General features: G+C 38.3%; 1 protein-coding gene across 1 annotated transcript; it reads left to right on the plus strand.

The window, feature by feature from the left end:
* Positions 1 to 28,238: 28,238 nt before the first annotated feature.
* On the plus strand, positions 28,239 to 57,524 carry LOC131060515 (uncharacterized). The gene is made up of 3 exons (XM_057993757.2): positions 28,239 to 28,608; positions 38,057 to 38,326; positions 57,226 to 57,524. Exons 1-3 carry the CDS (start codon positions 28,386 to 28,388, stop codon positions 57,264 to 57,266), a joined length of 534 nt encoding a protein of 177 aa, XP_057849740.1. The 5' UTR covers positions 28,239 to 28,385; the 3' UTR covers positions 57,267 to 57,524.
* Positions 57,525 to 72,089: the final 14,565 nt, after the last annotated feature.

Raw genomic sequence — 72,089 nt, forward strand, 5'->3', positions numbered from 1 at the left:
AAATACCTTTCAAACGTGAATTTAGGGCTTCCTGATTCTGCTTCACTTCACTCTCCGTCGAATGCCAAATCACCGCTTTGTGTTCTCCACTACTGCTTGCAAACTAGATTTGAATCTCTTTCAAGGTTATCCAATTTCTTGAAATCTAAGCTCAAATCGCCTTTTCTTCGCTTTGCACTTGAAAACTTTTCTTCGCTTGAAAATTGATAGTGAGAAATGATTTGAAAAATACATTTATACATGTCTCTCTCCTACCGTCATTAATGCTCCTCTATTAGGGCGTAAACCCTAATTTGCCTTTTTACCATTTCCGGTCTTCTGCCAAGCGACAGGTATAACATACTGGTTAAGGTCTTTTATCGATGTCAATCGGGGGTTCGAAAGCATTTCGCCTTTTGCTCCCCCTAAGCCTTTGAGGCTTAGTTTACCGGTTCCGATATTTCCACACTAGGTGCAGAAACCCGTTCCTCTTCCGACAATATTGGTTTCTTCTTCCATGTTTTCTTCATGTCTCCTTGAACTTTTTCAACATCTATTACTCCTTCCTGAGTGACCAGTATATCATCAGATATACTTTTTTTTCTTCTGCAGAATCTTGCAATGTGATCCGGTTTGTTACGGTGATAGCAAACAAGTCCAGGTGCTCTCCAAGGTCCATTGTACATGTTTCCATTCTTCCTTCTGCATGTTGCAGCAGTGTGACCATGACCATGACAGATCATACAACTTTCTCTCCATCCGGTTGCCGCTTGATGACCACCGCTTCTTGATTGATGATTGAAGACATTAAACCGGTTGTGGTTCCGGTTCATAAAAGGTTCAGGACCAGTTCCTTGGGTCCTCTGAGGATATCTTCCAGTGTTATCCATTACAGACCTGAATTCAAATGCTCTATGCCCAAACTTGTTGCATGCATAACAATGACCATTGAACTTATTGGATCTAGGTACATTGTTGATAAAATAAGGAAAATTATTGTAGGCTTTGCTCCTACATACATTGGCAGTGTGTCCTTCTTTAAGACAGTTAAAGCAAACATGTTTGAATTTTTGCTTACCTTTTCCTTTGAGTGTCGGTTGCTTCTTTGATGCTTCAACATTTGTTCCCGAGGATTCTCCTTCCTCATGTCCAGAAAAACCAAGACCATTGGTATTCTTTGCCGGTCTAGATGACTCAAGCTTTTGCTCTAGTTTGACTGTACTTTTGCCAAACTTAGCAAGTATTTCCTTTGACTCAAAGAGTTCTTTGGAAATAGCAGTGTTTGTCTCCATAAGACTTGCATTTTCAGAGATGACAATGTTCGGTTCTCCTTGCATGTCTTCTTTTTCCATTTTTCTCTCATGAAGGCGAGCAGTTAGTGCACTAATCTCATGTTTCAACTTGGAGATCTCATGATCTCTGTCCTTTACCAGATCTTCCGCTTTTCTTTGGTTCTCAAGCTCTTGACTAAACCGAATAGTCAGTCCTTCCAACTCCTTTCTCATATTGGAGTTTGAATCATTCAGCTTATTCACTTCAGCAATCATGGCTTCCATGTTAGCTTCATCTTCAGAACTACTTTCAGATAGTTCCATCAGCCTCTCTACATGTTCTCTTCTTTTTGCTTGAGATGCCTTGTATTTGACCATAAAATCATCATAGGCTTGCTCAGACTTAGTGAGTCGTTGAGTAAGTTCCCTCAAGGTGTATTCCCCCATATCTCTTTCCAAGTGGTTAAACTTATAGAAAGGTAGGCTCTGATACCAATTGATGAATACTAAGAGGGGGGGGGTGAATTAGTATGCCAACAATCACTGCACTAAAACACTTACACAGTCTAAAGATAAACCGGTAAAGCAGTTTGACAGTCAAACCGGTTACCACACATGCAAACCAAAATGTGAATAAAACATTCACCCACAAAAGCAATACAACCATAACACAAGATATTTGACGTGGAAACCCAATTGGGAAAAACCACGGTGAGATGGAACTCACAAGTCACTATCTGCAGAATAGAAACCAGACCGGTTAAGGTCAGACCGGTTAAGGTCTTACAATGTTCTTCACTAGAATAGATCTTGTTAGAAATCTCAATCTCTGTTAGGAGATAAGTCTGATTAAAGACTACCTTGTTAGAGGATTTTAGATTCACATGTGTGAACCACCTTGTTAGAGGATTTTACAAAGGCTTTGAGGCCTACCCAGTTAAGGGCTACGGACTTGTCAAAGATGTGAGTAATCAACAAGTGTTTGATCTATCTAATAGCACAAACTGCTTGGTTAGATCAAGTATTGCTCACAGCTAATGCATTCCAGCATTACTTTAGTCTTCTCTCTGTCTCTCACAGTTACAACTTGATCTTCTCCGATAAGATCGTTCTTAACTTCTACCTCAAACCCTAGCTCAACATTAACCCTTTTTAACAACAACTTAAAAACCCTAGACATGATGTCCTTTTAAAGGAATCTGATTTCATGTCGGTCTAATAGGATTACATTACAATTTCCTAGGTTCAATGAATCTAGACATACTCAGTAACACGACACAAGAATCACCGTCAAACAATCGATGGATTGGTAACTCATCACAAAATGCCGGTTGGTAACTCATCACAGAGTATTATCGGTTCATACAAAATACCGGTTGTCGATTTGTCACAAATGAATACGAGTAAGAATGTGTTGTGCCACTTTGCTCCCTCATACCGCTTGTGATTTGCGAACCGCTTGGGGTCAACATGCCGCTTCAGACGGGGAAACACATTCTGCAAAATCACTAGTCTAGAGACTAGTATGCAATATACCTGTTGCAACAAATACCGGTTGAGCATGAGCTCATACATATAAAGGGGATCTCAATACAAGTGTGTGTCCATCAATGACAATCACGACATAAACATAAAAAATGCCAACAGTCTCATGAAGGAAACAAAATGCAACCTAATGGTGAAATCAGAGTCTGCCACTAACCAAAACCAATAGGCATAACCCCTATCACCATAATCCAGAACATGCACCATCAAAGGAATCACAACAAAAATAACACTTGGGGATCAAAACCCCAGTCCAAAAGCACCAAGAGCCCCCCGTGGAGCCCAACAAGTTCAAAGCAAGACATACCCTCGTTGTAGTCCAAAAAACCACAACTAGGTCCCAAACGTAAATGTGACAAACACCACAGGAACTCACCCAAGTTGGAGGGATCAGGCTCCATGCACCAAAGCGAGACCAACAACACCCCACACTAGAACAGGTAATTCCAGTAACAAAACTCAACCTCCATTATAGTCACGTTGTAAAAACACACTCTTAGCAACAACCAAACCATAGCCACCAACCCATATGTCAGATTTATCAAAAAACAAATATGTCATGAAGACCTTTAGAGCAAAGCTCAAAAGAAAGGCCCATTCCTCAAACAAGAATAAAGCAAGGAACCACCATATGACATCAGAGATCACAAGAACCAAACCAAGGGGAGCCAAGACATCCTTAGTAACAGTTTCCATGAAAGGCCAACATTAGTAGTCCCATGAAGAAAACAGAGCCCCATATGAACCGAGACAAAGCGACACCCACAATGGTCCATGAAGAATGCATCAACATGAACATGGGAACACTAATCCAAATCCCAACGTGAGCATCGAGAAGGATCAACACCCCACAACCACCATGGGGGAGAAAAACCTCCACAAGCGCACCCACAACCCTCTTGGGGCAGATGACCTATAGAACACACCATGGCAGAAAAGGGAGTCAGTCCCATCGTGCAACATACGGAGCGAAAAAGGAGCCCACACCCTCCGCAAATAGGAGATCCAGTCAAAGAAAGCATCGACACCTCCCCTGCAGCCACAACCGCCAAAAGAGGGGAGGGTCATTGAAGCTTGTAATGCCTTAGGGGAGTAAAGATTAAGCACCCAAGGCACACGAAAAACACCAACATCCCCTATCAAGGTAGCATGCAACTCCTTGAGGGGGCAAAGAGCCCGCACCAAAGGCAAATAGAGCACAATTTCGCCAGGGTGCACCCTCGAGCAAGTAGCCACCAAGAAGAGGCCAGGAACATGCACAAGGTAGAAAATACCCAACACCAAAACCGGATGAACTCCATCATCCTCAACATTAGCCTCATCACCGTCGTCCTCAGTTTCAAAACTTGAGTTTCCCGCTCCCCTGCTCCGCTCCATAATGTGTTAATTCTCTTACTGTTTGTTTATTGGACATACATTATTGATTTCATATTATGTCCATGGTTTCTTTAAAAAAAAAAGGTTTGTTGTTGTTGTTGTTTTTTTAAAAAATATTCATATGACATTTTTAAAATTATTTTTGTTTATATTAACTTATATATAAAATAGGTACTTTGACATATGACATAATTATCTTTGTGAAATTAAATTTCTTACACTCTAAAATTTATTAATAGATTAACAAAAATATAATGAATAATTATTTGAAAATTTAAAGAAGAGATTGATAAACTTATAATAACATATTTCTAAAAACACATTAATTTACATATCTTAAATATATCTATTTTTTAGTTTTCTAATCAATCTTTTTATTGAAAAATAAGTATATAATAATAGAGAGAATATTAAAGATCATAATATAAAATAATATAATTAGAATATAATATATTATCCTAAAATTCACAAAAATTGTCAAGTGGACTCTAACCCTAACTATATTTAAATACAAACAATAATTCCTTTTTGTAAAAAATGTTATTTTGCTCATTGTTCATGCACAAACAGTCCACAACTTCTTATGACCTGGCTAATGTTATACATTTAATTTATTCAAGAAAAGAATAATTGTCATGTATTTGAAGAGTGGCAGAAAATATTTTAGAAACATTCGCAAGAAAATAAAATATGTGATTTTGACAAGTGGGTCAATAAAAAAAAAATCAAGATTAAATAAATAAATAAAATGAAGTAAAAAAAACAACTCATTTTGTAGTTTTGTTGTGATTTTAATGTCTCTAAGATATTGCAAATAAGTTTCAATGTGGATTCCATAGTTTCAAATTAATTTGCATTCATTTGTATTCATTTGTATTTAGATTTTCATATTTTAAAATCACTTAATTTAATTACAAATAATTATCACTAATAAATGTTATTTTTAAATTCAAAGTATATTTTACAATGGACCTAATCATTGCACCTTATTTTGGTGCAAGTGCTAGTGAATAAAATAGCTTAATTAAAGTGTTTAAGAACTAAGCATTTTGACTTTTTTATTAAGCATAAAATTACTCTTATTATTTAACTACAGTTTATTTATTAATATTATAATATAAGTGTTTATTATTATTTAGTGTCTTTTTTTATTAAGATACAAATTTAATATTACTTCAAAATATGATAATACATATTTAAAAATAAAAAATATTGGATAAATAAAAAATAATAATTGTATTTATTATATTACAAATTTAAGTAATGAATTTAATCAAAAAATTAAATGTTTTAAATAAAATATAAAATGTTATCTATTTTCTCAATAACTACATCTTACCTTCCAAACACTATGAAACCAATAACTATTGAATTTAACATAGAAATATACTCATATTATTTTTTTAAAATTTATTAGATATGTATAGATATAAACTTTTAAATTTAAATTAACAATTATTTTAACTTTTAAATTTAAATTAATAATTATTTTATATTATTATTTTATCTATATTAATCTTGGTTCTATGTATGATTTTACCATTTGCTTTAGATATTTTGGTGTACTTATTTATGATTTCATTTTGATGGAATTTTTAATATGATTAAATATGGATAAGAGTTTAATTTTTGTTAAAGTTGATTCATGATTTAAAAATAAAAATAAACAAATTCTTTTTTAAGTAAATTAACATTTTTCTTATAATAAAACTAGATAACGATCTTAATATCCATAGATAGTGATCTTTATATCCATAACACATTTTTTTTAAAATACAATTAAAATTTTACAAAAAAAAAATGGTTAAACATAAATATAACTATTCACACATATTACACAACTCATCATATCTAATCACAGTAAAAATGTGTTTACCAAATGGGCTTCCTCCACACAACATATATGCTTATCTCCATCTCTCTATCCCTCTATCATAGTGCCACATATCTCTCTTTCTCCCTCTCTTTCCCCCTCTATGTCTATCTATCTCTATCTCTTTCTCCCTCCCTCTTCCTCTTCCTCTTCCTCTCCTTGTTGTCAATCTTCTTATCTCTATGTCTCTCCCTTTGCCTCTCTCTATCTATTTCTCCCCCTCCATCTTCTCACCACTTTTATCTACTCTAAACTAACAACACTAATGGAGGAACTTAAAGCTTGCATCTCTTGTTCCAAGTAATGAAAAATATATTAAATTATTACTTTATTGTACTATGATATTGTAATAAATATTAAATTATTATTAAGATGTTATTATATTATATATATATTATTATTTTTTATATTTTTATATTTCCATTAAACTTTTTACAGAAGTTTAAAAAAAAAAAATAGTACCAAATTATTATTATTATATTCCTTCTTATCTTTATCTTTGAGAAAAAATGGATTTTATGTAGACACATTTTCAATCCCCTATAATTAATAATATTAGATTAGCTAATTGATTGCGATTAATAATATTATTAGAGTGAGTGGGAGGTGGAAGTTAAGATATAATAAGCGTTAAATAATTAAAAATTATTCAATTGAGTGCATGAGGAGAAAATAAATTAAATTAAATTAAAAAATAATAAAAAAAGGTTTTCTTTAATCTTTTTCATACATCTAAGCATCACAAACATGTCAAATTAAATGTCTATAGTTTTTATTAAGGGACCTTTTTGCATCCATATATAAGTGTAATGTGCCTTCAGCCTAATTATTATAAAAGAAGAGTTGTAGAAACATCAAATTTTTCAAAAGACGTCTTGTGGATATTACAAGATTAGGAGTGGCGTCTTGAATTTTTCTTAATAATTTCAAGTTGTAGTTTGACTTTGTATTAAATTGGATTTTAATAATATTACTTTAATTAGGTTGCTAATGTAATTTTATAATATAAAAAATTCATAATATAACAATGATATATTTTTCAATTATTTCTATAATTGAAAATATATTTTGATATATTTTTCAATAATTTCTATAAAAAATTCACAATATAACAATGATATATATAACTTTGAGTATGATAATATGGTTATGTTGATTATTCTTTGCATATACCCACCAACTCTCCATAAACAGATTTGTGTGCACAAGGATGTCTCCATATTCTCATATCTCATATGTCCCATCTTGGTTATATTTGAACTTTCATACTTTAAGATAACCTATTGTTTGAGAGTGCAGTCCGCACAAAGGAAATCATTGTATCTTGGCTTCTATAACCAATGTATTCTTTTGCAATATCAAAACTAGGATCACTCTCCATATCAATGCATAACAACACCCCATCCCATCCATTCTCAAGCCTTCCATCCAACCTATCATATGATCTCCCTATTCACTTTCATCTTCCATATTACTTGAGGATCTAATTTATTTGCCCCCTTTTTTTATTCCTATGTAATATGGTTTGCATGCATAAAAATATTTGATCACCTCCATTTGCATCTTCTTTCATAATGTATTTCTCATTCTCACTTAGGTCATTTTAGATTGCATTAGGGTCATCAGTACAATCATGAAGCTCGTCATAAGATCATTCAATATTTACATTATTTTCATATTTGCACTTGCATAATATTAATCAACATCAAGCATTTGTGTATCAAATTGTAATCATTATTCCCTCACCAGGCATCCTTCATTTGCATACCATGTTATTATCATGAAGTTTATTATAGGATCATGTTTCTTCTAGATTGTCTCATGTAACTATAGTTGCATTCATTCGTTAGATCACTTGCATTCCTTGCCATATGTCTAATCCATGTGTTGGGTGAATATTTTGTAATCAGGTATCTGAATACAAAATGATGGATTCAACCACAGTTATGAAGAGATTATATCTCTCCTCACAAAGGGGAGGTTGCCTTCTTATTGCTAACTATTACAAGTAGTACCTAAACTAAAACTATATACACTAATCTATTCTTGGGTGCATACATTCATCGTATTCTCTTATTTTAGAATATATGTTCTCTCTCTTACATGACACTTAATTCACAAACTCATGACAATTACAAAATATGTTTTCCACAATATATTAACTAAAGAAATAATAATCGATAAATAATCAAGTTACACAAAAGAGTAACTGAGAATGTACTGATGATTCTTATAGAGCAAAGAAACTCAGACAAGCCCAAAGTCTTATGTTGCTTCTCCAAGTTTATCACAAGAAAAAATATATGATATATGAGTAGCTCAAAATTTATCACATACACCACAATTCAAACTACTCTAAGTAGATAACATAATACAACACCAAGTCTCCAAATTATTATCAATTCGCATATATCAAGAACTTCAAATACAATGATGTAGCACGAAGTCTACAAAATCAGATTCGATTACCTTTAAATAGATTACCTTTAATGAGAAGGATGATATCCTTCCCTGATCTCGGTTCCTTTGCCTAAAGGTGTTGGCGACCATCTCTAGTTTTACCTTATTGGATTTTGGTCTCAATTTTCCTTTTTGTTTGATGTTTGGTTTCTTTAGCTTTGATTTAGTTTTTCCTAGCATTCTTTCCTCCACAATTTCCCCATCCTCTTCCTCACCTACTTCTTCTTCCTTTGATTTTGATTGAATCTCAACTTCATCTCCCACTTTTTCCAGGGTGGTTTTGTTATTGTTTTTGTGGTTGTCAAGGGCTTCTATTAGCCACTTTTGTTCCAAATTTCTTTCCCTTTCACCTTTATTTGATGACTCGTCCTTACCATCCAACAATTCATCTTCTTCGACTACTTCTCCCTTATTCAAAACTGTCTCCTTAATGATCCTCATTACTAGGTCAAGTTAATTTGAGGTGGGGTTACCTTTACTCCCCCATCTATCCTTGTCTCTCATGTATTTCTCATATCCTATGCAATTTTTCTCATCTCTTGGAACAAGAGGTATTATCACCGCACCTTCAATTGCTATTGCCTTTGCCTTTGCAGTTCCTCCTTCCTCACCTTCTTTTATATAATCTTGGATTTTTCTTATAGATGGTTCCCTAGTTGATACCCTGCAATTCTTTTTCTCCTATGTTTCAATCTCAACATGCTCATAAGGTTTAGCTAAATACTGGTTGAGATAGAGATCTAACACTCCTTTTGCTCATGTCCTTTAGATTTGCATTTAGGGCATAAATTAGATTGTCCTCTCTCTCTACCTTATGTTTCCATACACCACAATTTATATATATATATTTAAATCTCCCGTGGGATCATAGGTTAGGGCATTAAATTGAGTCATTATTGCATAGGTGCCAAAGCATCTATCTTCCATTTTCCCATCAACTTGGATGAGTGGGCCTATGCTCTAACCGACTTCTTTCAGGATCTCTTCCTCCTAGTATTCTGTAGGTAAATTATACAAACGAATCCATACCAGTTTGGCCTTCACCTTCTGCTTCTAAGGGTCAAAGTTAGGCATCCACTCTTTCATGTATATACCTTTTCCATCCATCATGTATGGTCCATGGTTTAGGACAACCCATCTATCCTTTTCTAATGGGAGTTTTACCAAAAAGAAGCCACTTGGTAGTGCTTTCAATTGGATGCTAGTGCCCCAATGTTTATCAAACCATCCTTTCATTTTTCCAAATGTTGGCCATCCACCACCCCATTTAATAAAAGGTCCTATAAATCCTTTAGCCTATTTATTGTGCTTTTCACTCAAGACTATTCTAAAAAAACTGAAATGATTTTATAAGGGGGTTATGTGGGGTTTGGGACTTGTATATGGTGAAAATGGATAACAATAATAACAATATTGAAAGGCTAAATGAATTCAACCACAAAACCCTAGCCTAACAATCAACAAAGATCCACCATAATATATGAAGATTACCTAAGACAATGCAAATCACATGAAATTACAAAGATTATACCATCACATGTCCAATAGTGTTTTGATCTCCATTCTTCCTATCTCCATTGATCTTGCTTGATATATTTGCTCTCAAATTTTATATGCACAAGAGCTCAACAAAGAATGGAATGTGGTTGCAAGTAGGATCGTAGTATAGTCAATTGATCAAGTCATTAGGGTTTGATAATGAGGGAAGCATCTCCTTATATAGAAGACACAATAAGAAATGGAGGGATAAGATTGAGAGGTGTAAAAGGAGGTCGGCTATGATTAGAGGGTAGGTAAAAGAAATAATAAAATAATAAAAGGGGTAGGTAGTGTATGAATTAAGAGATGAATGACACGTGTCATGGGTAGAAAAAGGTTAATGAATTAATTAAATAAATAAAGATTTATTTAATTAATAGAAGAAGTAGGATAATTAAATAAATAAGAATATTTATTCAATTTAGGAAAAGGATAATTTAAATAAATAAATGTATTTATTTAAATGAGAAATAAGGCTAGAAGAGGATAAATGAATTAATTAAATAAATAAAGATTTATTTAATTAATAGAAGAATTAAGCTTAGATAATTAAATAAATAAAATATTAATTTAATTAGACTGGACAATTTTGGGTGTCTACATTTTGCCCCTCTTTGAGACAATGCGGCTTGTCGCGTTGTTTCAAAGAAGATAAGATGAACTGATACAGAGTTGCCCTAAAATGGGAATGATATACCCCCTCGAGAGATTGGATGAAAATGTCTGAAAAGATTGCAGACAATCTCTCGATAAGAAAGACAAGATAGAATGGATTGACCGGATAAAGTGACAAAGTCACGGGATAACGAAGACTGACTCGGGAAACGAAGGTGAGGGCTAGGGGTAGTCTATAAGATAGACCACGGGAGAAAATACATCCTCATTGTCATCCACATATTCACAAGAGCGTATTGCAGAGCGAAAATAGAGCAGGAGCAGTCAGCAGCGATGGCTTTCACTCACAGATTCGATCGCGTTCACCGATTTCAGAGGCCAACTGAGGCAGGAGAGCCGGTAAGTACCACCAAACCTCCTCGTACTTTGACGCATTTAATTTTGTCATTAATGCATGTCGAATAGGGTAATAAATGCGCTTAGCCGAGGACAGAGCCGCTATCAAGGAGATGGGTCTGAGACATGTACTGTATGTGCCTGAGTTTCGGGCAAACATGGGTTTGCTGACTGCGCTGGCTAAGAGATGGCACTCTAAGACGTGCACGTTTCATCTGCCGATGGGTGAGATGATAGTCACCCTAGAGGATGTGTACAGGATTATGAGGATACCGATCGATGGGAAGCTAATCCCATACGATCGAGATGGCGACAGAGAGGCCCTGAGACGAGTATTTTAGGACCCTGGACTGGAGATGAGGGCAGGACACGTGGCATGGGACACCATGACAGCCACCAGGTTAGCATTGCCGGCAGTGATCGAAGGAGCTATCAGTGGTTTCCTGTGTCTGGATAGGGCGACACGGGGATTGGCTGTGGGTTGGGGAGGAGCACTGGAGACGCTGGTGACACAGCATACCAGATATGCCTAGGGACCATGTGTGTTGGCCCACTTGTATTATGAGCTTCATCAGTTTGTTTATCATGGATCAGTGGGATTGGGCTGCGAAGTTACCTTGCTGTAGGTATGGGCTTATGAGCATCTGCCGGTTACCCGACCGATACACTTCAGGGGCAGAGGTTATGGACGTAGCTTTGTGCATTTATATGATATGATCACATCGCAGCCACGGATTGACAGGCTAGAGTATTGGCGGTGGGTGATTGATGACATTGATGAGGTCATATGGCGACCATATCTGGGCTGCGAGCAGTGGGAGGATGATGCAGTTGAGCTTCCCTACACCTTCCGGAGCAGGTATTTGATTGGGCGGACGCCCTATATGCTAGAGAGGCAGCTGGTAGATAGGATTGGCCGACAGTTTGGCCGGATTCAGAGGATGCCCCGGGGCTCAGGCATGTATGCCCGCACAGTTAGAGATCAGGCACAGTTTGGACCGTTGTTGTAGTATGATTAGGCAGTGACACAGTTGGTGGAGATGATACCTCTACCCTAGGACATGTGGCCAGAGATCGAGGACGTCGGCATGGATGCCGAGTATACAGCTTATTGGGCAGAGCATCCGTTCCCACGGTTGACAGATCCTGGAGAGACACTAGAGGGAGATGGTGGGGGAGATGATGATGATGGTGGAGGTGATGGGGGCAGAGGTCGACAGAGGAGGAGGGGAGCAGTTGGAGAGAGGAGGGTGGCAGCTCAGAGGGAGGGTGGTGAGGAGAGGCAGGCTCGGGTGGTGAGGGGTCACGGTGGATTGCCGCTACAGGTGCCAGCAGCACAGGGTCCTGGATAGGTACAGGCATAGGGATAGAGACAGAGACAGGTACCAATACAGGCACCAGTACAGGTACAGGTACAGGCACAGGGGCAGGCACCCGTACAGGGGGAGCCACAGGCAGAGGCAGAGGGGGATGACCTGGTGGAGGCCGAGCTACTAGATCTGAGGGAGATCTGCCAGGGCCAGGCAGATGAGATCCAGGAGCTGGAGAGGGAGAGGGATCAGCTCAGGATGAGGCTCAGGGATACTGAGCGAGAGCGGGATCAGGCTATCCAGTGCTACACAGAGGCTGAGACAGCACTGAGGGCAGGGAGACAGGCAGCTGAGGATACAGGGGCATGATACGCTTATGTCCTACGGGCAAGAGAGGAGATAGCCTACTGGAGAGACCTCTACTACGGTGCAGTGCCAGTAGATCAGCGGGCGAGGAGCTTCCATAGACCGTCGCGTATAGCGATAGCTACGGGAGGGAGCCGGAGGAGATAGGCATCAAGTGGTGGGGTTATGGGTCCTCCACCACCACCAGATATAGGAGACAAGAGGGATGATCCTGAGGCGGGTCCTTCAAGGGCTCAGATTCCACCGAGGCCAAGCAGCTCCGAGGGAGGGAGTTCATCATAGCCTTAGAGGGCTCCCTATGTATCAGTTTTGTACCATTTTTGTATTGTAGACACCTGCGGGTGCTTTTGTAGCCATATGATTTTGACATCATTGTATCATGACACTTTTGATTATATATATGAGATGATTCATCTTTGCGGCAGCTATATGCATGTGTACCTATGTGATGAGATGTTCTTATGTGATGCTTATGATATGGATGCAAATATGTATATGATGCAATGCAATATTTTTTTTTTGTTCGTTTATGTTTTATATGTGTATGCATGATGCAAATGTGAATGTATGAAATGCTTATATGTGGTAATGCAGGTGCAACTACATGAAATGCAAATGTTTTTGGTGTGTCATTATACTCAATCATGTGATAGCAGGCTACGCGGACTCGAGAAGGATGATGGAAGTCAATCAAGAAAGGGGGGATGAAAGACAGAAGATATGAAAGTGAAAGAGTTTTTTGTGCGTTATCATCATTGAGCTTTATTATGGCAAGTAGGTTATGACAATCGAGGCATATGTTCGACCCAGAAAGTCATTGTACCTGTTTGCATGGAGATAAGACAGTCACAAACAAGGAATGCCCCAGTTCACACTAGACTCACAGTGTCCTCATATCCTTGGACAAGTCATAGCATTACTAAGAGACAATCCACAGACAGCAAATACAAATAGGTGACGATACCCCATCCTCGCCTTTCTAGTCAAAGACATCCTGGAGATAGAATCTCTAGTCAGAGACATCCCGAAAAAGCTAAAAGACATGTCACCAAAAGATAAAATCAAAAGAAAACCCAGACTCGACACCAACATCCACTGTAGTCCTCAAGTTTAGTGTCTCTTGTCACTTGTATAAGTCTTATTTGATTGTGGTCACAATGTTTACTTTCACAAAATGGATAGATAGCACTGAACCATATGTTGTCTGAGTCTGTTGAAAGATTTGATTTGTTGAAGCCCATTGTTGCTGTCGTGTCATCTGAAACTGACTGAATCCATGAAACTGATACTTTATTGCGAAGAAGACGGAACCTTATTGCGGATCCGTGATGCAAATGTTGCTTTATTGCGGATTGTGCGCGGATAAACTGAAGGAAGCTGGAAGAAACTGTACTCCTCGAAACATGTGATGTTCTCAGTTCCACACCCATTACTAGACGTAGGATTTGCCTTAGCCACGGATAGGATCTGATTTATTATGGATGGAAAGGGATGTGAAAAGGGAGGTTTATTATGAATGGCTAACCAATCTTGGGTAGATCAATAACAAGCCATGATGGGAATGGGTAAGTTTATTATGAACGAATAGGTTGTGAGTGTGTGCAAAGTGAAAGGCTGAAAGAGAATCCTGAAGGAGGGAGGAGCAATGTCTCTACGCATGGCGCTGGTGACCCAGTTTTCACCATGGTACTTGCCTAGGGCGCCACCGAAGTGGTTTTCACCGTTGGACGAAATTATTTCTCTTTACTTTTTTCGATTTTTCAATGTTTTTTGCATCACAAAGTGCCTGTTTGCCAGGTTTTCACCAAGCAAAGATTTTTTTTATTTTTTTTATTTTTTTTGTATTTTTGAATTTTTTGATTTTTTTGTATTTTCGAATTAGGATATTCCGAAGAGCTATGTGTAGAACCTGCGAAGGTGCATGCTGTTGATAGGATCCTCCAAAGGTTCACCTTCTGTAGTTGAGAGCTGATATGCACCAGATCCATATGCTGCTGTAATAATGTAAGGACCAAGCCAGTTTGGTTCGAACTTGCCCTTCTTCTCTCTGTCTTGTTGATTTTTTAGATTTTCTCTGAGAACTAAGTCACCCACCTCAAATGTGCGAGGCTTGACCTTGTGATTGTAGCTGCGACTCATTCGTTGTTGGTAAGCTTTGATATGACTATAAGCAGTTTGTCTTCGTTCATCCAATAGTTCCAGCTCTTGTAAGCGAGAGACCCTGTAGTCTTCATCACTGATGATGTTTTGCAAAGAGACCCGTAAAGAGGGTAGCTCGACCTCAATAGGCAAGATGGCTTCAGAACCATAGACTAGTGAATAGGGTGTAGCTCCTGTAGGTGTACGGACACTTGTGCGGTAGGCCCAAAGTGCAGGATTAAGTTGAATATGCCAGTTACGACCAGCATCGTCGACTGTCTTCTTTAGAATTTTAAGGATTGTTTTGTTAGACGCCTCAGCTTGGCCATTACCTTGGGGGTAATATGGTGTGGAGAAACGATGGGAGATATGGAAGCGGTCACAGAGTTCGCGAACATCTTGATTTTTGAAGGGACGCCCGTTATCAGTGATAATGGAAACAGGAATACCGTATCGGCAAATGATATAATTGAGGATGAATGTAGCAATCTGTTTTCCAGTAACTTGTGTGAGAGGCACGACTTCAATCCATTTTGTAAAATACTCTGTGGTAGTGATAATGAATTTATGACCATTAGAAGGAGGGTGAATCTTGCCTATGAGATCGAGTCCCCACTGACAAAAGGGCCAAGGAGACGCAAGTGGTTGAAGTTCTTGTGCTGGCGCATGTATGAGATCTCCATGAATTTGACATTGCTTACATTTCTTGACAAACTGATATGAGTCTTTCTCCATATTGGGCCAGTAATATCCAGTCCTGATGAGTTTCTTGGCCAAGGTAGGACCACTAGCATGTGGACCACATATCCCTTCATGCACTTCCCATAATGTAATATGAGCTTCGTCACTTTCTAAACATCTAAGAAGAGTGCCATCTAGACCTCGCCGGTATAGGATATAAGCTAAAATGACATATCGAGAGGATTGGCGAATGAAAGTGCGACGTTGGTTATTTGATAGATCAGGAGGTAAAGTATTGTCTCGTAGGTATGTGAAAATGGAACCATATAACTGGGATTCGGGACCGACAACGCATATCATCTCAATAGGCATGATCTCATATGAAGGGACCAAAAGGTTATCCACCAAGAACTCATAGCGGGTCTCGTTTGGAGGTAGATCGATCAGTGAAGCAATTGTAGCCATGGCATCTGCGACGCGATTCTGCTCTCTTGGTATCTACTCAAAGTCTATCTTTGTGAAATGTTGTTTCAGACCATCCACCATTTGTTTATAAGACATTAACTTTTCATCTTTTGTTTGATAATCACCGGTTGCTTGACGGATAACAAGTTGGGAGTCCCCAAAAACATGAAGTTCTTAGATCTTCCATTGAACTGCAATTCGTAATTCTGTTGTTAATGCCTCATATTCCGCTATATTGTTAGTGCAAGGAAATGATAAGCGGTATGATTTTGGTATAGAATCCCCTTGAGGAGTTATAAAGAGGATGCCAGCTCCTACCCCATGCTGTGTATATGAGCCATCAAAGTATAGTTGCCATGGCTTTGCATGTGACATTGTCAAAATGGATTCATCTGGAAATTCTGAACTTAGAGGAACATCATCTATCATGGGAGCATATGCTAATTGATCTACAATTGCTTGTCCTTTTATTTCTTTTCTGTCCACATACTCGATGTCGAATTCACTCAATATCATTACCCATTTGGCCAGTCGCCCAGTAAGTGTTGCCTTATTGAGAAGGTATTTCAATGGATCTATCCTTGCAACTAACTTTGTCTTATGAGTAAGCATGTAATGTCGTAATTTCTGTGAAGCAAAGACCACAGCGAGGCATGCACGCTCAATTGGTGTGTAGTTTAGCTCATATCCCACCAATGTGCGACTGATATATTATACTGCTTTTTCCTTGCCTTCAACAATTTGTTGCGCTAAGAGTGCCCCCAATGCTGTTGGAGTAGCTGAAATGTATAATAACAGTGGTTGATCTGGAACTGGTGGCATCAGAACTGACGGATTTAGAAGATAATCTTTGAGCGTCTAGAAAGCCTGTTGACAGTTGTCATCCCATTTGAATTTGATGTTTTTATGTAGCTGGTGCTGAAAAGGATTACACTTATTTGCCAGTTGTGCTATGAATCTTCGGATGGACTGGAGTCTGCCTTGTAAGGATCGAAGTTGACTGATATTTCTTGGTGGTTGCATTTCCAAGATAGCTTTGACTTTTGTTGGATCCGCTTCAATTCCTCTTTTGGATACAATGAATCCTAGGAGCTTCCCCGAGGTTACTCCAAAGACACATTTCTTAGGGTTTAATCTTACTTTGTATTTTTCCAACCGATCAAAGGCAACTGAAAGTATGTCCAAATGTGTATTTCTGTCTATTGATTTGACCAAGAGGTCATCAACATAATCTTCCACAGTTACATGCATGAGATCATGAAAGATAGTAGTCATGGCTCTTTGATATGTAGCACCTGCATTCTTTAGCCCGAAAGGCATGACATTCCAGCAGAAAGTTCCCCATGGAAAAGTAAATGATGTTTTGTGTTGATCCTCGGGTGCGATCCTTATCTGATTATAACCAGAGAATCCATCCATTAATGATAGCATTTCATGACCTGCTGTGAGATCAACAATCAAGTCAATGTTTGGTAATGGGAAGTCATCCTTTGGACAAGCTTTATTGATGTCTCTGAAATCTGTGCAAATTCTGATGCTACGATCTGGTTTACTGACAGGTACCAAGTTGGAGATCCATTCAGGACAATCAATTGGGCGTATGAATCCGACATCGAGTAATTTCTCAAGTTCTGCTTTGACTAGTAATGCCACTTGTGGATGCATTTTTCTTAATTTCTGTTTTACTGGTTTTGCCCCCGGTTTGACTGTCAGATGATGCATTACCAAATCCGGATCCAATCCAGGCATATCAGTGTATGATCAGGCGAAGTTGATTTGTCGCTTTTTGAAGAAACTTATGAATTTTGACCTTTCAGACTCTGTCAGTGATTGAGCTAGGAATATGTTGTGTGGAACCTCTTCTGTACCGATGTTTGTTTCGATAATCTCCTCTACCGACATGGATGATTTTTCCTCATATGATGTTGGGAGAATGTCGAGCCTTCCATCTTCGGGCGCCTCAGAGAGGTTTTCGCCCTCAGATACGTCCTTTCTTTTTACTTTTTTGGGGTCAGATAGCGCCACAATGTGGTTTTCGCCATAAGACCCTTGATTTGTTCTTATTTTCACATTTTTGCGACTGGAAGGTCCGACACCCTCACCAAAATATGCCACGCTATTGAGTTCTATGGTGTATCCTGCTTTATGATCTCCAGGGGGAAGATCATCTCGTATGCCCAGATAGTCAATAAAAGCTTCATCATTTTGGAATGTATCCAACTGTGCAGGTCCTTCATGATCCCAGTCAATGAGTTGGTGGTGAACAAGGGGAAGGCTGTTAATGTCTTCGAAGTTAGCGGGGCTAAGAGTGAAGATGTGGTTATATTCGGGTATGTCAAGGTAATCATCGAGGTCATCGATGGCACTCTCCTCATCAGTCTCGATCACGAGCGAATCCAAATTATCATCACTAGTGGCGCATTCCGGAACAGGTGTTCTCATCCTATGTGATTTCAACCTAGAACCTTGAGACAAGGACTGTGTAGACTCCTCATGGGTTGTTTCTTGATCAACTCTGAATTTGTTATAAAACTCCTCCTCTTTTGTGGGTTCACCTGGCTCTTTGAATGTCTCGGTGAGCTCGTAGTCACTGGAAGACTTGTCGGAACCCCATTCCCATTCGTTGGAATCTGTGGAATAGCGATTCTCTTGTTGAATTTTGGCAGCTTTGATTTGTAAGGCTTCTTCTGTCCTTTGGGTGTGGACCTTGGAAGTTAAGAAACCAAGTCCTTTCGAGCGTTCCTTCTTGAAAGTCAATTCAGGTTGTAAAGGTTCAATGATGCCTTCCTTTCGTAACCCCAGAGGGCTTTTTCCATCATACCCGAATTTTTGTAGAATTTTGAAGCCTTTGCCATATTTCTCACATGGTAGATTGATGTGGTCTTGTGCTTCTTCTTCATTGTCTCTGAAAAGCATTTGGTATAAATCTTCCTCTTCTAGTTCACCCCATCTTTGAAAGGTAGTAAGGTCCCATTTGAGCGTCATGATGGAGATTTGCTTGTTAGGATGTGGTCTTCCATATTCTTTTGGGGAACTCATGACTTGTCTTAAGTACATGGTCTGATTGAAAGTATATTCCCCCATGCCTTTGTCCTGAAACTTGCCTTTAAGCTCACCTTGTTTTGATGTCGAAGGTTTTAATGACTCAGGATCAATGTATGCCAACGAAGGAATAGCCTCCCGATTACTAGGAATGATGGTCTCAGTCTTTGATTTCAGGTTATTGCAATATATGAATGGATTAGGATCACCGTTAACTGTTACTTCCACTCCATTATGAGGAAACTTAATGCATTGGTGATATGTGGATGGGACTGCCCTCATTTCATGGATCCAAGGGCGTCCTAACAATATGTTATAAGTGAGATTTAAATCCAGGACTTGACAGACCACATCCTTTGTAACTGGCCCAACTTTGAGAGGTAAGATGACTATACCCTTGGATGAATGCTCTTCATCATCATATGCCTTAATGGTGATCTTGTTTGTAGAATTCACAGCTTTATCAAAATATCCCAATTCTGTGATAGTGCTTAATGTGCAAATGTTTAGACCTGCTCCATCATCTATCAGGACTCGTTTTATTCGATGTTTGTGTATGAAGGCCTCAATGTGTAATGGTGCATTATGCGGCTGACTTACAGAGGCGTCATTAGCTTCCGTGAAAGTAAGTGAATGTAGAATGGAAAGGTATCCCACCATGGCTTGAAACTGGTCCACGTTTAGATCAGTAGGAACAACAGTATCTCTCAAGATTTTGTCAAGAATGGCTTTATGTGCGGGAGATATGCGTAAGAGCTCAAGGATTGAAATGAGCGCGGGTGTCTTCCCTAACTGTTCTACAAGGTCATACTCAGGTTTGGTTGATGAAGAAGCGGTGTTTTTAGTTGGAGCACCTTGCAAAGTGATTTTACCTCGACGGGTTGTAACATGACATTCAGAGGTAGGTTCGGAAGAAGATCCAACACCTTTTAGGACAATCCTGGGTCTCTGAGTAGAATTCTCAGACGCTTTGTCCTTGATGATAATGGTAGAGACACAATTGTTAATTGAAATGTGATTAATAGTTGAATCATAATTGTAAGATGCTCTGGTATAGTTGGTTTGATCCTCTGTGACTTTAGCTTTTCCCTTGTCATGTTTTGGGAATGGTTCCTTGAACATCTCATGTTCTTGATTAGACGAATGTCCCTCAATCTCAATGTCACCTCTATCAATGAGATCCTGTATGATGTTCTTCAGTCGATGACAATTTCCTGTCTTATGACCCTTGCTCTTATGAAATTCACAATACTCATCATCATTCCACCAATTTGGTTTAACCTTTGGTTCATATGGCGGAAAATCTGGAATAGTGATTACCTTGTTTGCCACTAGCTTCTTGAAAACTGACTCAAGTGGTTCTCCCAACGGGGTATACTTCCTTCGTGATCTAGAAGTTGTTTGAGTATTCACTTGATTGTTTGTAGAACTTGATCCCGAAAAGATGACTTTGGGTCGCACTATGTTGGCATCGACAACACCATCATTGACCTTATTCTTGTTTTTATTCCAAAATCTTGGCTTGTCTTTTCCTTTAAAGTCATCTTTGTTTTCCTTGAATATCTTAATGACTCCTTGTTCAATTAGGAACTTTTCAGTTGCTAAGCCTTTTTCAATGACGTCCTTGAAGGTGGACAAACAAGCTTTCCTTAAGTCATAACCAATCTCTTTGTTAACATTTTGGGTGAACATTTCTACCATTTGTTTTTGTGGAATTTCACAAGAGCATCTGCTAGCTAGATTTCTCCATCTTTGTAAAAATGATGCAAAAGATTCTCCCTCTTTTTGCTTAGTATTGCACAAAGTAGTGACTGATATGTCTGTCTCTATGTTGTAGGAGAAATGTTGAATAAATGCCTCTGCTAAGTCACCCCATGACTTAATTCCAGGTGGAAGTTGGGAGAACCATTCCATAGCTTGATCACCTAAGCTTTGTGGGAATAATCTCATCAAATATGTCTCTTCTGCTGCTACCTCAATGCAAGCTGTGAAAAATTGTCTTATGTGTGCCTTAGGATCCCCTTTTCCTCTATACTTATCAAATTTAGGCATCACAAAGTGTGTAGGAAAAGGAGGCATTGGAATGCTCTTGTCAAATGGAGAAGGACATATGTCTCTCATTGTGTATGTTGGCTTTGGTGTATTTATGTCCTCCATTTTCTTTTGTAAGTCCTTGATTTGTTGCTCCAAATTGCTCGTAGGTGGAGATCGACTTCTTGGACCATACCCCATGCTTGAGGCACCAATTGGAGGAGGAGCATGTTGCATATATGGATGATATTGATCATACACATGTTCATATGGAGGAGGTATGTAATGATGCTGTGTATATGGACCACTTGGTATAGATTCATGTTGAGGAACCCCATATCTATTTTGTGCATGTATACCATATTCTACAGGCATGTCATGTTCCATTGTGTTGCCCCCAAATTTGACATGAGGTTTCCTTGTGTCCAAATTTTGAGCATGTCTTTGAATATCCAATTGCTTTGGTGGTTGATCCTTAGCATTGGTATGTGATTGAGCATATCTGTCTGCATAAGACTTCCATAATGGTCTACGAGGGTAAGTATCATATGTTTGACCATGTGTATGTGGGACTGCTGGTTTTTGAAGCAAAGCTGATGGTGATTTAGGTACCATATGTGGTCCTCTATTTCCTCCACTATTAGGTCTCCTTTGATCCATATTGGAGTAAGGTTGTTGCAAAGGTCTATGTTCCATTATTTGAGACATGTCAAAATCATGAGGTATCTTGGCTCCACTTTGTGCCATCATTTGTAAGAAGTATTGTCCATCCCTCCTCATTATTTCCTCAACCAATCGATTGAAATGGGGATTCATAATGGATTCTTCCACATCTGCTGAATGTACTGAAAAGTTGTCCACATTGTCATTGTGTGTAGCATTGTTGTTTATAGTGTCCATGTTCTCAACATTTGGAATGTTTCTATAGACATCCATGTCAGGTAATGTAGTCTGATCAGAATTGAAAAAGATATCATTGTCATACTCATAAGAACTCATGTTTGCGGACTCTTGAGCCTCTTTAGTTTCTCTCATAGATTTTTGAAGACGGGTTTCAACCATGAACTAGGTATTGACCAAGATGTGAGAGACTAGATGAAAAATGGAAAGAGTATGGAAGACCAAGAGTTGAATGGAATGTAAACGAGTCTGAAGTGTACTTGCAATGTCCAAAGTGTAAGACCAAGTATGTATGTAGTAGAGTAGGTGTGACTTCCAAAGAGAGGATAGTTTCTCTTGATGAGGTAAGTTGACCTTGACTCTAAGTAAAACCAAATGAGACCCAAAGGTAAGAAACCTTGATGAGGGACCACTTAGCAAAGTGTTGTTGTATGTAGTGTGTTGACAAAGTATGATGAGGACAAGCAAGTGACCTTTTGACTCAAGTTTAGACAAATGTGAATGTAATGTAAGGTGTAAAGCAATGATGGATTTTGTGAGACTCAAAGACAAGTTGAATGCTAAATGAAACCCTGGAGAAATGACCTAGGAAGCTCAAGAATTTCGAAACTGACTGTGTTTGTTTGCTGAACTGTAACAGTTTTTCAATTCTAAACACAGAAGCGTCTGTATACTTCACAGATGCGGTTTCCTGACACAGACGCGCCTCTGAGATTTTTTTGCAAAGTGTAGTGTTGATTTTTGGAACACAGACGCGATTCTGCCCTTCACAGACGCGGTTTCTTGACACAAACGCTATTATGCTCGACACAGACGCGTTTCTGCAAATTTTGTGCAATTTTTTCCAATCTGTGAAGTCGTTTTATTGTGATCCAATCTGACTGTTTGACTGTTTTTCATGACAAGAGGACACAGTGTTGATAAGGACTCAATGTTTGCAAGTGTCTAGACTCAAAATGACTCCAAGAAAAGTGTGTTGTTTGATGTGAAAATGTTTTGCATACACTTGAAGACACAAAAGACACAATGTTTTGCTGTTTGGTCTTGAATGTTTTGAATGTTTAACATAAGTCAAGCACAATTCTTATGGCTGGCCAAGACAATAGTTGTTGATCCCACATGGGGTTTTACCCCCGAGGCTACGCTATTCAGAGTGGATACTTAGATGCTTGACCTCACTGGCTCCACCCTCGGCACTCACTTCTCGGGTCAGCCAAGCATCAGTCCCTATGAAAACTCCCCATGGCAAACTTTGTATCTCTACTAAGAACCGTATGTGTGTGGGCCGCTACCAGAGGTCCGACCTCCTGCCCCAACAACTAGAAGGATTTGGGCCTCTAAAACAAAATGGTGCTAGTAAGGGCATCCACTCGTGTGGCCATACATGCGGCACTTTCAGCTCTGTAAATACAGAAGGCTCCCAGCCGGTAGGGGTTATGCCCTATAACTGATCAAATAAGTTTGATCAAACGGGTTTATGGGGAGACATAGTGTCGGTATGAACTAATCAGCACACGTTATTCATAGTTTTCACCATGAACACATTTGATTATAGTGGTTCGGATGAGGTGGGTTTTCCTCGCTACCACTTGGGTCGTTCTCTTCTCACTAGTAGTCCTAATGACCACACGAGAAGACAGGCGCTCTAAAGATTAAACAAAAAGAGCCTATTGCTCAAGACACAAAAGACAATGATTCAATTTTAGTGCACCAATGGAAGTGTTTGCTAGTCTATGAAAACAAGGCACACAATAAAAATCCAAAAACCCTTGCCAAGGACCTGCACCAAAGATTTGTTAGTAGTTTTGGGTTGTTTCAAATGATCACTCCTTCCTACAAGCACACAAGTTAGGTAAATTTTAAAACCCAAAAGACTTTGTGAAAATAGGGGCCTTCAACCAAATGATTTTGCTTCCAAGACAAGCTGCACCAACTTTGTTAGCTAGATCTGAAAATGTTAGTCCAAAAATAAACCAAATTTGAAACCTTAAATGCAAAATCCGAAAACTGAATCAATAGAACTTCAAAATTTTGAAACAGGTGATACATAGACGCGATTCTGAGACACAAACGCGGTTCTGTGAGACACAGACGCGGATAAAAACCACAGACGCGCTTCCCAGACACAGACGCGGATAAAAATGACACAGACGCACTTCCGTAACACAGACGCGCCTTTCGGAAACCTGCAAAATAAAATTTTGTCGAAAACACGGACGCGATTCCAGATGTCACAGACGCACCAGAAAATTAAAAACGTGATTCAAAAGTATGCAGACGCGAAAATGTCGAAAATGTTGTCGGAAATGCCAGATCTGCAACTTCAAACACGAAATCTGCAACAAAAGGTTAAATGCAAAAGGGACAAGAGTCCCACCGGGCGTGCCAAAATGTATATGGTGAAAATGGATAACAATAATAACAATATTGAAAGGCTAAATGAATTCAACCACAAAACCCTAGCCTAACAATCAACAAAGATCCACCATAACATATGAAGATTATCTAAGACAATGCAAATCACATGAAATTACAAAGATTATACCATCACATGTCCAATAGGGTTTTGATCTCCATTCTTCCTATCTCCATTGATCTTGCTTGATATATTTGCTCTCAGATTTTATATGCACAAGAGCTCAACAAAGAACGGAATGTGGTTGCAAGTAGGATCGTAGTGTAGTCAATTGATCAAGTCATTAGGGTTTGGTAATGAGGGAAGCATCTCCTTATATAGAAGACACAATAAGAAATGGAGGGATAAGATTGAGAGGTGTAAAAGGAGGTCGGCTATGATTAGAGGGTAGGTAAAAGAAATAATAAAATAATAAAAGGGGTAGGTAGTGTATGAATTAAGAGATGAATGGCATGTGTCATGGGTAGGAAAAGGTTAATGAATTAATTAAATAAATAAATAAAGATTTATTTAATTAATAGAAGAAGTAGGATAATTAAATAAATAAGAATATTTATTTAATTTAGGAAAAAGATAATTTAAATAAATAAATGTATTTATTTAAATGAGAAATAAGGCTAGAAGAGGATAAATGAATTAATTAAATAAATAAAGATTTATTTAATTAATAGAAGAATTAAGCCTAGATAATTAAATAAATAAAATATTTATTTAATTAGACTGGACAATTTTGGGTGTCTACAGGACTCACCTTTTTGGTGTACCATATTCTGTTGTAGAGCCATTTTCAGATGTAGCAATTCTTTTCCTTTCCAAGACCTACTTGTTTTTCTTCCTTTCATGTTTCTTTTGTCTTTTGCACATCAATTCCCCAATGAATCTACATTGATAAATCCTTTTTGCCAAAACCTCCCATACCTGTGGTTCATCGTCTTGCCTTTAGAGTTAGGATTTCTCCAACTCTGATTACTCAGATATCCAATTCTTGCCCTAAGGTAGTTTTCTCTTTGCTTTCGGGTTCCTCCTAACCATTTCAACATGGGTTGCCATGATTTTGCTTCAAATCTAGTTGGATTGAGTCTAGGTTGCGCTCCTCCCTAGTTCCTCCCCTGCCTTTCTTTTGGATCTTGTAATTGCCTCACTGTTCAACTCCTGTCCATCCAATGCCCCTACTCGTAAACCCATTATGGGATATGTCCGTTTCCATCCCTTTCGTTTCTTCACCTAATGTTTTCCTCGATCGGGAGTTCCAAATCTGCTACATCCCCCCATTCTTTGCCTTCCAAGTCTCCTGCTTTTCTTTGCTTGTCAACTCCTTCTCTCACCATTTTTTTTGCATTTTATAATTTTTATATATTTGATTTAAATTTTTATTTTAACTGTGTAAAATAAAATTCCATCATCTCTTTTATAAGTAAGGTTTTTTTTTTTGTTTATCGGTAATTTTGCAGTATATTGATTCACAAAAGAAAAAGATATACAACCATCCAAGGCCACACTAAAGATATGAACATCTGCCCAAACTATCACAGTCCTGACCTACTCTAAAAAATATTCGAAGCTAAAACAAGGAAATAAAACTAGTTATGTGCATCTCTGCACCAAAATATTACAGACATGCCTAAAAAGTCTTTTCAAAACAGAAGTAGGAGAAAATGTAAAAAACACAATGGCCCCATGGCCGCTCACTCGCTATCGCTTTGGTTCGCCTTCTCCTCGTCCGTGATATCTGCTAGTGCTTTTCCCTTTGCAGCTTCACTCTTCATCTTCGGGATGCATTCCAAGCATCCAAAATCTGGGTCACCTTCCAGACTTGCTAGCAATTGGACCGCTCGCCCTTCCTTGAATCTATCTCGCAGATCTCTCCCAACCTCCATTCGCGCCACCACCTTTAGAGCCTTTAATACTTCATCTGTCTTGGTAAGCTTAACACAGAGCTTCATGGCTTCCCAACGAATGCGAGCTCGCTCACGACATTGTTCCTTAATGTGGTTTTCTGGCCCTCGAACAAACGACAGTAGCTCCTCCTCAACGTCTCCCTCCCTAATGTGAATGCCCGTTTGAGGCACAACCCACTCCAAAATGGAGTTGAGGTTGATTAGGTACTCTTCATCTATCAGTTTTGTCAAAGTGAGCCTGATTTTCTCTACCTTCGGCTCGAATTCACATGCCCATGCCATAATTAGGGAATACACCTCCATGTTCGTCCGATAGCGAAAATGGATGTGCGACACCTCCTCACCTAGCATCAGACGCACCACACTCCACAATTTATCCTCCTTGTACCTGAAAAGCCCCTACATTCTTTTCTCCGATACAGTCCCCATAAATGGGACCAATTTCTTCTCGGTTCGCAAAGTGAATTTTGCTTCCATTGGACCTGCACAAATTATTAATGCCAACCTCTACAATGCAAATGACATGAAACCATTTATCAATCAAATTAAATATAGACTCACTACTTCGCTCACGAACCAAAGGAGTTAAGTTCCTCCACCGTCGTTTGAGACAGGTCATAAATGCAAGCACAATGTCATAAAAGGAATAAGATTTCACAATAGATTTGCTGCACTCCGCAATCATCTCTAACAGGTACTTTGCACTCGGCAATTGCCTCATTAATTGCAACGTCTTCAAAAGGATGTACTTGTCATTTCGGGCTTCCTTGCGTGCATGTTGTATGCTTCGAGCTTCTAGGACTGCATTTAAGACCAACTCCACACTCTGCCATTTCCCTTCCACCACTTGGCCAGTTGGCTAGTCATGTCACATCCAATGTTGGAGAGTAGGTCTGCCACTGCATTGGCACCTCGCCTGACATGGGATACCCAAAATTCCTCAAAGAGGTTGAGTTTCTCTCAAATGATCGCCACCCAACGAGATAATTTCCATGATGGAGTATTGCCCTTAGCAATTGCATTGATGACCACCTGGGAATCTCCTTCTAGATGCAACCTTTGGACTTTCATGTTTACGGCCAACTCAGTTGCCATAAGTGCCGCTTGAACCTCTGCTTCATTGTTTGTTCCATCCTGCAATCGACGTGCACCTTTGAAGAGGATAGACCCTTTGTCATTTCTCACAACTACCCCCACACCCGAGGTTCTTGGATTTCCTCTAGATGCCCCATCGAAATTTATTTTTATCCATTCCTTGCTAGGTGGCTCCCATGTAACCTCCTCTTTTTCTAAAGTGGGATTAGCCCTCAGGGACCCATTAACGGGTTGTGTAAGTTTTATTTTATTATTTTAGTAGAGAAATCATTTTTACAGGTTATAATGTTACAAATTTTGCATGTTAATTTTTTAAATTCAAATAAAAAACAAATATATAAAATCTTATAATTGATTAAAAAATTAATTTATTAATAATTAATTAAGATTTCAATAAGTACAATACACAAGTACTAATAATTCTTAAATAAAATCAATCAAATAACTCTTAGCCAAATAAAATTAATTTAAAAAATAAAATAGCTCCAATATATATACATAAATTAAAACATGCCCTACTATATATGTGTCTTAAATAAAAATAAAATAAAAATATTTATAAATAAATGTATCTATAACATAAAATAAAAATATTAATAAAAGAATTTTTCTCTAATAAAAATAATTTTCGTATAAAACAAAATAATTTTAAATTAAATAATTATATTTTCTAAATATATATATATACTTAAGAAATTTAAACTAATTATAAAGTTTCTACATTATTCTTAAAAATTAAATTATACTTAAAATATTTTCTAATCCGAAAAACCAAACAAAAAAACAGAATTAATTAGACAACATAAAATATTATATGTGTTTCCAGATTCCATTTGGAAAAAAAGATCGTAAGCCTAACCAAACAAAAAAACAGAATCAAATGGGTAAGTATTTTAGCTTCCTTTGAAAGGGCATATAACCAGACAATGGCCAAATGTATTCTATTTAAAGGCAAGGTAGTTCCAATTGTTCGCGATAAGTTACAGTATGGCCGTGCGTGCATCTTTTTTCTCTGGGTCTCCAGTTTGCCATAGTACTATTCGTGTGGAACATTCTAGGCTACAATCCGCCCCAATATCATATGCATTTTCCTCCGAATTGGCAGCGCCAAACAAAAAGATAGCCACAAAACTAAAATTTGCCAGATGCAGATCAAGGAGACAACATTGTAGTGCTCGAGCTAGTTATGGCAGCCCTGGAAGCACAGGAGGTACAATCATAGTATCAACAGTTTGCTTGTTTTGTTGGTATGATGTATGTTTGAGATTGTGAGCTCTGGTGGTCGTTTTAAACAGAATTACAACTGTTTATTTATTGACGTGTCTAAATTTAGAAGACCAAAGGTTTGTCTTGTGAGGATTTTGAACATATTAGGCGAAATGCATATGTAGGTTGTCATGAGTACATTCGATAGAGGATACAGTTGGGTCTGGTAACTAGGTGTCAATTTTGTATCTACAAATAAGTGTGAGGATGGGGTATAATTGCTTTGAACATATCACCAAAAAATTTAGTTGGAATCTTGAGTATAATATCAGAAATGGTTCTGTGGGTCGTGGTGGTTAAATTTGTTTGACGATGCTTTTGGATTTGCAAATAAGACATAAGAAGTTTGGGTGTAGTTCGGCTTGTTTGGAAATATCACTTAACATGATTTGTCCATAAACGGGGAATGCAAATTTTGGAGACAGATAAGTACTGTTTTAACAAGGCCTCCTACCTTGAATTGATTAACACGTCTTACCCATTTCAAGGGAATCTTTTAGGTCTGTTAATATAGGTTAGTAATTCGGGGGATTTGTAATGATTGCCATATGATTGTTACCCTATCCTGCTCACGCAAAGGTCTGCTGAGTCAAGCATCAGAGTGCAAGCCATTATGTTAAGATTGTTAGCAACCTTTTCCTCCCTGGTACTAACACTTGCTTTATTGTTCCCCTGTGTGCTTTGTGGATCCCCTTGCCTTGCAGTTGTTATCTTTGTGATAAGTCTTAATTATACGTTTTGTTGAGTCTTGAATTGCTGTGTGATATTGCTCTTGTGGTGAACTTCGCTTTTAATTAATATCTTGGCTCCTCTCCCCTCATCCTTGATGTTAATGGCCATTGCTTACCAGCAACAGAAATTCACGAAAACAGTCTTGATTTTTTCTCATCTTTATGCTGTGCTATCCGCTGCACTGCTTTATAAAAAGGGCTGACAGATCATTATGGTTGGACATTCTTTGTAGTGGAAAATTCCTGGGATGTTGAGAACTTCAAAAATCATTAGGTGATCAGGGAGAGGGGACTTGTAACTCCTTGATCCATGATAGAGTGAGCGGATTTGAGGTTTGAAGTTTAGGTTGCGGCGCATATAGACTTAAAAACCAAAGCAACTGCTTGCTTGCATTTGGCATTTGGCTTAACAATTCTAAACATTTTTATTTTAAGACTCGTGTCTGTCAATTGCTAATTAACGCAAATGTTTTTGAACTACAGTCATGATTATGAGCAGTTCTGAATAGGTTGTGCAGTTCGACAATGTAGGACTGTTATTTGAGAGAATTCTTCATCATATGTTATTTTCTTATGTTTAGTTTTTGGTTTACCACCCATTTAGATAGCTACGATAGGAACAATATGACAGACATCCAGGACAAGGACAATATCCAAAGGAACACAAATGTGATTTGCTAGTACACTTGATTACCATTATCCTTGTGCTAGCCAAATATACATAACATAACAAATCTCATAAAATTCAAGTTTTATCATGAAAAATCTTGATACGTTGGTTGTAACTTCTCAAGTGAATTACAAAAATTCTCTCACGTATTCAAGATCAGTTCTAGAATGTTATGAAATAACTTGCACAAAAGAGGAGGATAATATGAAATATTCTGCCATTACTTAATAATAGCTGAGAATAATAAGCCACTTCAAGGGGGAAAACCTTCAAATATCTCTAATAAGAACACAATTTACAATTTGATATATACTCTACTTATGCCTAGGATATCACCTAGACCGACTTAGATAACAACATATAAGCCCTAGGTCAAATTAAATAACTAAATAAGAATATAATAACGATAATATGACTTAATTAAGAGTTAAGGTAGCCACAAGCCGACTACTCATAACCCTATGCATACTCTAATATTAAGGGTGTAACATGCCCCCTACTTTAGAGAAGCATTGTCCTCAATGCTAATTAAGTGTGGATGCTTTTGAATGAACTCTTCATTCTCCCATGTGGCATCTTCAGTTTGTAAATTCTTCCAGCGGATGAGATACTTTGTGAGTGTTCTAATCCTCAGCTTGTTTGTGCGTGTCTAAAGAATGAACTCTGGTTCCAATATGATTCTTCCTTCTCCATCGAGCTTTTATAATATTGTCTTGTAGGAATATTATGCCCAATTACTTCTTCAAATAGAAAACATGAAAAAGTGGATGTATCTTTGTTGTTGGAGGCAACTCAAACTTGTAGGCGACAATTGCCTATCTTTTGCTTGATTTGGCATGGGCCATAATATTTTTGGGATAACTTCTTGTTCTTTGTCTATTGCTTTAATGACATTTGCTTATAAGTTTAACATACACTCTCGTTTTGTTTTGAAGTGTTGAATAGAAGTAGATGGAGATGCAGAAGATGTTTTTTCAGTAACAATACTTGCAGCAATAAAATAAATTAAACAACTTTGCAAAGTACAATATTCAGGTAAATCTACAACCAGAAATATTTCAGATTTGATTTCAGAACTGAAAAAGTACAAGATATCATCAAAATAAAGACAACCAAAATGACCAAAACACCTCACAATGCCTTTCCTGAAATACCCATAAAGTCTGGAGTTTACAATGTTTGAATCAACAATTAAAACCAGCAACAAGAGCCTCCAAAAATGGACGCCACACCTCCAAAACTGAATTGGCATTAACAAAAACTAGCAATCTGATCTCCAGTCCTAGACACCTCAAATGCAGTAATAATACTCGTCAAAGGGGTTGCTCGAGTCTCCTCCAATCTCGACACCACCCCTAGTGCTTGTACGGCGAGCAAGGAAAGGTTTGGCAGCCAGCAAGAAGATACAACAGCAAATAAAATACTTCAAACTTATTCAAGTCAGCCTCACACAAATCTGCTCCAAAGGTTCTGTGCTCAAAGCTGAATATACAAGCTAACAATGAAGCCTAATTGTGATTTCTGAAGTAGTACCACCACAAAATCTTCAAGATTGGGTTTCTCACTAACATAGAAGATGTTCTTTGCACGGGTTTTCATCCTCACAAAGTCACAGGATGAACAAATTCAACCAGCAAATTTATTCTCCAAAATATCAAAACCCAACGTATCAAAATGAGCTGCAAAACCTTACTTATGAAGCCCTCTAATTCTCACGCCCAAGTAGTGGAGCTTTTTAATTTTGTTTAAAATCTTTATGTCTCCCATAAAGTGGTGTTCATTCCAATATAGTCTTTTATTATATTTGCACTTTAATTTATCACTTGGGTGCCCATATAGTCAATAATTAAATAAATCAATAACGATAAAGTTGAATATTTAATTTAATTTTATAACTTAATCATTATTTTATTTAAATACACTGGACCACCCTATAACCTGAGATATCAACATCCAATGCATCCATTGGCATATCTAAAAATAGAAGTACTGACAGCTGGCTTATTCAATGCCTGGGCTAACTTAGTAGAAATAGGAAAGTATGGAAAAATTGTCCAAAGCCACTCTTATGCAAATCTCAACCACTTAGCTCAAATAAACATCTGTCACTACTAAAAGTTGGATCAAATTGTTATCAAGAGTCCCCTAACACTAACTCATTACCCTACAAGAGCTCGCTGAATAGGCTAACGGGGTCCATCATGTTGAAGTGCTTAAGAAGGGGACATTTTTAATAAGGCTGCAATCTCAAGAAAACCCAATCCTCAATTTCAAAACTCTTTTCACTTGTGTTGGTTAACCTACTGCTTCTTTCGATTTTGCGCCATGGCCTGATTCACCTTGAGTCTTGAAAGTACTTGTTGTTGATGATGCATGTGGTCCTCCATAGCTTGAACTCTTGGTGACACCGTCAATGATGATGTGATGGATGGAGGATGATATCCATATAGTGCCATAAATGGAGTCATTTTTTATGAACTATGGAATAATGCATTATACCACCATTATGCTATTGGTAGCCAATCTATCCATTGAGACTGCTTATCTAAAGTGAAACAATGTTGATACCCTTCCAAACACTTATTAACAACCTTGGTTTGGCCATTAGATTGAGGATGATATGAAGGGCAATGAGCCGGTTGAGTACCCAAACACACGAATAAATCTGTCCAAAAGTTACTAGTCAAGATAGGATCAACAATCATTGACAATAACCGTAGGTGTACCATTTAGCTTTTGTACATTCTCCAAAATTGCTTTAGCTTTTGTACACTATTTGGCACTAATGAGTGAGCTTAGGAACTACTTTCTATATGCAATATCTCTTATCACCAACATTTGTAGGATTTTCGTCTTAGTCTACATGTCAATGGTAAATATATGTATGCCTAAGTAAAATATCACTACCTCTTATGGAGTGACATCACAAGCACTGTATGATTTTGTACACCAAGCAACATTGCTAAGTGATGTGTTTCTTAGATGCCACATTGACTGAAAGATCCCCACTCCAATTTTAACCCAATCTGATCCAAATTAGGAGGTTATGTGCAGTGTTTATTTGCTGATAAGTCTTTGGCCAGCGTATATTTGGATGGGGTTTGATTGTTTTTTGTTTTTGTTTTGATTGGTTTTGAAGTTTTATGCAAGATTCTTGAATATGACATAAAGAGATTGCTGATTTAAACTAATACAATGCATAACACACAAGGAAGGTAAATAAGTAACTGTCATTTGCTTAAAGGTGTAGCGTACATACCATTAACATGAACTCATAAGTCTGATGCAAGTTTCCAGCCCATAGAAATATAGAAATCAGCTCCAATTAATGTCAAAACCCTAAATACATTCTAGGGTTTGAAATCCTTCTACCCAAAATGGAGTGGCTAGGTGAAATGGAGCTGAAAAAAGATGGAAATGACCTCTAAAAGGTCAGCCCTGCAACTGATTGAAGAAAACCTACCCTTTAACTGATAAATCTGCTCAAAGATTCCCAAAAGAGGCTGCCATATGCACACTGAAGCTGGATTTTGATGGAAACTGACACCCGAAGAGATGGGTTTTCGTCCAAATCCCCCAATTCTTCCAAGAGTTGGCGTTCCTGGAAGCCCAAGTTGCTTAAGTTCTCATGCAAGTTGCTGATCTGAAAAATGGAGATGTAAGAATGAGAACAATTGTTATGAAAGTTGCTTTTTATAACTCTCCAAGAAGTTTGACCCATGAGGGAGTCTCTTTTTCAGCCTTTAAAACTTAAAAGTGAGCTTGAGGGTCTATTTTCTCATTGACAATTTGGCCCCTTTTTAAAAACAACTTGAGTTACTAGGTAAGGGGTCACTTTTCACTATTCATCCTTATGTTTTTCAATTACTATTCACTTTCCACTATTCACATAAGACCAACATTAGAATTTCAATTTTAACCATAGATATAACTCCCAAAAACCAACTGAAAGACTTGCGAAGCTCCCAAATTGAATCCCACAACCCCGGGTTGGGTCCCAAACCACCCTGCTGACCTACGGGACCCCGATAGTAGGTCAACCCCATCTAAAATCTGAGAGGACTATGGAGGGAACATTACATTGACTTTTCAATGGAGTATGGTTGTGGGTGAGGCATCAATGCCAAGCTTTAGGATAAATTTTCATCTGAATTTCATTGTCAAGGATGAAGTGCACTAGTTGAGAACGAAACAATCTTTGTATTTCCTCTATTTCCCCAAGGGAAGTAGAGATGCTTGTGGTATCAATCATAACATTAGGCCTAAATTCCATATTCTAATTACCCTTGCCTAATGTCATAGTGCTTGTACTTGCTGCCTCAAGTTATGCAAGTAGAGTCTTTTTAGTGTGACTTTCTTCATTGGATTGACTATTGGAGTTATGAACTAACCACCATTTGCCATTTTGTACTATTTGTTCTAGTCGTTTGATGGCTGCTACTTCTTTTTTGGATGGCATTGAGAGCCATTCCTTGGTTTGGAATTCTACTTGGAAGGCTTATATGGTAGTTTGGTTTGAGACTTAGAATCTTCAGTTGTTGTCTTGACCTTGGCCTTTGCGTCAAACTTGCAAGCAAATCTATAGGCCTCTTTGATTGAACAAATCTGTATGAAACCCATATCTAATTAGATATGTGATCTCAAACCTTACCAATACATCAAAACAAGGCTTTCCTTTGAATCCGAAACACCCACTTTGGACAGCAAAATGTGAAAGTTTTACATATGTTCTTTCATCAATTGATCTTTGCCTTAATGCAACCTAGGGAGCTTGATGTACTAGTCATCATAATTTCCAACAAGGTAGTAGGTTTCTTTGTGTGCTGTTACGAAACCATTCTGTTTGTCTACAAGTGTGTCTAAGTCATCTTCATGTGTTGTGCAGCAGTTATTCTACTATTTTTTATGGATAAAGAAACTTTTAGAAGAGTGAATATAACATTTTCTTGATCAAAGAAATGATTAGCCACCTAGTATGAACAAATTAGGCTAAGCGAATTATCTGGGACATCTGCATCTATTTTGCCTTCAAACATAGCGATGCCTATATTGACTCATACCCTGTATGGATTATGACCACCAAATAGTAGATGTGGATTATAAAGAGTCTGAACTTGCTTGAATAGTAGTGAGAAATGATCAGCAATACTTACTCTTTCATGTGCATGGCATTCTTCCACTTCTTCCCATTGTGCATGCAATGCATCCTCTATCATTTTTTGGAACATATTTTAAGTTGGCATGATGATGATTTGTTTCCCATCCAAGGACATCTAGGAAGATATGATGAAGGGTCAGGAGTCTTGAGCCCTAACTTCCTATATTCAAACCTCGTGTGAGTGGGAATACAAATAGAGACAAAGTTCAAATATACCATTATACAACTTGGAAAATGTATAAAGTGGTGTGCTTTGACACCAGTAATCCTGGGCTGAGGAGAAGACTAGATGGTCAATGTTATCAAATGGATTTAATACGGTTATGTGTGGAAACAATTTATGAATGATAGCGGTTAGCAATATGCAGAGTGCAAATGAATAAGGAAAGCAAATGAAACAATTGGCATGTGTAGAACTGCGATAGCAAAGTTGTATTATGCTAATTCTATACAATATCTATAAGAACAAATGTGTTACGTCTATCTTGTCTTCGTTATCTAACTACAAAGAATGGCTATGTATATTAATATACAAAGAAGGGAGATGTTGTATTGGTTGAACCAAATGGTTTCATATTTGTTACCAAACCATATCACAATTGTTGAAGTCAAGGTAGGACTTGTAATTTGGCACATGGGTGTTGAATAGGATGATCAGATTGTTGACAAAACCTCAAGGGTTGTGGAGCAACACCCAATATTTGTTGTGTGACCTAGTGTCCCGAATTCTTGTGGATCATTATGTTGATGATCTCATTATTACAAACAATACTTCTTCCATCACTGGCAGAGTCAAATTTACTTACTAGATAGGTTTGCCATAGCAAACTTGAATTTGTTGCATTACTTTCTTGGGATCAAGATCACACAGTCTTCTTCTAGGACCACCCTTGCACAACCTAAGTATGCCCTTGACCTCCTTGCACAATTTCACATGGCTGAGTGTAAGCTTCTACCAACTCCCTTTCTATTTGGAGTCAAGCTTGAGGCTACTTGTTCCACTTCACTAGTTGATGCCACATTGTATCACCAACTTGTTGGCAGTTTCATCTGCATGACTCACACTCGCTGAGATACCTCATATAATTGGCTTAGTTTCCTACTTTCTATGGGAGCCTCATGAGCTTCATTGGAAAGCTGCCAAACACATCCTTCATTATGTTTAGGGCACACATAAGTTTGGGATTCCCTATATTAGAGCTATAGGTTTAGATTTAGTTGGATGCACATTTCAAATTAGGCAAGCAATCATGAAGATCTCAAGTCTACTTCCAGCCACAACTTTCATCTTGGTTTTGGCCTTATTTGTTGATAGAGAAAGAAAAAGCATGCAATTGCTCTTTCTTCTACTAAGGTTGAGTTTCAAGGGGGAATCGATGTTGTCACTGAAGCTATTTGGCTTCAAAACATCCTTACCAAGTTTGGTATTCCCTTTCAGAAGCTATCTATCATTTTTTATGATAGCTAGAACATTATCCGAATTCTTGAATATTTTGATTCGTCATCAACTGACCAAACACATTAAGATCCATGTGCATTACATCAAGGAGCAGGTCCTTGACTTGCACTATCGCGCTACTTCGGAGCAGATCACAGATGTCTTTAGTAAACCTTTCACAAAAAGCAAGTTATATCATCCATAAGCTTTGTTAGAGGTGTGGGAGGATATCTCATCATTAATCAAGAGCTTCTTGCCTTTCTCTCTTCTCTCTCTTTAGGGTGGGCGGTGAGGGAATCATTTTGTACATGGGTATCTAACATGGCTAAACATTTGTCAAAACCTATCATTACAAACCTAAGTTTAACTAATGGAGATATGTTGGAATAATTTTCATACTTTACCTTGGACAATACTTTATCCGAAATGTATTATCCAAGGTAACTGTAATACTTTATTCATACTAAGTAGCAAGTGATGTGACATTCTTAATTGGAGGTTTTCGTATGCCACCTCTTTATCAATTCTCGAATGATGGAAGTTAGGTGCTACCTTAAGAGCAACCTTGTCTTTGTGAGATTGAGTGAACTCACTTCTTGATTGGGAGTGATCAAGAGTTAACTTGTGACCTTCTAGATGTGTCACTTCCTTAATTCATGAATTCAAGAGGTCTATATATTTGTATTTCATCCATTGTTTTGCATCTTTGTATGCAGTCCTATATATTTTGGTTGTGATAGTTGCTATTGTAGCTTGATTTTGCTATCTTGACAAAGGCTTGTGTTGGATTTTATTTTGTGCAAATCCCATAAATTATTTTGTTCAGCTTTTGTACATAGTTCAGCCTTGTATATGGTAGCTTGGTTAAATAGCAGCTATAGGTACATGAGAGCATGTGCATTTGCCATTAACATATAATTGTAAATTACTAAATAAATCTGTTTTTCACTAGCACAGTGTGTTTTTGGGACATGAGCACATTGATATCAACAACATGCACTTCGGAAGACATGTTTGATGAATTATCTCAATCGTATATTGGTCAATTATGAGAACAATTTAAATAAATCTGATTTTCACTAGTATAGTGTGTTTTTGAGCCATGGGCACATTGGTATCAACAACATGCAGTTGGGGAGACATGTTTGATGAACTGTCTCAATTGTAGATTGGACAATTATGGAAGCAATTTTGTTATTGGATTTGTTGAATTTCTCTGGGAATTTAATTGTTCTGGAGAAGAAGATCATAGATTTACAGCTATTTGCATTCATTTTGTGTTAAATATGAATATAGATAAATATGGTTAAATTGTGATAAATATATTTAATTTAGTTTTTCACAATTCTTTGTAGTTTTGATCCAAGTATTATATTAAATCTAGTCTTCATGCAGCTTTGACACCAGAATTGAAGCAAGCATTGGACACATTCATTTCCTCACACAAAGTAGTTCTTTTCATGAAAGGAACTAAAGATTTCCCGCAGTGTGGGTTTTCTAATACTCTTGTACAGATTTTGAACTCCTTAAATACACAGTATGAAACAGTCAACATACTTGAGAATGATTCATTGCGCCAGGGACTTAAGGAATACTCCAGCTGGCCCACATTTCCACAGCTCTATATTGATGGGCAGTTCTTTGGTGGATGCGATATCACTGTTGGTGAGTTACAGTTAACATCCTTCTAAACTTTAAAGGTATTCATGTATTATGCAGTATTTATATGAAATAGCTTCTTAATCATGATTGCACATTTATGTTTTTTCGTTGAGTTTCTTATTCTGACAGTCACAGATAACAAAATTTCTTGTTTTGGAAGTCATCCAGCTTTGAATGTTGACATTCATTTCATCCTAATAAAAAATGCAAAATAAATAGCCTGGTAAATATTGTTTTTGCATCCCTAGTAAATGCTTAGAATGTAATTATTTTTCACTTGTTGATGAAAAGGGAAGTTAGATATTTTTGTCCAGTTTTGTTGTAAACAAAGGGTTGAAATTGGTTGTTTACCGAGCTTAGAAACATTGCATTATGTAGGAAGCTACTTTAGAAGAAGCCATCTTTAGCTGCCATTTGCATAAACAAACTAAATGGGAGAAAACCTGCATAGGAAGTACAGTTGCAAAGTTTAACCAGCAAATATGTTCTTAACAGAATCTTGGTAATCTAAAAATTAATAAAATGGCACACATCACATGCTCTAGGAAAAAATTGAAAACTTAGAAGCACTTCTTCAGCAGATCAGTCAAACTTTTACAGCAACTTACGATTCTCTTTTTTATCAAATTTCAGAATCATGTGTATCCTTTGTTTTTCAAGGAATTTGTTGGAATAAAACTTTTCTCAATTGGATCCTGCACTGTGACAAGAAGTTTAGTTTAAAAAAAAGGGAGTTTAGAACTGCCGATTTGAGATTTCTAGCTTTTGGTACTTAATCACTTGTAGATGCTCTGCAGTAATTAGCAGCATTCATCAGAGGCTGCATGGTCATTTTAGTTATTCTTTTTGGAGATGGGAAAATTCCCTCAGAAGAAATGTTGGAACCACCAAACAAGTCTTATGCTGTTTTGTATTAAGTAACATATATAAATTCGACATTGGGGAAAATAAAGGTTGTTATTGCAACTTAGTTCATGAACCCATATCATATTGATTTGTGGTGCCAAGGAATCGGACTCTTCTTGCATAAAAATGATCTCCAGAGTGGATGAAATCAATCAACTGGTTTAGTGCCAATATGAAAAACATATGGCCAATTCTAACCTTAATAGTTTTTTCTGTAATTCTTTTTGGTAAGAAGTTTCAACTTGATGAAGGAATGAAAAGCAAAAAGTAGCAAAACACAAGTACAATGGCTAATCAAAATTAACTAGCTCATGTGCCTAACCTCAACTAGAGCACATCTAAGACTTGTTCTGCATTTTAGCATGATTCAGAGACTCTTTCTACTGTTTGTACAGGAGTTCCATCTGTGTCACAAACCCCTTACTTTTTTTTGTTTCATTATGTTCTTCTACAAGTCATTTGATTTTGATAGGGCATAATACTCTTTACAAATCTCGGTTAAATGGATTTTCTAGGTTGAGTACAAGCCTTCTCAATGTCACTGAGTTCTATGTATTTGGTTCTGCTATGTTTCATCCATTTGGTCCTCTACATTGAAAGCTTTGACAAAACCTCTGATGTCAACAATTTCTATGGACTCTTCGTCGCAACTGTTTATGGTAGTTTATATCTCAATCCAGTATTTTGGGCCAGCATTCATCCAAGAGTATTATCATGGTGCTTGAGCTTCTTTTCAACTCATTAGGATGTTGATTATGGAGTTTTGGATTTAATTTTCATCCAGAGGAGCTTCTTGTGGTGCTTTTCCAATGTTAAATTGTGAAGGTTTTTTATTCGTGAGATGTCCCTCTCCACAATTTTTATGCTCAAATATTTGACAAGGAACAACTCTTATTAAATTGATCCTTTTTTTCCTAAATGCAGCTTCCATTGGGGTTTCCTGACCTGAGCACAACCTTGCACATCAAACCATTTACAACACTGCTTGCTTTGCATCCCTTGCACACAATTTCCTTGCACATAGATGTACAAAATCCAGTATTACTTTGGACATAACCATACAAACATCAGCCTTACTAGTTCTGAACTTTGGACTCGTGGGTTCTTTCTTTGTAAGCCTCCATAGCCTCCTCCAAGCCTCTTCGAGCATTATCCCTTGCATATGCTTTATACCTTCCCACATTTCGTGTAAAAGTTTCCTCTCATCCGGCTCAAGTAACTATACCGAAATGGAAAGTGATTGTGTGCTCTACCTTTGCAACTTCATGTTGGATCGTATGCATGCAACATATTGAACATCAACATTCACTTGTTATGCTTCCATACACACATGGCACTTGGTAGACTCTATGCCACAAGAAATAGCTCTATACAATTTTGACACTTGGCACCATAGACATCCAACACATGATGGCATCTTGTGCCACATGTAATCGATACCATATGGGCTTGGCACATGATAGCATCCTATGTAGGGAAGCTATTATAGGGGAAGTGATGCACTTATTCAACTTGGAAGTCCAACACTCCAATCCAACAAGGTTGATACTCCAACCCAATCATCAAATGTTCTTATGCCCTACACATCCATCAACATTTGCACAATCTAGGCAAATTGGGAAAGACGCCTCATCCCTTTTTTATCACAAGAATTATCATTTTCAGCCTTTTTTTGTAAAGCATACTCCTATATGTTTATTCCTATGCTACCATATGAATAGAAGTAGCACTTCTACTAACGTGTCTATATTTTTAATGGTTTTTTAATTTTTTTCATCGTCTTTGACAACCTATATTGTGCTTTCAATAATTCATAAAATTTTTCAGGTGATTCTCATCACTTAGGTTGTGAATTGTCCTTTAGTTGTCTCTTAGGCACAAAACAAATCATAGGTATTAGAGCTTGAAAGTTTGCTACACCAATTGTAATTTGACACATAATTGGTACCGAGCATAAGCCTACCTTCATTATTGCAGGAATTGGCAAATTGACTAATACAATGTGAATCTTTGAGAAGGAAGCCCTCCTTATGACATCTCTTGACAATAATGAACCCCTAGTCATGGAGACTCTCATCATTAACGCCAAACTCAATAGCTGCAATAAATTCTTCATTCACTCCAAAAGGCTTTAAGAATTGGTGCACAGATCTCATGGCATGCAATAGATATCTTGTCGGTCCTATCTATGAAGGTCTTTCTCGGGCCAAGGATAGTGATAAGTGAGCCATGCAAGATCTACAACATCTATCTAAAGGGGAAGGAGAACTAGCATGGCTTTAATTTGAGCACACATGGTTCCAAGTGCTTGAACAAGCACAATTCAATGTGCCTACATTAGTCAATCCTCATGATGTGCAAACAATGACATATTTGGTAACACCCTATCATTCCTTGCAATCTTCTGATTCATCTAGTTCATTTGTTGATTTTGGGAACATACCAACGCAAATAGTGCCAAGCTGCTAAAGTGAATGGGCTATGAAGGTCGAGGCCTCAGCAAGCATGGCCAAGGCATCACAACCCTGCTCCAAATAAGGACAAATACTTCAACACTAGTCTCAAATACATCAGTGATATTGTAAAGAGGGAAGGGTTCATATTCTTGTCACCGTAGTCTAGTGCTGAATAAGCATTTGTGTTGCACCTTGCATCCAACAATTCAAGTGACTCAACTTATGTGACAAATAGTTCCTAGTTTTGCAAGTACTTTGCATGCACAATACTAACCAAACCAGAAATAATTCAAACAAAATCCAAGCATCTACCACAAAATAGTTCGAAATTAGAAAAAAAATTATGAATATCTAAACACCAGCACTAGGAATTTAGAATGAAGACACAAGAAAACTCGAAAACTATTACATACCTGCCAAAAGTGGCTGAATCGGACTCGATAAGTTTGATAATTTTGATCAATCCTACTCCGAAATGCCTGCAAACAAATGTGCAATTCTCCAATATGAGTGCTTAAATTTTTTTTTTTGAAAAATGAGGTTTTTTTTGGAGATTTTCTTATTTTAAAGCAAGCTGAGTTTGTAGTTGAGTTTGCAAGTTATTGAATGAGTTATTTGTGAGCCCTAAATGATCCACAAATATTTTCAAGTCATGTGACTATTGACAAAACAATGCATATACAATTGTATTGAATTTGCAATTGTTGGTATGAACAAAGGATGCGATGAGAGAAGAGGCTTGTCTATCTTGGTGAGAGATGTCAGCCTTATAGTATTGAAAAATGTCTAATTGTAGACAATAGTTATTCATTTAATGATATAAACTAACAAGCAAGTGTAATGGGAGTTACACAATTACATATTATTCTAATATCCTAATAATCCTCCTTAAGGACTAATATACTCATGAAATTACAAGATGTGTAGAAATGGGGAGAAATTTCTACAAGAGCAACCTTCGTGATAGTAGGCACATGATAGATATGCAAAAGAACACAATGAACATGCTTTGTTGTGGAGTTATCAATTGGTTTGCTTTTCTACCATGGTAAGGCCTTTGATTGCGTGAAGTCATCATTGTGATCACCTTCAAAATACCACTTTGGCCTTTGAAAAACAATATATGAATTGCTATGGAGGGTCAGAGATCAATTCTATATGGATTGAACCTTAGCCAAAATGGAGACACCCTCAATTTTACATTGCAAATACACTAGTGAAGAACCATCCAAAGATTGATGCATTGGAAGTTGGAACACACCATGACCTAGAAACTACTTTTGTCAATGGGGTTATAGTCTTAGCTTTTGTTTTGAATTTAGATTTATGATTGAACCATGGTTCCTCTAGTGTTGCATGCAAAATAAGATCAACAATTTTGTTCAAGCCTTTGTACAAATTTCTTCGCATAATGCCTTGTTGCCATGTCCCCACCAGTTACAAAGGATTGCAGCTTTAATAAAATTCAAGATAGCAGCCCTTAAACTTATAACCTAGGCGATTGAAATGAAGGTGGCAGCAATTCTATAAAGGAAGTCGATTAAGATTAAATTGAAGAGTTTCATGAGCAGCGATTCCTAAAAGCATTTGATAAAAAATTAAAAATCAAATCAAGAGTTTCAAGACAGCAATTAAGGATGAAGGGTTGTGTTGTGACCTAATCACACATCACTCCATTCCAAATAGGGACCCCCTATTTTTAGGTCCTCTTGGTCTTTTGGTTTTGGTTCTTTGGGTCTTTTCGCAGCTATCTCTTCGGTCTCCCCAGTTTGCAAGTGTTTTTGATGAATTCTGATAAAGTGTGCAAGTGTTTTGAGCAAATTTGACTTAGTCTGGAGCCTGTTTTGTCTATTTTAGGGTTTTGCCCTTCAGACTTATATTTGAAGTCATTTCCTTAGGGTTTTGGAAAATCTGAGCATTGCAATGAAGTCGGGACCCTTCAAGGAAGCTACCAGTGAAATTTGAGCGAATTTTGAGCACTTACTATTTTTAGTAAGTTTCATTGCATCTCGGATTGGCCTAATTTTGCCCAAAAAATCTATTTTTAGCAATTTCTATTTTTAGTAAGTTTCTATTTTTAGTAAGTGTCACCCTGTCCTGGTTTGCCCTAATTTGATATTTGGAAGTACTTACTATTTTTAGTAAGTCTATTTTTGGCAAGTCCATCTTAGGTAGTGGTCAGGACATTGAGGGTAGAGCATTCCTGAAAATTCAAGTCTAAATCCGGAAAGTTGAAAAAGGAGACAAGTGGTCTCAAAGAAACGACTAAGTGTGGAGTTCTTTCGTGAAGTGGAAAAAGCACGAAAATTGTTCTAAGGCAAGAGAAATCCACTTCAATCCAAACTTGGCATCCAAATTTGGAAAGGTGAAAAAATGGACAAGTCTAGAAAGAATTTCTGAGTTTGGCAAAATGCACTTTGAATAAATATAAGAAGCCAAAATGAAGGTCATGGAGGAAAAATAAAACTATCTAAAATCCTCCTCCATAGAGAAAATACGCCCAAACCTAGATATCTAGAATGATTTGCAATGAAAGCCCTAATTTTGGATTTTTTGGATTTTCATTGTAATGGATCTAGACTCATCCCTTACAACCTTAGAAAATTTCCGGGGAGCCTTCCTTTCTGCTGGCTGATCCATCTTTTTCAACAATTCTTCTAATTCCCGGGCTAGATCAATTTCTTTTTCTGGTTCCTTCCTCAGCCTTCCTATCAACCAATCTGGAGTGGGAATGGAGTGACTATGAACTTCCACGTGTTCCTGCTCCTATGATTCTTCTTCCATTTCGCCAAGGATGACTTCCACGAAACTATCCTGACAAGTCTCTTCCTGGTGTGAGGGACTTTCTTGTCTTTGACCTCTTGGCTGATTGGGTCCGTGTGAAGCGTTAATGCTGAGTATATCTGGCGACGGAGTGTTTTCTGGAGGTGGACCTGTTGGATGTGCAAACATCTCTACTTCCTGTACACTCGAGGAACTTGCCGGTGAATGCTCCCTCTCTATCCTTGCTCTCTTTTGCAGAGGTTCTTCCTGTTGGACTTCTTGTTGAACCTCTTGTGGAACTTCTTGATAGATATCTTTCTTCCTTGCCACCCTTGGTCTCTTTGGGGCATTTTTCCCTTTATCAATCCGAACTTCCCCTCCCACCTGGGCCTGTGAAGAACCTTCGGTTGCTTCACTGTGGGAATCTAGACTTCCCATTAGCTGATATGTCAAATGAACATTTCTGTCCGCCAACTTCCTTATCTGCCGGTCAATCCAGTGCCTAGTGAATTTCAGCACTGGTCTGGCCAGGACATTCAAATCATCAATTTCGGGCTCTGACCAATCTGGCAACTGAATGGGCTGATCTTTTACTTTCTCAAATTCAGGTTGCACCAAATTTGAATCCTCCTTTACCTAATCTAGCACCTTGTAAATTTCACTTATCCTGATGGTGTCAAGGGGCAATCTGGAATGCATTTTCTTCTAGACCTCAAGGTCATCCTTGGTACCTGCCGAATAATCTTCTAAGTGAAATTTGTGTATGAATTTCATGCCAACATCCTTCCTAATGTGGCGGTAAGGATCATACTGGGCCCTGGATGTATAAAATGGCAGGCGATAGAATGCCAACTCCCTTGCTGCACTCTCAACGGCTTCCAAACCTAGGCACATTTCCATGAAGTCACCTAGGACAATTGGGAATTCAATTGATTGCTTCTTCTTCTTCTTCTTCTTTTGTAATTGATCATAAGTTGTTAACTGCCTCATGAGCTCCAACAATATGAGCTTGTCTGATGGATACCTCGACAACTTGTATGACTAGAATATATATCCTTGCATCTTGATGTAGGTGAATTTAGGAAATTGTAAGAACGTGGCTCCATACTTCTGGACCAAGGCACTTGCTTGCGGCGACACCCTTACGTGCAACTTCTTCTGCATAAGCTGTGTCAAGTACATAGTGAAGGTGTCATTCGCCAACTTGTAAGAACTAACATTGTGAAGATGCAGCTGGGGATAACACTCATGCACTTTCCGCTGTGCTGGTCCGCAACCCATGATTCCACTTGCTGGCAGACCATCAAATCCTCCCCTTCGCGCAAGCATATAGATTAGGTAGGAGCTCATGAAGAAGGACTGGGACTTTCTTTCTTTTAAGTTTTTCAGCTGTTCGTGCAAGTAATGACTAATCAATTTGGCCCAGTCAACTAGCCCATTTGCATTCATGATCTCGCCTATGTAGAAGAACATCCATGTTTCAAAGTTCACAGAATGTGAACACCCCATTACTCTGCTCAACATCTTTATCAGGTCCACATACTCCTGCTTGAACTCAAAGATAGTTAGTCTTTGGCATCTTGGAGGCATGCATCCTAGGCTTCAACAACCACTGTTTATTAATCAAGTCAACACACGTGGTAGGACCTACTTCATATACTGCTTTAGCTCCACTGCTGGTCCTGTACGTCATGGAATAGTGTGAAGGAATTCCGAAAGCCTCACCAATTAACTCTGGGGTCAATGTCGCCAGCAGCTTGCCATCTGATGTTGAAATTGTCTTCCGCTCCGGATTATAATGCTCTGCACACTCCAGAATCAAGTCTGGATACTGAATAGTAGGAGGAAAACCAACTGCCGCAACAATTCCACTCTTGACAAATTTGACAACTGTTGGTGATGGATTATGCCCTGCTGTCCCGAACATTCTAATCTTGAATGCAGCCATATTACATGTGCCCAAATTTGTATCGCTGATTTCCTCCCATCTGGAATTCATCTGGGAACGAGGAAGGAAACCTTTCATCTCTGCCTTGATCAATGCCTGCCTGGTGAGGGTAGCTGCCTTGCTTGATTCCGCCATCCTGAAAAGCACCTTGGAAATGATGAAAAAAGAAAGACTAAGTATGACCTCTCTTCACTTCTCCAATTCTTCTTTCTTGAATCCTGCACGTGAGAAATGAAATGCCTTTCCATGCTTATATAGAATCCTTCAAATCGTACTGCTAAGTAAGGAGGCATCAATTTAGCAATTGAATTTATGACGCGTCATACTTTCCCAATCATTACGCCATGCAAAAGAAACTTCCCTTGTAAGTGAGTTCGAATTTAGAAGTTTCACTTAATGCACAAAGTTATGCGTCATACTTGGAAGATTCCCTTCGCCAACTCATTTAAGATTCGCTTGATTTTCATTCTAACTTGTCTTCTTCTGCTTTTGGAGGAATTTTCACGCTTTTTCAACATCCCCTATTTTTTAGGGATCCTCCTAAAATTTAGGAGCCAGGTTCATTGGATAGAGAAATTCCTCACGATTCCGAATCTATAAAATTTTCCAAATTTTGATAAGATTCGGTGTCTAAAATTTTATCTTTTCATTCCTCCTTGACCCCTAGACTTTCATGCCTTAGACAAATTTTCAATTTTTCAGGCTTAAGCATGGAATTCACTATGTCTTGGAATTTGATCATTTTTCCATGTCTTAATCATTTAGGATTACATCTCTGTGTGCATGGGCATGGATTCCACTTGGGAAGGAAAATTCATGCTTTTCACACTTTCCATGACTACCTAGGCCTGGCGCCTTCATCATGCCTTGGGCGGAATTTTACCTAACGCAAGGAATTCACATTTTTTTCTTTCCTTCCAAGCACCCTCCAATTTGGTGCCTTCCATGGTGTTTGAGCACAATTTCACCTAGGAGAGGGAATTCAAATCTTTCTCCTTTCTCCATGACACTTCACTTTTGGTGCCTTCCTTTCATCTTGGGTGCTAATTTGCACTGAAGGAGGAATTTCTCATTTTGGAGTTCTTCCTTGACTCCCTGACTTTGGTGCCATTACCTCATCTTGGGCGCTAATTCTTGATGAAGGAGGAATTTCACATCTTTCCTTCCCTCCCCGAGCTCTCCACTTCAGCGCCCTCCTGAGGAGTAGGGTGGGATTTTGCCTTGGTCAAGGATTTTCATTCTTTTCATGCTATCCTTGCCCCCTTCCATTTGGCGCCCTCCACAGGATTTGGGTGGAATTTGACTATGGGAAAGGATTTCATCACTTGTCCTATTTTCCATGCTCATGCCATTTTAGCGCCTATCCTTGACCTAGGGCACAAATTTGCCTTAGAGGAGGAATTCAAGAGTTTTTGTGAATTCCAAGGCAACTTGATTTCAGCGCCCAACTCCATTTCATGGCGCTATTTCACCCTTGGCATGGATTCTCGCAATTTTCCATCTTTCCATGCATGCCTCATTTTGGCGCCTGTCCTTGACTTGGGGCGGATTTTGATTGTGAAGGAGGAATTCAACATTTCATGCTTCTCTCGGACTTGGATGGATTTTGAGCCTCTTCCAGATCGGGCCACCATATAAGAACTTGGGGCGATTTCCTAGACTTAGACAAATCTCTCGAGCTTTCCACTTCAGGAATGGGCTTCTAGCACTTGAGCATTTTCTGACTCTCCCTGCTTGCTTTCTGACTTTCCGGAAGTAGAAGTAGTCGCGAATGCCTAATCTTTGTCACCTTGCCCGAATGGTCCTGTCAGAACAAACTTTCCAAAAATAGAAACCTTTAAAATGTCAGCATTAGATCCCTAGACAAGACACATGAATGACTTACTATAAATAGAAACTTACTAAAAATAGTAAGTTTGATTTTAGGCAAAATAACGACATTCTGGGACTCGGTAAAATCCCTAAAAAATAGGAACTTTCTAAAAATAGAAAGTTGCTCTGTTTTGGCTCAAATTTTACTGGGAGGTTCCTTGAAGGGTCATGATTCCAGTTGTACGTTCAGTTTCTTCAAATCCCTAACATAAACCCCTAAAATCTAGGACTAAAGGCAAAAACCCTAAAATTGACAAAACAAGCCCTAGACTTCACCAAATTTGCTCAAACGAAAACCAAATTTAATCAAATTGACTCCCAAACATTCGCAAAACCGAGAGACTAACAAGACTGCCACCCAAACCCACAAAAACAAAGACCAAACGACCCAAAAAGGCCTAAAAGGTCCCTATCTGGGATGGGGTGATGTGTGATTAGGTCACAACAAGAGGGCACCAAATGAGGGTAAGGGAGGAAAATTTCTTCAAAGCAAAAAATTCCTCCACATGATGAGAATAGCACCCAAACATGGAGAAGAGCGCCAAACAAGGGTTGAGGAGGAATTATCCGCCAAAGTTTGAATTCCCGCATCAAGGTGAAAATACACTCCTAGCTAGGTTACGGCGCTGAAATGGGGTAGTGGAGGAATTTTATCCTTTATGATGAATTCCTCGTACATAGCTAAAATTCGCTGAAACATGTGCATGGGCGCCAAATGAGGGTCAAGGAGGAAAAGCAAGAATTGTCAAAATTCTTGCAGAGCATGAAATTAGCACCCAAGTTGGATCATGGTGCCAAATTGGGGTAGTGGAGGATTTTCCTCCCAAAGACATTTTTCTTGCATAAGGTGGTTTTAGCACCCAAGTTGGAGTCATGGCGCCAAACAAGGGGTGTGGAGGAATTTTTCTCTAAAGGACAAAATCCGGCACATAGTGAAATTGGCGCCCAAGATGAGGATGGAGCGCTAGAAAGGGGTGAGGGAGGAAATTTCCTTGATTTTCAAAATTCATCCTCCCAATTACAACTATGCCGAGGGACAAAATTGAGAAGAATTCATGGCTAAAGGAAAAATTTCAAGAAATTCAAAAAGTTCCTTTCGTAGGAGAAAATTTACCCAAGATGAAGAAATTCCAAGGCAAGGGAAAAATTGACCAAGAGAGAATTTCTTCTCTCCTAAATTCCAAAGCTCAAAATGGAAAAAATTCCTAAAAAATAGGAAAAGTGGATGTATTGATCAAAAATCTCTTTTAGAATAAGATGAACTCAAGAACACGAAAAAATTCTGTCAGGATAAAAATTCTCTCTACAAGAATTTTCTCTCCAAAAATCCAGATGAACAGGATTCCTACCAAAGTGGATAAAATTGTCAAAACTTCTTTTGAAGAAGGAAAATCTTTCAAAATATCTTAATGAAATCCCAAATAGAAAATTCTTCGCAATTAATGAGTTGGCGACATGCAAAGGGAATATTCCACATTTTTGACACACAACTCGAGAGTTTTTAGAAATCTCCATTTTTGAACTCCACATTGGTGGCAGGACCTGTTTGCATGGTGAGTTGTCAAGGGAAACATGACGCATTTAAAATGCAATTGCTAAGTTTAACCTCTTGCCAACTTAGCAACTTGGTAAGGAAATTCTATTTAAATAATGGATTGGAATTCATTTCTCACGCAGGTTATTTGAGAAATTTGAAGTTAGAGAGAGGTGGAGAAAAGCTAAAAGCGAGGAATTTATTTATTTCTAAGAACTTGTTCGCAGAGGTTCTATTTTTTCGGAGTTTGGAATTCACACGTTGGAATTCCTTCTTCATTGTTTTATTAAATTCCTTATGATGATATTAATATTAATTTATTTTGTTTTGTAGGAATGGCGGAATCCAGCAAGGCTGCAAGCACTTCCCAACAAGCGTAGAACAAGAACGAGATGAAAGGATTCCTTCCAGAATCAAAGATTATTTCAAAGTGGAAAGAGATCAGTTGAACCAACTTAGGGACTAATTCTGGAACAAAATCTTTGGAACAACAGGACGTGCTCCATCAATCACTTCTATCAAGTTTGTCAAGAGCGGAATTGTTTCAGCTGCTGGTTTCCCTCTAGCCGTCCAATGTTCGAAGCTGATTATGGAATCCGTGAAACACTACAATGCTGAGAGAAGAGCGATTTTGGCACCAGACAACAAGCTCCTAGCCAACTTGACAGCTGAAACAATTGGAGAGACATTTGGAATTTGGACATTCCAATCTATGACTTACAGGACCAAAAAGAGGGCGGCAATGGTATATGATGCTGGTGTGGAAAGATGTGCTGGAATAATTAACAAAGTCTCGATGTAGAAGCCAAAACTGCATGTTCCCAAGATGCCCAAGCAAATGACCAGTTTTGACTTCAAGCAAGAGTATGCTGACCTCGTGATGATGTTGAGTAGAATTATTGGATGTCCACATGCCTTCATGTTTGAAACTTGGATGTTTTTCTTCATCAGTGAGGTAATGGAAGGCAATGGAATAGTGGATTGGGCAAGATTGATCAACCACTACTTGCATGAGCAGCTGAAGAATTTGAAATAGAAGTAGACTTAGTCTTTTTATATGAGTTCACATGTTATCTATTCAGTGGCAAAAATGGGCAAATTCAATGGCTTGCCAGGAAAGGGACCCATGGGATGTGGACCGAGTCAATTGAAGGTTCATGAGTGCTATTCGCAGTTGCACTTGTACAACACTACTTTCAAATTGGCAAATGACACCTTCACAATGCACATAAGTAGGATGTTACAAGGTGGACTCCACACAAAGTTGTCGCAGGAAGCCAGAAAGCTGATACAAAAGTTCAAAGCTTGGTACATTCAGTTTCCAAAGTTTACTTATATCCGAGTCCAGGGGTTTTCCTTTCAGCTGCATAAGCTACCGAGGTATCCAACGGACAAGATGGTATTGCTAGAGCTCACCAGGTAATTGACTAGCTATGACCATATCTAGAAGAAGCTGCCAATTGAATTTCCTATTGTCTTAGGCGATTATGCAGAAATGTGTTTGACATTGACAGTGGCTAGAAAGTCTGTCGAAGAACTCTCATTTTATCACTTGACATCCCATATTGCCAGATCCTACTTTTATTTGTACAACAAAATCAGGATGGTTGCCGGAGTGAAACATAAGCATAAAATCCAACTGGAGGATTATTGGGCAAATGCTAGGGATGATCTTGAAATCAAGAAAAGGATGTTCTCCAGATTGTCCCTTGACATGATGAGACTTTGTGAGATTATTCAAGTGCCGGATCAGGTCAAGGAAGATGAGAATGTGGTTCAATTGTAATACGAAAATCTAAAGGATAGGCCTATTCAGGCTCCGGATTGGTTAGAGTTGGAAGTTGATAATTTGAATTTTTTAAGTAGGCTAGTTCTAAAATTTAGAAGGCTTTGGGTTGATCAACACATCGCGAAGTTAAAAGCAAGTAATGCTTGCTTGACCTACCAATTGATGTGAGACCTGGATTGCCATAGTGAAGCAACAGAAAGGTCATCAACTGCCCAAGCTGGAGAAGGGAAATTCCATAGGAAGGAACAAAGCAAAGAAAAGAGAAGAATGTTCCTAAGAAGTCAAGAACAAAGAAGAGAAAAGAAGTTTAGTTGGAAGGGCCACAACAGAAAAGGCCAAGGGTGGAGGAAACACAATCATCGACTAGTTCTTCCAGTGTGCAAGAAGTTGAAATGATCACACAAGAAGTTGCAAGGGGTCAGTCACATGAAAATGATAATATTGCATAGGGTTAGGATATTCTTGGCATTGGTGCCTCTCATAGACTTGTTTAGTCAAAAAATCAAGGGCAAGAACCTCTCCCAAATCCAAAACAATGGGATTAGGATGGTTTCATAGAAACTATTCTTGGAGAATTGGAGGAAGTTTCATAGGAACCAATGCACATGGAGGTTTAGAATCAGCCAACAACTGCTCCAGATTGGTTGAAGGAAAGGATGAGAAAGGAGCCAGAGGAAGAAATTGATCCTGCATAGGAATTGGAAGAACTTCTGAGCATAATAGACAAACCAGCAGAAAAGAAGGGGGCTAGGAAGTTTTCCAAAATTACAAGAGATGAGACAAGATCCAAAACACTATAGTTAGTTGTGCATAGGGTGTAAAAGGATAAAAGTGAAATTATGCTCCACGAATATGAAATCAGAGAAGTCAATTTGGGGTGCGCTTCCACGGCACAAGTGGTGGAAGCTTTCGGTGAATCTTCTTTGGCACTGAAAGAGCAAATGAAGAAGATGAAGGAAAAAAATAAGAGGTTGAAGAGCGAAAATAGGGCCTTATGTGAATATGTGCGAAGCCTAAAACATCCACTCAGAGAGGAGGATCCATTCTTTGTTCTTCCCTCTTCTCTTCCCAAATAATGCGTTGATGGTATTGAAGAAATAAGGAGGAGCTTAATATTCTAAGGAATGGGTGGAGGATGTCTTCATTGCAGCTGGAAAATTCATTGAAGACTTGGCTCAATTACAATGGAGAATTCATGCCATCCTCAGCAGGCTGGAGATTGTGGATAGTTCATGGGAGGATGTGCATATTGTGGTTCTATGTCGTCTGCACTGGAAAGGAATCTTTTGAAAGATTCAGGATCGAGTCTACATCATTGAAAGACTTAGTCAGGAAGATACAAGGAGAAGTCCTCAATGCAGTTGAGGCATTATTTGCTAGAAGGTTGACTGAGGAGGAGCTGATAGTTGACTTCTTGAAGGACAAATTGCATGAGTTCTTCTTTGTGGAATCCTTTTCCAAGAGGCATTTGGAAAATGTTTCCTTGTTTTCTAGCATGATGCAAATAACTCAGGAAGTAGCAGCAAGTTGGGAGAAAATTTTCTCCAAGTGCGAAGAGGATATTTTCCTGTTGGAATTCAAGATGGAGAATTTGCCAAGTGTTTCCGTAGGAGAATTGCAGGTTGTCATTACAAGATTCATTGCATTTTCCATTAATGAGCGAGATAATGGTCATATATTCTTGGACGAGAATCTTTTGACCACATGATGGCATAGTGGTGCATTCATTCCCGGGAATATTTGACCAAGGTGGTGGCTAATTCAATGCATGTTAGCCATCATACTTAATGAAATAAATGAAGCATCTTTTGCATGTTGGGCAAATATGGATGGAATGGAGCATTAATTGCTTAGTGGTCAGTCTTTGAGGTAGTGGTGCATTCATTGAACAATGGGCGAACTTTGCATAATGGTGCATTATTTGCATTATGGGTGCCATTTTTGGCAAAAAGTGTAATTAATGGATAATGGGCGTAGTGCATCATTAATGTATTTTCCCACTGTGGTGTCATAAACTTGGAATCTTTGGTCAAACCCTAATTAGGGTTTGCATGTTGAATCTTAGCCATTGATCGGTTTGTAATCAAGGCCGTCCATTTTTAAGCTGGAGGCCTATATAAGGGGGTTACCCCTTCATTTGTAAAAGGGGGGAGATTGCGTGAAATTGTTGCGATAAGCTATTGAAGTAATAAACAGTGATATATTGTTCTTTGATGGTGTACACTTGTCTTATTTCATAGCTTGCAGGGTTTCACTTTCCTCAGTATAGATTTTATTTCAAGCATTTAGATGAACAAGGTTGATTGCAGTGTTTTAAGGTGAAGATCGCTTGCTCATACCTTTTGTTGATAGATGATTTTTATCAATAGTGCAAGGTTGGACTAAGCTATTTTGTGTGTGCTTAATCTGAATTATCGGATGAATATTGGCCTCTGATGGTATTCATCAATGGTTTAAAATCTTTCAAACACAACCTTTGAAGATTGCACCTACTTCATGTAGTTCTCTTCTAGTGGCGAAGTGAAGTGTGGTGGATCTCATCCGAAGCATTGTTGTCTATTGAGTTCTTAGGTTAGAATAGTCTTTCTAAACCCTTCCTCATTTTAATTTCCGCATCTTTCAATTGAAAAGCCCCAAAAAGAGAAGTTATCATTGCCAAATCATCCGTGGGATTATCCTTGAAAGTTATAAACTTGTCCAAATCTTCTTCAAAGTGTGTGTAAGTCCCCTTGGATTACCAGCAACATCTACCACATGAGCCTATATCCACATAAGTCGCTAGTATGCAGTCGGAACCTTGGAGTCATCGTATGAGCTTCTTGCAATCTTATTATACATTTGACTTTGATCAAGAGAGGATAAGGTAGCTGCTGGGAAACTTTATTCTGTGTGGGGCATGGTCACAAAACGCATGTCAACAGGTTGTACTCTTTCAAAGGGCAATAATTGTGAAGGGTTGTGATCTCAACAATAAGATATAAAGGGGAGACCATTTCTTGAGAAGAGAACATCATTCAAACATTCACTCATCAATCCATCAAGAAATATCAATTAGCAAAGATCAATCAAGCAATCAGTAGTAAATCAATCAATTATTTAAGCAAAGAATCAGTCTTGAGTTTGAGGAAGTGATTTGCAAATAAGGAGGATGAAACCCCTCCCAAGTTCATAAAGAGGACTTCAGGACGAAAACCTTTATTTCTCCTTATCAAGTTTGGAGGAAAACCCAAACCTTGGTAAGCCTTGAAGGACAAAAACTCTTCGAGTGTGAACTAAGAGTTCTTAAGGACGAAAACCCTTAAATACTCTTGGCAAGTCAAGGATGAAATTGAAAACCCTTAATCTTGCCACTGCTGAGTTAAGGACAAAAGCCTATGATTCAGCAGATTCGAAAGCATTTCCAAAGAATTCAAGATATTATTGATTTTTAGAATTATGTCACAGTATATTGATTAAATATTATAAAAGCCATTATCATTTTGAGTAAGGATTATTGTTGTTTTAAATTAAAAATCACTATCAGGACTATCCTAAAAAGGGGCATTACAGTTGTGCAATTATTTTATTGTGGTTTACATCACAAACAATTCACTCTTTCCCACAAATTTAAACTAGTATGTTAGGATTTTCTATAATTTGGCTAATAGAGTAAATTTTTGTTTAAACTCAGAACATACCTAAAATTCCATTTTAAAAGTTTAATGTCATTATTGAGTGCAATTCTGTTATCACCTATGCCTTAAATTGGATGTGACTTGCCATCACCAAGTGAAATAGAATCCCTGTGATTATTATCAGCAGTAAACTTGACATACTGTCCCAAGAATCAACAACTACTTTTAGCAATGTTTGAAAAAGCCATCAATGCAAACTCCTCATCATGGTCTTCCTAGTAGTATCTGCCACAGTAGCTTCATTTTGTTGCTTGAGGGATAAATTATACTGTCTTTTTCTAGAATCATTTTGAACATGCCCAAATTTCTAGCAATAGGATCATTGTACCTTTCTCCTTGGTTGTGGAGTGGAAGAAAGAGAACAATGGTTTGTACTTTGTAGTATGAGATCCTGCAACAAATACACTTTCTGAACTCCGAAAAGAAACTTAACTTATTTACTCTTGTTGTCATTTCTTTTTAACAAATATGAACCAATCTTGTCAAAGGTCAAAGTCTAGCTTTTCACCAATACATTTAAAAACTCCACAAGAGTCCACACGAGGGACTATTTTCATCTTTGAAACCTAATTCTCAAAATCTAAAAATTGAGGGGAGTCACACCATGAATTACCTCCATACATTGGACAGAATGGTGCAGAATGATGCAGAATGCCTTCAACCTCAAATAGAATTTTTGCAGGTCAAGCACCTGATGGTTGGCTGCTAGCAATTCCTTGTTAAACACACAACTCTTGCATAGAAGTTTAGTTGGCTGCTGTAAACCAGCTCTGGTTGAAGAAGGTGCCATCACTGACAAAAGAGGTTTCTGTAGGAGTAAGAAGCTCCTGACCCAGCACCACGCTTGAACATTAAAGACACTTGCCTCTAAATTTTGCAGGAATTCCTCTAGAACAGAAGATTTAGTGTGCATCCTATTCCTTTCATCCCCAAAACATATTTCACTATATTCTGGCCACCAAGGGCCAGAAAATTAAATACATTCTTCAGACAACTATCCAACAACCAAATCATGAGCAAAGAGAGGTAGAAAAACACAAGACAGATTACCATAAGAGAAGAGGGAGCTGGCTTAAAGGGGTCTACTGCCAAATACAAAATGACACTTTAAGCTAGCCACCATGAAATAACTGCCAAAATGATGATTCGATGTGAGAAGCAAGGCATCTTGAGATGATCGAAATAAGGGGAAAAATCATTTATTGTGAATGTTATTCTAGGGGTCCACCCAAACTACAAACCCAACAGCTGACAAGGGTGCTCACGGAGGTGATCTATCTTAAGTAAGAGATCCCAAACCATTCCAAGGATCCACATTGTCTGTCACCAGGTAGGTGAAAGGAGAGAGGTCAACATTTGAATTAGCTACAAATCTGCTGCCTTATTATACTCTCCAAAGTAGTGGTTGAAGTATACATCATCAAAATTTTTGTAAACAGTTGGAATGTCATCCAAAAATGACTTCACCCTCCAATTTGATTATTTTGAACATTCATTGAAGGGACACCTTCCACTATCAGTTTCTTACAACCCAAATCTTTAGCCAGATGAAGACCTTCCACCACTGCTACCTATTATGCCTCATTATTGGTATGGACACCCAAAAAGAAGGAACTGCCTTTAACAGATCTCCTAAGGTCCTCCCTCAAAATAATTTTAGTGTCTGCTGTACCTGGATTCCTCTTGGAGGCCCAATCAAAATGAAGTTCAAGGAAACCAACAGGAGGTTTACTCGAAGAAGCCTAATTTTCTAACAAACAACTTATCTCTAAGCCCTTTAATGGGGGTTATTACAGTGGCATTTTCTATTTGTATTTTCCATTGGGAATAATTCTTTTCAGAAAATCTGTATTTTAAAGAAAGGATTCAAATTTTAAAGATTCTGTTTTTTACCAGGTTTGTATAAGTTTCTCTTTTCGTATGCTAGTTCTCAAGGTCTAATTCTTTGTTTTTGAAACAGAGGCATACAAGAACGGAGAATTGGAAGAGTTATTCAAGTGAAATCTTCTGGATATCTGGAAGCTTCAAGTCACTTGTATTTCATAAACATTGCTGCATTTTCACATTCCTATTAGGTTATAGGATTATCAGTTAGATTCCCCTTTAACAACTGATAATCTTTTAACAAGGATATAATTTATCTACAGTATTCTTTAATAAATGTTGTATACATATGAAATGAGTCTTTATGTAGAATAAAACTTGTTATATCAAGGATTTGCATATACCGATTCAAGTGGAATTCTGAATTTTACTGTTCTTCCTTTTTATAAGTACAATTTACGGTTTCTTCTCTTAAGAATCCTGATAACGCAGATGTAATACTACTTAGCTTTTATATGTTTCTAGATAATATGTGCTTTAACTCCCTTAATCCTGCTCTCATCTGAATTTCATAGTTTGGGTTTGCCATTGCATAAGGATGGGCATTTATAAGATCTTTTTAGGTTGTCATTTGTTTCATCTTCACCACCTGACAGCCCTATGGATAAGTTATTTGATATATCAATTAAGCCCAATGACAGATTAAATAGCATGTTTGCAGCATAACAGAAAAATTGTTCCTGAAAATAAATCGGCAAACCAAAAATATTATAATTTTTTTTTAAGAAGTCAAAATTTAGTTGGAAAAAAATTGGGTTTTCAAGAACTGCAGAAAACTACAGAAAAAAGAGAAAAACTGCTGTTTTTTAAATTTAAAGGCATTTAATTGTATAGAGAGAATGAATTTACCCCATGAATTTTAGAATATAGATTTTTATGTTCATATTACTGATTACGTTGAATTGCAGAGTGTATAGTGCATAAATGATTACTAGATATGAATAGTTTTCAATGTTTCAATTACAGTCTACTTCGTACAATTAAACTTTGAACCAAGTACAAAGTATCAAAATATCAGATATAGCCAATGATTCATGCTGTTAGGAAAGGAGAGGGTATAATCATTCACATTGTCAATGTGTACGTGTCCCCTAGCATGCAGGTTCATACGACAACTTAATTCGAGCTAATCTTTTATATAAAATGTCATTTAAGTTTACCATAATTATTATTTACTTAAAATTGCATAAATTTGGACGATCCTCCCTAAAAAGGCCACTTTTTCTAGCATTTGGATTACGAGCCCACCAGTGATTCTATATGAGCTGTGGAAAGAGAGAATAGGCAAATGTTCCAAGAGAGAATAGGCAAATGTTCCAAGATAAAGAGATGAGATTTGAAAGTTTTTAAATCAAACTGGACAATGCAATTAAGTAGCGAACAATGTAGAGCTCAAGAAACAGATCATACTCATCTTGGTACAATCAACTAAGAAAATGTGGAAAGGCCTCAAGGTACCCCCCATTCATGGGGATGTAGGGATTAATCCCTTGTGAAATCCAAGAAAGGAATAAGCTGGTCCACCTCCCCAAAGGCTGGTTCAAACTTAAATTTGATGGAGCATCTAAGGGAAACCCTATAATCTTGGGAGCTGGTTACGTAATTAGGGATGATGGTGGAAATATGATCAGAGTTGCTTCAAAGAGATTAGCACAAAAAATTATCAACATAGCATAAGTGCAGGCACTTCTTCTTGGCCTACATATTGTGAACACTCTGGAATTAAATGAGCGCAGCCGCAAATAGAAGGCAATTTGATGATTCTTATGAATTCTATCAGGAAGAAAGGATCTCTGAACTAGAAACTAAATAATATATTAAGGTAGTGTTGGCTGTCCCTAGCTCTCTATCTTCTTTCATAATGAAGCACATAAATAGAGAGATTATCATGCAGATTCCGTTGCCAACTTTGATATGGATCTGAAGAGAGATTGCATTGTGGATAGCTCTCTGCAAATATGGCAAAGCTTTGGATCCCAACATTTTTGTTAACACCCCATCACAATGTAATGTCCCCTTCTCAGTTCTAGAATGATGGATGGAGTCTTAGCCTATTTTGAAAACCCGTAGGCTAACCAAAGACTAAATTAGGGTTTATGTCTGCAGAAAGGTTTTTGGAGAGGTGTTTGCAGGAGTTCTACAGTTTGCTCTCTAGATTCTTTCTGGGTTTTTCGTGAGCTTCATGATGGTATAACATGCATCCCAATCAGAGAAGATTTCTGAATTTACTATTTTTAATAAATTGCGACAGGGAAACGATTGTTTGCTTTATAGGGGTTTTCTAAGAGCTCTAGCGTGGTTTGACATGCAAATTCTTCGGAGATGATTTCTGGATTTACTATTTTTAGTAAGTCATGACTGTTGCTCAGAATGTGATGAAAATGACTTTTGACACACTTACTATTTTTAGCAGTATGCTATTTATAGTAAGTACTATTTTTAGCAGTGCTATTTTTGGCAGGGGTTCTGCAGCTCAACTCATTGGCTGTCTAGCAGTGTTATTTTTGGTAGGATCCTGTGTTCGAACTCATATGACTAATTTCTGCAATGTAGTTCAGTGCCTTGGCTTCAGCTCATTTTGGCAATATTCAGTTTTTGGAAGAAAAAGTATTTTTTAATACTTTATTATTCCTCATGGCCTAGGCGCAATTTGTGTTGTGACTTCAAGGGGTCGCCATGGTGTTTTTAATTAAATTATAACTTAAGGCAAGTTGGACGATTTTCTAAGTAAGATTGCCTAAGTTGTATTATTATTTATAAGTCATTGTTGAGCGCTCATTTTACACATTATTGGCAATTTTAATTAGGCGACTGTGCTATGATCCTGGACGACTTAGAGAAGGGAAATATTATTTTTATCCATAGTCTATTTGTCGAAATATTCCACCTTCATATTGAGACGCCAAAGTACAATTTCATTAATATTATTTTATGAGTCTTATATTTATCACAAATGGCGATTTATGGTGAATGTGAGTTGGGCGAACTTGTGTAAAGGAAATAATGAAATGCAATGCCTAATGAAGGTGAAATGTAATGGCATTTGGTTTGGGTGCATTTGAATGTGAATTTGGTTGACAAAAAGTTATAAATACATGCCTTGGACTCTCATTTTGGGATCCATGAAGAAAATATAACGAAGTGTTGCCGAATTTTACATTGAAGCTTCGGGGAAAGCATACCTCCTAGCATTTGCTGGATTTCTTGCTTGAAAGATAGCAACTAATTGAGCTTGAGACCTCTCTTCATTCAGGAGAGCGGATTGAAGGAGAAAGATGCAGATTTGTATTTCATTTTCAGAAGTGTGGAGTGTTTTATGTGCTTTTTATGTTGCTGGTTCGTGTGTGCTGAAGGTGTTTTTTGCTCGTGGCTCCCTGTGTGCTTGACGTGTGGTTCTGGGTATCGACTCCATCTCTTCCTATACCTTGGGCAATAAAGTTCACCATTTTGCAGATCTTGAAAAACTGATTTGGATTTTATGTAGCAAGTTGAACTTTGCAGCAGGGTCATCCCCTTTCTTTGGCCGCCTCGGGTTGCATGCAGATTGTTTGTGTGCAATGTGGAATAAATGCGGTGTACTCCCTAACCGAAAAAGATGCGGGCTTTTGAATTGGTTATAGAACGAGCTACTACTCTCAAACAACCCGGTCAACTTGGTATCCAACTACTTGATTTGTCTCTATATATGGAGTCTATGTAACTATCTCTGGTTCAATGGGCTACAACTATAAAATTGAGATAAATGCTGCTTTTACTACCTTAGCTACTGATGGTTTCAGCTCCTTCCTCTGCGCGAGAAACCATATTCAATCAATCCATATGCATATGACCCCCTTATCTATATTCTATATGTAATGTGTAACATGGCCCGATTAGATAGTAGGGCCAGTACCTGGGCGGTGCAGGTTTGAGGTTCTATTTGTGTTGTCAATGCTATATCTCTCATTTGCTTCTGTTTTTGTGTGATTTAGAGGTCTTGTTGTGGTTGTCAGTTCTTAATCAACACTTGGTTGTGGAATTCTATATTCATTGCAATGCTGGTTAGTAGTACTAACAACAACATTTTGGCTTTCTACTGTCCCACTACATAAGTGGAAGAGGCTGACTTAGCCGCCTACCTTAGATTAACAATATTTCTTAAATTCTGAAATCTCTATAATGAATTGTAAAGCTAGTTAGTAGTACTAACAACTATCGTCTCAACTTTCTTATTTGTCCCCACTGTGTAAGTGGAAGAGGCTGGCTTAGCCGCCTATCTTGAAATTGTAATATTGTCCTCCTGCTGCATAAGCGGTTGAGTTGATTGTAATGTTGTCTTCTCGTTGAATAAGCGATGGAGTTGTTGTGACCTAATCACACATCACCCCATCCCAGATAGGGACCCCCTATCTTTTTGGCCCTTTCGGTCGTTTGGTCTTGGTTTTTTGTGTGTTTTGGTGGTAGTCTTGTCAATCTCTCTGCTTTGCGGATGTTCGGGGGTCAGTTAGAGTTGATCTGCTTCTCTGTCGATCGAGTTCTATGAAGTCTAGGGACTGTTTTGTCCCTTTTTAGGGTTTCTGCCTTATGTCCTAGATGTTAGGGGTTTCTGTTAGGGTTTTGGGAAAACTGAACATACAACTGGAATCAGGACCTTTCAAGGAGCCTCCCAGTAAAATTTGAGCCAAACCAGAGCAACTTTCTATTTTTAGAAAGTCTATATTTTTTAGGGATTTTTTTGAGTCTCAGAATGTCATCATTTTGCCAAAAATCAAACTTACCGTTTTTAGTAATTTCTATTTTTAGTAAGTTTCTATTTATAGTAAATCATTTCTGCACCCTGCCTAGGGGCCTAACGCTGACACTTTAAAGGTTTCTATTTTTGGAAAGTCAGTATTGGCAGGGTCAGTCAGATAAGACGACAAAGATCAGACGATTGTAGATATTTCTAATTCCGGAGAATCAGACAACAGATAGAGAAAGCCAGAAATTGGTCAAGTGATGGAAGCCTATGCCTAAAATGGAAAGCTCAGAAATTCACCAAGGTTCACGAAGTCACTTCAAAATTGCAAAGGGGTCAAATTGTCTAAGTCTGAAAAATCGAACTATGAATTCCAAGAATCCATGCCAGGGTGAAAATTCCGCCCAAAGGAGTGATTGGGCGCCAAATTGGTCTTCTCATGGACAATTCACAAATCCATGAATTCCTTGCCCTGTTGGAAATAGCGCCTAGGTATGCAGTTGGGTGCCAAATTGATGAAGACAAGGAAAGATGGAAAAAATGAAAATTCCTTGCCCTGTCGGAAATAGCGCCCAGGTATGCAGTTGGGTGCTAAATTGAGGAAGACAAGGAAAGATAAAAAAAATAAAATTCCTTGCCTTGTTGGAAATAGCGCCCAGTTATTCAGTTGGATGCCAAATTGGAGGAGATAAGGAGAAACGAACAAATTTCAAGAATCCTCCACAGTGGTGAAAATTCGCCCAACTATGGACTTGGGCACTAAATGGAGGGCCTCAGGGATTCACAAAAGTTGCAAGAATCCTTCACATAGTGAAAATTCCGCCCAAGGGAATGATTGGGCACTAGATGAGACAGGTCAGGAATGTTTAGAAATTCATGAATCCTCCATAGTGGTGAAATTCCGCCCAACTGTGGACTTGGGCACTAAAAAGGAGGTCTCAAGGATTCACAAAAAGTTGTGAATTCTTCCACATAGTCAGAATTCCGCCCTTGCACCAAGGAAGGTCCTAAAATGGAGGTGTCAAGGAAGAATGAAAAACAATAGTGAATGCCTCCCTTACCCAAATTTGTGCCAAAAAAGGATGGTAGGCACTAAACTGGGGGGGTCATGGAAGAAGGAAGAGATGGATGAATTCCATGACACAGTCAAATTTGCGCCTAAGGATGATGGAAAGCGCTAAACTCACATGGAGGTGGAAGGAAGGAGAATTTGATGAAATCCTTCCTCTAGTCAAATTTGCGTCCAAAACTCAAGGAAGGCGCCAAAATGGAAGTATGACGGAAGGAAGAGAAAGGATGATTTCCTTCCCTCAAATGAAATGCCGCCTAGGACTGATGGAAAGCACCCAAATAGCTAAGTCAAGGAGAATCATTGAAGATGATGAATCCCGCCATGGATGCCACGCCTAAGTTGGAAAACTGAAAATTTATCTAAGGCATGCGAAAATCCAAGTATCAAGGAAGGACATGGGAAGGATGAATTTCCTCTATCAAAGTCAAAATTCCAGGCCCAGTTAGGAAGTTGAAGATTTTCTAAGGCATGAAAATAATGAAATTCCTATAGGAGTTGAGATGAGAAAATACAACACCACAGGAGCCCAAATAATCTCTGCAAACTGAAAAACCTGTTACAAGGAGAAGCAATGAAGCAAATCACAGAAGGAAAGAATACACAAGAAAAATATGCTCCAAAATGTATTGTCAATAATAATCCTTCTTCATACAATGAAAATAAAGAACTCAACCTTTAATAGGTCAAGAAACCCTAAAAGGGAAAACCTAGGTTTGCACATAATAATTAATTATATGCACCTAAAGTTAGCTTAAGTGTAAAAGAGATAAAGAGAACTTAAATAATTAAACAAATAATGTTTAATTAATCAAGTAAATACCCGAATACTCTAACACCCCCCCTTAAGATAGACTTAGGGAGAAGCTAAAACCTAGAACAGCTACTGAAAGCAATAAAGATGGATCCCGACAACAAGGCCTGATCAAGTACCCAAATACAATGAAATCTCTATAAACTGGAGAAATAGAGAAAACCATGTGGGAACAAAACTCTTGTCCAAAAAGAGATGGAAAAGAATATCATTGAAGCATGAAGAACCTGCAAACTCCGTCGAAGAATAACTGCTGATCTGAAGAACCTCCACTGAACTAGAACATGACCAGGTAGAGAAAATTGTAATCTGCATGAGTTCCCTCAAATGACACTACTCGAATTAGATGGCAAACAAGGCAAACACTGAAATTGAAGATACATATGGCATGAGAAACCAAAGCCTGAAGAGCTGATCAATCGAACCATGGAAGCAGTAGAACCAACAGGATAAACCTCCCCATAATGCGGAAGTGGGAGAGGGACAGGAACACTGAAAAGGATAGCAAAAAAAAACTACATGACGAAGAACCAAGAACATCAAAGGTGTTGAGACACACTCACTTGACCAAAGAAGATGGCAAACAATAGGCAAACATCAACCCCCTCATGGCACTTGATCAATAGTGCATGTACAACAAGACACAAGATATGCAAGATTCCAAGTAAACAATGCATGATGGCACTTTATCTCACTGCGTTTGCATAAATACAAGCTACAATGATAAGAAGACTGGAAATAGAAACGTGAACCAAAATAGAGACATCCTACTTAGAGAAGAGATCCCAGGACCTGAAACAACCACGATATCCACCAGAGTGTTGAAAAACAAAAAACTGAATAAAATATGCATGGAGAAGAATCTGAAAATAAAACTCAGATGGCTGGAAAGTACACAACACACGCTTTCCGAAAATATAATTTTTCAAAAAATGGAGGTCGGATGCTCATTGTATGGCTCCTGGAGTGCAAAAACTAGACCTCACTTTGACTGAAAAAAACCACAATCAAATAGAAAAATTGGAAAAATTACCAACACCATGAGGTCGGGCTCGGAACCAGCTTTCCGACGCCTATTCGTTTTCGAAAAAACGATTACGTATGTCTAAGATAGAGCCAAAAAACCAACCCTCCTTGAAAAAGGCCAAAAAATGAGGTCTGGTGGCTCTTTGGTGGTCTAGTGGCCAGTGGGTGGCGGCCGGGTGGCGCCCCGGTGGTGGTTTGGTGGCGAGCTGCTGTTTCCAGTGGAGCTTGAGCGGTCGGCGGGCCGGGGGGTGGATGCCGGCGGCGGGAAGGCCGGGCGGCGGAGGAGGCCGGGCTGGGCGGTGGAAACCGGCGACAGAGGAGGCTGGGGTGGCGGGGCCAACAGGCGGTGGCGGCTGGCGGTGCAGGGTTGTCGGAGAGGGCTGGGCCGAGAGCTGGCAGCTCTAGGCCCAAGGTCTATAGGACTGCGGCAGGGGCCCCATGGTACCTTGTGTAGTTTGATTTTTTTGAAATTTTTTTTTAATAAAAAATCAAAATCCGGCCTGCATGCCGTAAAAAGGCAAAATATATATATATTTTTTTTCAATTTTTTTCTTGATCTGCGTGCCAGGGCCGTACGACCTGGATCTGAGAAAAAAAATACAACCAGAGGCTCAGGAACCAAAATAGGTCAAATTTTATATGACCATAAGGGTTTTGGGGCCTTCTGAGCACGATGGTGAGGTTCGTTTAGCCCAAAGTGCTCAGAAAAAAGGTCAAACCTTAAGTGCATAAAAAATTCCTAAAACCCTAGATCTGCTTCCAAAGCAAAATTCTCAAAACAAGAACAGGTAGCTACAGATCTGAAGCTCTGATACCATATAAGAGTTGAGAAAATACAACACCACAGGAGCCCAAATAATCTCTGCAAACTGAAAACCTATTACAAGGAGAAACAATGAAGCAAATCACAGAAGGAAAGAATACACAGGAAAAATATGCTCCAAAATGTATTGTCAATAATAATCCTTCTTCATACAATGAAAAGAAAGAACTGAACCTTTAATAGGTCAAGAAACCCTAAAAGGGAAAACCTAGGTTTGCACATAATAATTAATTAAAATAATTAATTTTATGCACCTAAAGTTAGCTTAAGTGTAAAAGAGATAAAGGGAACTTAAATAATTAAACAAATAATGTTTAATTAATCAAGTAAATATCCGTATACTCTAACAATTCCTTCACCAAGTTGAATTCCACGTTCCACGCCTAAGTTTGAAAGTCCGGGATGAAAATTTCCAAGGCAAAGGAGAATTTCGAGGGTCAAGGAGGAATGAAAATGCAGGAAATCCCCTTGGGAATAATTTTGAAAAATCCTATTTTTAGACACCAAATCACATCCAAATTTCAAAAGTTTTTACAAATTTGGAATCACGAGAGAATTCTCTCTCTCTTGGACCCAATTCCTAAATTTTAGAAAACTTCCTAAAAAATAGGAGATGGTGAAAATTGATGGAAAACCTTCTTCGAGCAAGGAAAGTTGAGGAGACTTTAAGAAAATTCTTTTTGAATCGAATTTTCCCTCTCCAGCAATTCCAGATATGCAGGAGCGGATATACGATGGCGGGGTCCACTTGCATGGTGAGGATCTATTGAACACGTGGCAATAGAATGACACATTCATTATCAGAATATTTGACCAAATGGCGACCCGGTCATTGCATGTTGAATTTATGGCAGATTCCTTCTGCATGCAGCTGTCACGTTCTGGAGATGATGGTGCATTTATAGCATCATGGGCGATTTTTGCATGGGGGTACATTCATTGCATAGTGGGAACTTTTTAAATGTAATGGTTAATTAATGTTTTATGGGTGCCATTTTTGGCAGGATTGTAATTAATTGTATATAGGCTTTATGGGGTATTTATTGCTGATTCCCACCTTGTTGCATCTTGAGTGGAGAATCTTTTGGGCAAACCCTAATTAGGGTTTTGCATGTAGCCAGGGCTTGAAGCCTATATAAAGGGGTGACCCCCCTCATTTATAAAGGGAGGAGAGATTATTGTCTGAGATTGTTGCATCAGGATTGTGAAGTAGTCAACTTAATGCATTGTTCAATTTGATGGTGTATTCTTGTTCTACTTTGGCAATTTGCATGGTCTTGCTCTCTTCAATTAGATTAGATTTTCTTATATGTTGTTAGAAGAACTGGATTTGATAGGAGAACTTGTTGCAGAATCCAAGCTCAAACTTTTGGTGTGGAGCTGATTGTTGTACGCCGTGCAAAGTTAGCTTGAGCTTGTTGATGTGTATGCGTTTAACTTCGGTTCTCAGTAGAGATTGTTCGATCCGATGGTCTGTATTGATGACGTGAAAAGCCTCCACGCACCCTTTGAAGATTGCACTGCCTTCGTGTAGTTGTGCTCTGCTGGCAAAACGAAGAGTGGTTTGATTTTGCATGAGTGATCTCGTCTCCTGTTCTTAGGATTAAGTTAGCTTTAGCATATATTTTCTCTACCCTATTCCTATTTACTTTCCGCATATTTCAAAATCTAAAAGATCCAAAACCAGAACTTTTATTGCAAATCATCCATGCAGAAATCTTTGAGTTTGCATGAGTCTCTCCAATTGAACACACGTAAGGCCCCTTGGGTTATCAGCAAACCCATCAAACATCTCAGTCACGTCCATGCATTGAAGGAACCTTGGGATTAGCCGTTTGAACTTTAAGCAATCCTAGCATACAGACTAATCTTGATCAAGAGAGGATAAGGTAACCGTTGGTGACTTTATTCTGTGTTAGACGCTGTCATAAAAAACACGTCAACAAGAGTTAATATTAATTTCCATTTCTAGTCCTTCTGCTGCACAAGCGGTTGAGTGATTGCATTCTTTAGTTCTCTGGCTTGTCCTTGGCTGGTTTACCGCCAAGTGATTGCATTGTTCTCAATATCCGCTGTATAAGCGGAAGGGGTTGGCCTGCCGCCCGAGTATTGTAATCATTTTCAGTTATTGGCATCTAACAATCCCCTCAATATTGTATGCTCTCACCCTCCCAGATTGGGTTCTCGATGATCAAAAAGTGGAAGGGTTACTTTCAGCAGCATTTGGTTTTCATTTCCTAAGCTTAACAAGTGTTGTGTTAATTGTAATTGTGGAAAATTCAAAAAAAATTAAGGGGCATATTACAGTGGTATCAAAGCTGGTTTTCCTGCCAGCTTGTGCATTTAGTTGATCAGAGATCTCTGTGAGTGATACAAAAGTTTGTTACCAAAACAGAGAATCAACAATTGACACTATGGCAAAGAGAACGAAATAACAGAATGAGTCCGCAGAAGCAAGAATAGAAAGAAAGTTTGACACCATGATGGACATGATGTCCCAGTTACTAGCCAAACTTAATCAAAATTATGGTGGGACTCATAATCATCCCACTAATGGACCTGAAGCTAGCACTTCTAATAATCTTGGAGGAAATGGAAATGGGAGTGACCATGGAAGCAACGATGGAGGAACACGTGAAGGGTCAGTTTCAAGACCCCTGCAACCTATCTTCCCACCCAAGGAAGTGCCTCAAGCTAAAATTGAGATACCAACAGTGGATGAAATAAGGTATAGTTACATGGAGTATGCTTCTCTCCCTGCTAAGATCTAGAATATCCTCACCTTGGACCAGTTTATGAACCAAAAGAAGAAGAGAGGTGAAAGATATGATAACCGCTTTTATGCTCCACGATATTATCAACAAGCCCTTGGAAAGGTTACTCTAACCCACTTTGACAAGAGTGATAAGTGTTTTGCTAGATTGTGGGTTCAGAAGTTGGACAATTATTTGTCCTTGAGACCACTGTCAGAAGAAGATGAAAAACCAGTAATTGAGGTTGTACATCAAGAATCTCTTAATGTTTCTTATGGAGCTAGTGACAATGTTGAATGCACTCATGTTCTTCTAGAGGAAGAGCAAATGACAATTGAAGATGTTAAACAAGAGGAAAAAGATAGAAATTCAGATTGCTTTTGGGAAGTCTCCAATGAAGTTCATGTAACTTCATATGATGAGGAAACAGATACATCTAAGGATGCCTACATGGTAAATTTAGAAATAGAAAAGGTTAATAGGTTGTTGAATGGAGATTCATGTTATGAAGTTGAAAATATTGCAGCTAATGAAGAATTTCTTAATGACCAAGAGGTTGTCCTATTTTGTGAGTTTAAAATATACCAAGATGATGACATTCAAGGGGCAAATTTAGAGGACCAATCAGAAATTGCATTTCAGAATAATGGTGCTGAGACTCATAGTTTGAAGAATGAGCTTGACTAAATTCTGAAAGTCTTTGACTTGGAGCAGCCTCTTAAATCAAAATTTTCAGATTTAGGACAACAAAATAGTTGGTCTAAGTTGGAGAAAGGAAATACTTTCCAAATTGTTGATAACCCTCTTTTTGTGATCAGTGTTGATGTGACCTTAGATAATCCACTCTTTCAGTTGGATGATGAAATGGCTCTTAACCCTGATGACATGAATGAGACGTGGGATCCAGGTGTGGTATGTAATTGTGAAGTAGAATAGGTCGAGTTGTCTATTGGGCCATCCAAGTTTGTTGGTGACTTACTCTTTATAGAGGACCATGATGATGTGGATTGCCATGACTTGATGGTTGACACTGGAAGCCTACAGTTTAACAAGGAGTATTGCATTGGTGATGAATCTACAAGCATCATTGAATGCATTTTCAGTGGAGGCCAAATGGGACTCTTTGGAGTTCAACAACATGGCAAAGCCACTCTTGGGGTTGGTATCTATGCACCAAACCCTTTTCAAGGATTGTTGGTGACGAAAGACGATGGAAGAAGTATACCATGGAGTCCTGTGAATCTGAAGGTGATTTTAGTGCTGTTGTTACCTCATATTTCTGTGACTAAATGAGCCCATTTGAGTTCTTGCAAATGGAATGGAAAAAGATTATGAGTAAAACTTGGTTTCCCACCAAGTTGGTGATTTTTGGGAAGTCACTTCTAGCACATGGTTTGAAAAGAAAATTGATTTTGGCTGAAGTTACTTTGTATTGTAGCGATGGTTCTTTAATGCAAAGGTTATATATTGAAAAATCAGATTTTCTCAGCTGCAGATTTGAACAATTTCAGTCCAATCAGCTTATTGTCAGGATTAAGTTTGGGCTTCAGTTAGATTGGATGTCTGTTTGGGATAACTAGTTTGGGTTTTGGTTGAACATTCAGGCACCCGATTATTGTTATTGCTTACACTCAGCTTGTATTTGCATGTGGGACAACAACTTTGATCTTAGAGTTAGTTTCTATGATAGAGTGCAAGGAGTGGGGAAGAACACCATTGTGGCTGATGCTTTTTCAAGATGGCCACATTTGAGTTTGTTGGTTGAGATTACTGTTGATTGGAAACAACAAATTATTGTAGAGTATGCCAAAAATCAGTTTGCTACTAGCCTAGTGGAGGGCACTTTGCATGATGGAAGGTATCAGATGGATGATGATTTGATACACTATAAAGGTAGAATCTTCCTAGTACCTGATTCCAGGTTCAAGAAGAAGATTCTTCAATCATTTCATGACATCCCCTTGGCTGGTCATCAAGGGTATTTCATGACATATCGACAGGTCCAAGGAAGATTTTCTTGGAAGGGACTCAAGGATGAGGTTCTTCGCTACATTATAGTGTTGGATCTACCAACAAAACAAAGATGCACACACTTACCCAGCTGGTTTGTTGTAGCCCTTACCTATTCCTGATCAGAAAGGGCCAAGCATTTCGATAGCTTTCATCACTAGGCTACCAAGGATGCAAGAGAAAGATTGCATATATGTTGTTGTGCACATATCGGCCAAGTTTGCACACTTCTTTGCCATTACCAGCTCATTTGTAGCGGCTCAGGTTGCTGATCTCTTCTTCAGAGAAGTGTTTAGATTGCATGGTTTGCCAAAAACCATTACGAGTGATAGGGACAACAAGTTCCTAAGCATCTTTTGGCAGGAGATCTTCAGATTGAATGGTATAGTACTCACTCCTAGCACCAGTCATCACGTTCAGACTAAAGGACAAACTGAGGTTGTGAATAAATGGTTAGAAGGTTATCTCAGAAAGTATGTGTTAGGGAAACAAAAGGTTTGGGTGAGATGGCCTTATCTGGGAGAGTATTGCTACAACTCTTCCTATCGCATGTTGATTAGGATGTCTCCTTTCACAACCCTATATGGATATGAGGCACCTAGCTTTGCTGATTTGACTTTTAGAGATAGTAGATCCCCTCAAGTGAGGGATATGTTGCAGCAAAGTCAAGACACTCTAAGATCTTTGAAGGACAACCTTCAACATGCACAAAATCAACAGAAGATGTATGCTGATTGGAAGCGAGTATAGCGCTCTTTTGTGGTTGGAGATATGGTCTACTTGAGGCTTCAACCTCACCAGCAGTCCACTCTCAAGAAGAGTGGAGCAGAGAAGCTCAAGCCTCATTTTTATGGACCATTCAGAGTCACAAGGAAGGTTGGAGAAGTGGATTATCAGTTGGAGTTCCTAGAAAACGACAAGATACATAATGTTTTCCAGGTGTCACGCCTTAAGACGACACTTGGAAATAATGTGGTAGCTTCATCAGATCAACCTGCCCTGGATGAGGAGGGGTAGTTGGCATTGATTCATGAGGCCATTATTGAATCCAGGGAATGTTCGTTGAGAAGGACTCTTAAGAAGTATTTCATTAAATGGAAAAACTTACCAATTGAGGATGCAACTTGGGAGAATGAGCAGATTTTGAAGCATCCAACCTTGTTATTGCTTGATGACAAGCAATTTTGGGGAGGGCGGACTGTAATATCCCCTTCTCAGTTCTAGACTGATGGGTGGAGTCTTAGCCTATTTTGGAAACCCGTAGGCTAACTAGAGACTAAATTAGGGTTTCTATCTTCAGGAAGGTTTTCAGAGAGGTGTTTGTAGGAGTTCTACAGTTTGCTCTCTAGATTCTTTCTGGGTTTTTCGTGAGCTTCATGGTATAACATGCATCCCAATCAGAGAAGATTTTTGAATTTACTACTTTTAGTAAATTGCGACACGCTGACGATTGTTTGCTTTATAGGGGTTTTTTGAGAGCTCCAGCGTGGTTTGACATGCAAATTCTTCGGAGATGATTTCCGGACGTACCATTTTTAGTAAGTCATGACTGCTGCTAAGAATGTGATGAAAATGTTGACACACTTACTATTTTTAGCAGTATTCTATTTTTAGTAAGTACTATTTTTAGCAGTGCTATTTTTGGCAGGGATTATGTAGCTTAGCTCACTGGCTATGTCTGACAGTGTTATTTTTGGCAGGATCCCGTGTTCGAACTCAAATGACTAT

This window comes from Cryptomeria japonica, chromosome 2 (assembly GCF_030272615.1).
Source record: "Cryptomeria japonica chromosome 2, Sugi_1.0, whole genome shotgun sequence".
Lineage (NCBI taxonomy): Eukaryota > Viridiplantae > Streptophyta > Pinopsida > Cupressales > Cupressaceae > Cryptomeria > Cryptomeria japonica.

What these genes read in the sequence shown, in the direction of transcription:
- LOC131060515 (XM_057993757.2), top strand. Translation starts at nt 28,386, where the DNA reads ATGGCCGTGCGTGCATCTTTTTTCTCTGGGTCTCCAGTTTGCCATAGT. An exon ending in CAGCCCTGGAAGCACAGGAG is followed by an intron (nt 28,609 to 38,056) that starts GTACAATCATAG and finishes GTCTTCATGCAG; the next exon opens with CTTTGACACCAGAATTGAAG. An exon ending in TGGATGCGATATCACTGTTG is followed by an intron (nt 38,327 to 57,225) that starts GTGAGTTACAGT and finishes TTTTTGAAACAG; the next exon opens with AGGCATACAAGAACGGAGAA.